The 72,089-nt window shown below is 35.2% G+C and overlaps 1 protein-coding gene and 1 long non-coding RNA gene across 3 annotated transcripts; one reads left to right on the top strand and one right to left on the bottom strand.

The window, feature by feature from the left end:
• Positions 1 to 13,467: 13,467 nt before the first annotated feature.
• Positions 13,468 to 38,855, bottom strand: mRpS16 (mitochondrial ribosomal protein S16). Of its 2 annotated transcripts, none has more exons than XM_081746983.1 (4): positions 38,722 to 38,855; positions 27,697 to 27,831; positions 27,326 to 27,485; positions 13,468 to 14,040 (listed from the first exon to the last, which is right to left on the bottom strand). In XM_081746983.1, the coding sequence occupies exons 2-4, from the start codon at positions 27,805 to 27,807 to the stop codon at positions 13,943 to 13,945; spliced, it is 369 nt and encodes a 122-aa protein (XP_081603109.1). In that variant the 5' UTR covers positions 27,808 to 27,831; positions 38,722 to 38,855; the 3' UTR covers positions 13,468 to 13,942. The 2 variants fall into 2 exon arrangements, with proteins under 2 accessions (XP_081603109.1, XP_081603101.1); XM_081746975.1 differs by having other exon boundaries at positions 38,656 to 38,785.
• Positions 38,856 to 38,903: 48 nt separating this feature from the next.
• On the top strand, positions 38,904 to 41,051 carry LOC145676103 (uncharacterized). The gene is made up of 2 exons (XR_014129289.1): positions 38,904 to 39,030; positions 40,689 to 41,051. It is a non-coding gene; the product is annotated as an uncharacterized LOC145676103 (long non-coding RNA).
• Positions 41,052 to 72,089: the final 31,038 nt, after the last annotated feature.

The following is a 72,089-nucleotide window of genomic DNA, read 5'->3' as shown; positions in this document are numbered from 1 at the left end:
TCTGACGTTTCTGAACTTTCAGTGTCTTAAGTGAAAAAATAGTATTGGTGAATACTGGATTATGGAAAAAAAGAACACGTTTTGTTTCAAAAAAAAAAAAAAAAAAAGAAAAAAAAGAAAGAAAAGAAAGAAAAAAGTACGTTTATGAACTAGGACCCATTCAACTTATACATTTTGTAAAAAAGAATTTTAGGCATATTAGTAACCAAATTATTGATTTTCACTGGCAGTAGGCTGCAATGAATTTTATAATAGGCTTATAGTGACACTAGACAAAATTATGCAATAAGAAAAAACTGTGGCCTACTCCTAACAATCCAGGCCGTACAACATCACAGTTGAGTCATTCTATTTCAAATCAACCAATGATGAAAAATTCATGATCTCAGAAATGAAAATGAAGTTTTTGAGTTTTACGTCCCAAGATTATGCCGGCTAGGCTAAAAGAGACGGTGATGATGAGAAATAAATAAAATGGAATTAAGAAAGTGGGAAGAAACTGGAGAACCCCGAGAAAACCCACGCACACGGTGCTTGTCCACCACGAAGTTCACTTGGCGGGAGCAGGGTTTGAACCCGCGACACCATGCACCAGAAGTGAACGCTCTAACACTGTGCCACCGCGGCCCCTTTATGATCTCAGATTTTGATTATTTTTTTGTATATTGAAAGACATGTTTGAAAACAGTTATTTCCCAAAATAAAACTTTTCCAGTCCTTATAATTAATTAGTAATTAATTACGCAAATAGCTTCAAGGTCCCGACTCAAACACAGCCGTCTTGGCATTTTATTGTTTATCACAATAACCATAAGTGCTATGAAGCTAAAAATTTTCATCCACGTGTAATTTTGCCTGTAGATTTCAAATCTGCAATCAAAACTAATGAATATTGTACAGGTGTAGAGTTATAGCAGCATTTAGGTCCCAAGTTTAGGCCCTGGAATGAGCATGTGGTGAAAGTTGTACCAAATTTCACAAAATTAAATCCCCACGTTAAGCGGGTTTGCATATCCAGGCTCCTAACTATGAAAACATTTACGCTCACTCCAACCTCAATCATTTCACGAATTCAACCTGTTTTACGTATGTTATTAGGACATAATATCGATTGTGATTTATTCTAAAAACACTTTTATACATTGCAAGAGCTGTAACGTCCAAATATTTACTGAGAACTCATAGTCGTATCGGAATAAACAAAAGCGAGTATGGAACAGTAAACTGCTTTCACAAGAGGCAAAATAACATGTGCAAAGGCATACAAAACGGTCGAGTGGTTTGGGTCGATATACTATCAATCACATGTTTGTGTGTTCAAACCCGGTAATAAGTTGTTTCTTTTTTAAGTGTCTTCCTATTTTCATCCGGAGGCTGAAAATATTTCTTTGAGTAACTCATTGAAAACTTCTTTTGTTCAAATCCGATTAGAACTGAACATTATATGAATTGCGAATCTTAAATCCATAGCTAAAAAAAAAAAAAAAAAAAAAAGTATACTCACTACTCCATTATCCTCTGATTTGTAACGAAAAACTATTTATAAACAGTGGTGACTTCAGAAAATTATCCTCGGGGGGAATTTCAATATGCTGGTGGAGGGCAAACATTGGTAGTCCACAATATATGGTCCTGAAGGCGGAAATTTCTTAGCTCGAAAGGGGTCTCAAATTCTCCGTCAAATCACGTCCTGAAAGTATCATTGCTTAAAAGCTTTTCGTAGCAAATATAATATTACACTTGTTTCTCGTTTTACATTTAGAATTGGTAAAATCATAACTTACAGAGGATTATAATAAAAGCATAAAAATTACAATACCAATCCTGTATAAATTATCCTGTAAGTTACCAACTTTGGGTCAGATTAAAACTCAAATATTTGTTTTCGGATTGCACTTAGAAGTAAGTCCTCTCTATATAATCCTGATTGGAAAGCCATGTATAACTCTAATTAATTAATCAATATTTATACAAATATTTTTTTATTTTACTATTTTTACTATTCAATATTATATACACTTCATTTCCAAAATCAAAATCTCTAAAATGTATATTATACGAGTGCAGATTCGGAAATAAATGATTATTTATCATATATATTGGTCTCTATTCGAAATTCTATTTAATCGAATCCGACAAGAACACAGACAGAAACATTGAGAACAGGTGAAAAAAAAAAGAGAGAAAAAGGTGATGAAACCGGCGGAGACTCGAACTTAGTTCGAATGGTGCTTTATAAGTCGAACGCCTTAGACCACTCCGCTATGGTAACAACTAGTGATTGTAGCAAAGGCTTCGAGTAGTAGTTCTTATTACAGAATAACGTTTTCTATTGCCTTAAATTTAAACCTAATTTACTTTGATATAATATATCTATTAATTTGTTTCATGAACACGTTTTCGTTACTTTGATGAATGATGTATGTTGTTGATATAGATTCTATTACACGTTCTTTCGTAAATATTATAGAAAGTATCAGGGTTATTTATGATCTTTCATGGAAATTGACTGGCGCATGCGCAGTACACAGACAGTTCAATTGGAAGGCAAGGAAGGAAACGCTAACACACTGTTAGAATGTTTCCCTCACAAGCAGTAGTTCCCAACCGAGGGACGGCGGGACGCACTTCCTCTTCCTGGGGAGGCGTGAAGGGTTTACGAAGTCCCTTCGTTGTGTTATATTTCTTGAATGATTATGCACAATATACAGTCACATCTTCGACACATTTGGAAGTGATAAATCGTAGTATAAATAAATCGTCCTCCGCACACAGTGATTGTTGTTTTTCCTAGATTATAAACTGGAACACTTTTTATTTCAATAGAATATAAAAGTTTCCATGGGAGGGGTTACAACCCCCTGGGTCTTTGATATGTCACCGCCTAAACTGTAACTTTCAAGTTAGAATCGAAAAATGGAGACATGTGACCTACTAAATATATTTTTAGTTCATTATACATTTTCATAAATAAAATATCCACAATTACAATGACAGTAAATGCTAAGTAATTATTGTAAATGTTTGTACTTTCATTTTCCCTCTTTCTTCTCAACTGAGCTTGAAAAATGTAAAAATGGGAGGTTAAGAATTTCAAATATTACGTATATTTTAGCGTATTACGAAATTATAATTAATAGAATCCGGCAGGATCACAAACAGAAACGTCAAGAAGAGGTAAAACCAAATTGTACTGTGGTGGGATTCGAACTACTCTTGAATGGTGCCTCAGAATCTCTAGCCGAATGCCTTAGTCCACTCGGTTAATGTCACAAGTTGAAAACATAGTAAGCGTGTTTTGTGTTCAATCTTTTGTTGCAGTATGAAATTTATTTTGTATTCTCTGAAGTTTAAGCCTATTTTGGCCTGCTGTAATAGTCTGTTGAAATTGTTTTGTGTTTACGGCATTCTTTACTTTGACGAATGATGTTGTTAATATAGGTTCTATTACGTATTCGTTCATAAATATTCCAACAATTGTCAGGATTATTTATGATCTTTCATGAAAACTGACTGGTGCATGCGCAGTAGAAACAGAAAGATGCACTTTACCGACATTTGTCATACACGCCAGAACGCAAATTTCTAACAGGTTCTGAAAATGCCTCGCTCTAAAGGTTGTGGAGAACTGTCTGTTGCTCTGAGAGGAGAAATCATAGGCCGAGCAAAAATGGGACAAACTGTGCCTCAGATTGCTAGAGATCTGGGATGTGACAAGAAAACGGTCAAGAAATGGGTTCAGCGACATGAAGAAGGTGGTGAATGGTTCAGGTCTCGGTCAAGAAGTGGAAGGCCAAAAGTGACAACTGCAGCTCAAGATCAAGCTTTAGTTACAGAAGTAATGAACAGACCTCTACGCCACACGTCAATCCTCTTGGACAAAGCCAGAGAATATAATTGTTCTCACGAAACAATAAGAAGAAGATTATTGAGGGCTGGTCTACACTGTTCAAGACCCGCTAGGAAGACTCTCCTGACTGAAACTCACAAGGCCAGACGAATGGAATGAGCACAGAATAACATAACCCAACCTCAGTCATATTGGGACTTAGTCATCTGGACCGACGAGAAGGTTTTCAAGTCTAACCAACAAGGCAGAGTTATATTGTATAGACCGCGCGGAACCAGGTATGCTGAACAAAATATTATCAGAACTTCTTGTTCAGGACGAATATCAGCACACTTTTGGGGATACATGACGGCTGCTGGTCCTGGAGATTTGGTTGCGGTGCCTGAGAGAATGAACAGCAGTGTTTACATTAATATCCTCGAAAATACGTTGTTACCGTCCTTAGAAAGAAACTTCCCCGAACAGGAAGAATATATATTTATGCATGACAACAGTTCTGTTCACACTTCCCGGCAAACACGAGAGTGGCTAAGTGAACATCCAGAGTTAATTTGTATTGAGTGGCCCCCTCTATCCCCAGATTTGAACCCAATTGAACATCTCTGGGCCTACATGGTGCAAGAATGGGAAGAGAGACATGAAGACAGATACCAAACGTTTCTTCAAAATCATGTTATGGAATTGTGGCAACATTTTCGTGACACACCGTCGTATTGCTCGAGACTTGTATCTAGTATTCCCTCCAGACTTCAAGAAGTTATTGACTCTGGAGGTGATTACACGAAGTACTAGTGTGTTATTTTTTGTGTAAACATTTATTTAAGTTTCATTTATTTATTATATTTTTTCAAGAGCAATACTTTCGTTCTTCATTCTTTTCCTTTGCTTGTTTACTTATTAGTTCGTTAAAACGTTAAGGAAGAGTAGTATATCTTCAAAAAGTATTTGCGAATTTACTTTGAACGTTTCTAAGAATACATTTACTTTTTTTTTTCTTACTCTATATCATGCCCAATATTACTTTCATTTCAGTTAATTAATAACTTTATTTTACATCTCGGATAAAAATATTATTGCCTTTTTAACGATGTTTTTCCTTTTGATTGTGTAATTTATAGTTTCATTGAATTATCTCAATTCGAATGAATAAATCACATTTTGTTTATTGTCCCTTCCTTAGCTAGGTTCGAATTCGAGAACAATGTGGTGTAATTTGCGTTCTTTATTCTTCATATTGTGCAGTAATGACAATATTAATTATTTTTCATGAGTCCAGTTGATCAGTGAGAACTTGGACAAACATTAACCTGGTGCTTCTTTACGCAATGACAAGAGTAAAATTCATTTTAGCTTTTCTTTATACTTCACAGCGATGAAACATTCTAACAGTGTGTTAGCGTTTCCTTTCTCGCCTTCCAATTGAACTGTCTGTGTACTGCGCATGCGCCAGTCAATTTCCATGAAAGATCATAAATAACCCTGATACTTTCTATAATATTTACGAAAGAACGTGTAATAGAATCTATATCAACAACATACATCATTCATCAAAGTAACGAAAACGTGTTCATGAAACAAATTAATAGATATATTATATCAAAGTAAATTAGGTTTAAATTTTAGGCAATAGAAAACGTTATTCTGTAATAAGAACTACTACTCGAAGCCTTTGCTACGATCAGTAGTTGTTACCATAGCCGAGTGGTCTAAGGCGTTCGACTTATAAAGCACCATTCGAACTAAGTTCGAGTCTCCGCCGGTTTCATCACCTTTTTCTCTCTTTTTTTTTCACCTGTTCTCAATGTTTCTGTCTGTGTTCTTGTCGGATTCGATTAAATAGAATTTCGAATAGAGACCAATATATATGATAAATAATCATTTATTTCCGAATCTGCACTCGTATAATATACATTTTAGAGATTTTGATTTTGGAAATGAAGTGTATATAATATTGAATAGTAAAAATAGTAAAATAAAAAAATATTTGTATAAATATTGATTAATTAATTAGAGTTATACATGGCTTTCCAATCAGGATTATATAGAGAGGACTTACTTCTAAGTGCAATCCGAAAACAAATATTTGAGTTTTAATCTGACCCAAAGTTGGTAACTTACAGGATAATTTATACAGGATTGGTATTGTAATTTTTATGCTTTTATTATAATCCTCTGTAAGTTATGATTTTACCAATTCTAAATGTAAAACGAGAAACAAGTGTAATATTATATTTGCTACGAAAAGCTTTTAAGCAATGATACTTTCAGGACGTGATTTGACGGAGAATTTGAGACCCCTTTCGAGCTAAGAAATTTCCGCCTTCAGGACCATATATTGTGGACTACCAATGTTTGCCCTCCACCAGCATATTGAAATTCCCCCCGAGGATAATTTTCTGAAGTCACCACTGTTTATAAATAGTTTTTCGTTACAAATCAGAGGATAATGGAGTAGTGAGTATACTTTTTTTTTTTTTTTTTAGCTATGGATTTAAGATTCGCAATTCATATAATGTTCAGTTCTAATCGGATTTGAACAAAAGAAGTTTTCAATGAGTTACTCAAAGAAATATTTTCAGCCTCCGGATGAAAATAGGAAGACACTTAAAAAAGAAACAACTTATTACCGGGTTTGAACACACAAACATGTGATTGATAGTATATCGACCCAAACCACTCGACCGTTTTGTATGCCTTTGCACATGTTATTTTGCCTCTTGTGAAAGCAGTTTACTGTTCCATACTCGCTTTTGTTTATTCCGATACGACTATGAGTTCTCAGTAAATATTTGGACGTTACAGCTCTTGCAATGTATAAAAGTGTTTTTAGAATAAATCACAATCGATATTATGTCCTAATAACATACGTAAAACAGGTTGAATTCGTGAAATGATTGAGGTTGGAGTGAGCGTAAATGTTTTCATAGTTAGGAGCCTGGATATGCAAACCCGCTTAACGTGGGGATTTAATTTTGTGAAATTTGGTACATGTGTAAAATTTTAGCACAAGGTGAAGAAATACCTATATTTTGTATGAACCAAATTTGGTTTTAGGTATTTGAACCTAAGGACCAAAATAAAACTTCTAATATGTAGTAAAATTTTCAGTAGGAATTAATCAGGCCCATATTTAAATATTGTGCGCCCCTGTGCTCTAAATAATTTGCTCCCCCTCCCTCGAACAAACTTGTCTGAAACAAGGAAACAAGCCGTGATTTTGCAAACATACCAGCTTTTGTTGAGTAGCAGTTTAGCACTAAAAGTTGCAAAAGTTACAACGTAATTTTAAATGGCCTAATTCTCTCAATGCGTTCTGCTTGAAGGTAGGTGTTTGACCCGAAGGTCCCTGGACAAGGTGAACCCATGATAGTTTGCCATCGCCTTTCATGGGATGATGTACTAAGGGCGGGACCTACAGGTTAACTTGGGATCCGAACCATTTTTCCCCCAACGGGAATCGCACTGGGCCCCTTGATTACAAGGCAACGAGCTTCTCATCCATTGGGAACACATTCTCTCAATACTAGCATACAGTGGTGTATTTAAGGGGGTGCTTCCGGGCTTAAGCCCCGTCGAAATTTTATTTACTATAATAAAGTAAATGAAATATCTTGCAGAATTTTCACATTTCCAGGACTAAATTTAGCAAAGCCCCTCCCCCCTCGAAACAAAATCGTAAATACGCTCTTGCTGGCATGTAATTTATTCATGTAGATTTTAATTTACTGTCTGGAGAAAATGCATTCTATTAATTCTTAATCAACCGTTATGTCATTTTTATATTTCATAATTTCCCTTAAAAAATGAATTATTATTGAATTTCTTAAAAAAATGTTTATCATTGCAATAGTAAAATATGGAATTTAAAAAAACTAAGCAGTGTTTCGGACATTGCTTATTTTGGACTTATCACATGATTAAAGCTTATATTGAGTTTAGTAAAAAAGCATTTTATAGAACTTCATATGTAAAAGATTATATTGGTTTACATAATGAGTGTGGATTCTTTCTTATGTTTTTAAGCTACTCAAACGAATAAGAAACTCTTTCCAAAGTATTTGCAGATACACTTTTTCTCCTGTATGCATTTTCCTTTCTTGTGTTTTAGGTTACTTGAATAATAAAAAACTTTCAAAAATTGTTCTTTCCCGTATGCATTTTATCATGTTGTTAGATTATCCTAATAAAAAAACTCTTCTCAAAGTATTTGCAAAGAAACTGTTTTCTCCTGTGTATGCGTTTTGTTTTCTCATGTGTTTTAGATTACTTGAATAATTTTTAAAAAAACTTCCCAAAGTATTTGCAAACACTTTATGTGTATGTGTTTTGTTTTCTCATGTGTTTTAGATTACTTGAATAATTTAAAAAAAAAAAAAAACTTCCGAAAGTATTTGCAAACAAACTGTTTTCTCCTGTGAATGCGTTTTCTTTTTTCATGTGTTTTAGGTTACTTGAATAATAATAATAAAAAAAAAATGTGAAAGTATTCGCAAAGAATTGTTTTTCTCCTGTATGTATTTTCTCATGTTGTTAGATTACCCAAGAAAAAAAAAAACTCTTCCCAAAATATTTGCAAAGAAACTTTTTTCTCCTGTATGTATTTTCTCATATGTTTTAGTAGGTTACTTGAATGAGAAGGAAACTCTTCTCAAAGTATTTGCAAATAAATTATTTTTCTCCTGTATGCGTTTTCTCTTGTTTTTAGGTTTCTCGAATAATAAAAACTCTTCGTATACAAAAATTTTCCGCCCCCTAAATTCTGCCGCAGTGTGCTCGAGCACAGAACAGTACTTACCTAAATACGGGCCTGGGATTAATACATTCTTCAAATGGCTATTTCAGGTTAATGAACCACGGAAATCACCCAGAAGAGCCTTGGAAGGTGATCGCGTAATCAGTGACCATTTAAAATATGACAATGTGCTGTACATGAATTCTTAGCAGTGTTCTTGGCAAACTTAAAAACGGAACTACCATTCTTTAAACATGTTATATATTTCAGTGATGGCTCTGGCGCTCAATATAAAAATTGTAAAAATTTCAAGAACACTTGTATGCACAAATCAGATTTTGGTCTTATATGTGTGGCATTTCTTTGCCACTTTACATGGTAAAAATGTTTGGGATGGCATAGGTGGAATGACAAAGCGATTAGTTACTCGTGCGAGTTTACAGAGTACAACTGCGAACTAAATATTAAATGCACAGCAATTTCATAAAGGAGCTGTGGACAATATCACATTATATTATATATATATATATTGTATCGAATGAAGATGTTCAGCAGCATCGCACGACTCAAGAAAATAGGTTTATCACTGTGAAAACAATACCTGGAACAAGAAATAATCATGCATTCATTCCTGATAGTGAAATAAGTTTAAAAATTGGACTCATTTCCTCTACATCAATGGAAAAGCTACATAGAGTTTGGGCAGATACAAATGCACAAACAGAAGACATCAGAAGTAAAAGTCTTGGATCCAGGAAAAAGTATAGCGTGTGTCTATCACTGCAAATGGTGGGTTGGGATGGTGCTGGAATATTCTGAGGGATATCAGGACTACAATACAAAGTTCTTACACCCTGCAGGGCCCGATTCTACTTTTCACTGGTCTCGAACCGACAATATCGTATGGATGCCAGCTGGTCATATTCTTACTGATGCAATAGATCACATTTCTATCACGGCTAGTGGAAGATCACATAGTGTGTCACATGAGACTGTTAATAAAATTAACGATTTATTCGAGAATTTCAGTAAATATCGATACATTGCACAACACTGATTTTAGTAGATAAGGCAACTGCTACTTTTTGCTATAATTGCAGGCAGGAGCACCGAAAGAAAATTTTCCAGGGGGGACCATTCCATGGTTGCTATATTGCGTCTGGCATATAATATATGTGGCTTGCTATATTACATATATATTTCGTGAGCCAGGGGGGCCCTGTCCCCTTTCGAGTGCCCATGATTGTAAGCTACTGTGTGGAATAGTTGTAATAAAAGTTATACAGTATCAAATATCCTATATCATTATTTCAGAAGCTCGTTAAGAGGCAAAAGACACATTCAGATTTTTGGAGGCCTTAGGGTCAAATACCCAAAACCAAATTTGGTTCACACAAAATATAGGTATTTCTTCACCTTGTGCTAAAATTTCACACATATACAACTTTCACCACATGCTCATTCCGGGCCCTGAACTTGGGACCTAAATGCTACTATAGCTCTACACCTACACAATTTTCATTAGTTTTGATTGCAATTTGAAATATACAGACAAAATTACATGCGGATCAAAATTTTTAGCTTCATAGCACTTATGGTTATTGAAATAAACAATAAAATGCAAAAACAGCTGTTTGAGTCTTGACCTTGAAGCTAATTGCGTAATTAATTACTAGTTACCTACGAGAGATGGAAAAGTTTTATTTTGGGAAATAACTATTCTCAAATATGTCTTTCAATGTACAAAAAATTATCAAAATCTGAGACCATGAAATTTTAAAATGCTTATACTTTGGTCGATTTGAGATAGAATGGCCCAGTTAAGAAAAAAAAAGTACTTAATACAAGATTGGTACTAGGCCAGGCCTAGTGTGGTGCTGAAAAAACTAAAAATAAGAAGAAAGGGGGCTTAAATATTATTTTTCTAGGTCCACGAACGCAAGAAAAATTACACAAAAGACTAGTGTGGCACTGAACAAAAATAAAAAAAGCTGAGGCCTCCTTGGAACATTTTGTCCAGGCCATACATTTTAAAGAATATAATAAAGAAAACTCACACATAGTTTTTTTTTTTCTTTCTAATAAGCCTACAGTGGCACTAAACATACAAAAGAATAATAAGAAAGAAAGAGCTTAGATCTACTCTGAACAATCATCTCAACAGCAGAAAATAAAACTCTCACAAACTAATTACATGGGAATAGTAAAGTGAACAACAGACATGCTGATTAATCGTCAATATCATCAACAGGATCTGATGATTCTGAATCTATGTCTACGTCGACGCAGTCTCTTGCAACTGTGGAATACGGCAGTACGTAATAGTAGGCCTTCATTGCTCTTGTTGGTATGATACCATCATCGCAAAGTTTTTTCAAGTCTTTGTATTTTCACTCGCTGATTCGAATTTTGCTTTGGTATGCCTGTGGAATAACAATATCCGAAATGTTGGTCATGGATAAAGTTATCATTGTTGACTCTTCTTCTTCAGCAAAAGAATATCTAAGCTTTGCTTGATTATCATATTTAGTGAATTGAAGCATCTTTAACAAGCTCTACCGAATGATGTTGATGGGATTGTCTTTCAACGGCAGACGAATCATCTTTGTTGAACTATGGTCCAGTCCTGAAACATTGTGTGGTCCATTTCTCTGAATACAAATGGTTCTGGATTTGAGCGGCTATCTTCTATCATGGGAATCCAGACCGAAAGGGCCATAACTAATCTTTGTGTGTGTGTGTAAAGGAAGTAATAATTCTATGTACAGTGTCCGCCCCCATACCCTTTTTCCAGAAAATTTAGCGTGATACTTGCAATATGGGGATGTTGCATGGTACAGCATGGCATACATTGTTTTATTTTTATTCTGCCCGGCACAATTATCACAGTACAGAATCACGTTCCATACTTTGCCTGAAAGTAGTACATGCAGTTAGTCTGCAGGAAGGTTCCAACTCCACTGTACTTACCAAAGTGGTTCATGCAATTAGTCTGCAGAAAGGTTCCAAGTACCAGCAAATGGTGGTTGGCACCTTTCTGCAGAGGGAACTGCTGAATATTAGCACTTAGCTCCTACCTCTAACTTTGTACCTGCACTTCTGTCACTTGTCTTCTTTCTGCACATTAAACACGAAATGGGTAGTCAGAATATGCACTTAGTTGGAAATCAAGGAAAATGGCGCTTAGCACCTTTGTGCTTTCTGGGGCGATATATGGTTCAAACCTCAAGCTAAATAGCAAGCTTAAGTCGAAAAGTAACGTTGAACTACAAACAGATAAAATAAAACACTTTTCAGTAGGCTGTTGTATTCTGAATTACTTCACAAGTTTGTACCAACAATGTAGAGCGAATTCGTTAGCTTTTTGGAAATAATAGGAGGCTTAACTTCAAATACCTTGCCTCATACGAGGGTTGCTATATATATTTCTGGCCTAGGCAACACTAAGTGTTGCCAGGTGCAATCTGACATTTCCATTGGAAAGTTTGACATTTTGTAGCATAAATGTACTCAGAACTTTTTGACTTACGACAATTTTTTTTTCTTTTACAGGTACTTGAAGAAATCAACTTGGCAAAAAAATGGAATTAACTCGTGAACATTTTCGTGCGATCATTTTTCACAACTTTCGACGTGGATTATCACGACAAGAGTGCATCGATGAACTTAAATCTTTGTATGGCGACGAAGCACCATCCTATAGCACTGTGAAAAACTGGTACAACGAATTCAATCGTGGCCGACGCTCGCTCAAAGACGAATTCCGTGAAGGTCGTCCAAAAACAGCCGTTGTGCCAGAAAACATCGATGCCGTACGTGAACTGATAATGCAAGACCGTCATGTGACTTACCGTGAGATAGAGGCATGCCTAGGCATTTCTTCCACCAGCATACATTCGATATTGCATGAACACCTGGCCGTAAAAAAGGTTTGTTCTCGTTGGATCCCGCACAATTTGACAATCGCTCAAAAGAAAGCTCGTGTGGATTGGTGTAAAGAAATGCTGAAAAAATACGATCGCGGTGCTTCAAAAGACGTTTATAAGATCGTCACAGGTGACGAATCATGGATCTATGCGTATGAGCCCGAAACAAAACAGCAATCGACCGTGTGGGTCTTCCAAGACGAGCCAAATCCAACGAAAGTTGTTCGTGGAAGAAGCACTTCGAAGCAAATGGTCGCCTGTTTCTTCGGCATAACTGGTCATGTGGCGACTGTTCCGCTTGAGCAACGTAGGACGGTCAATTCTGAGTGGTACACCACCATTTGTTTGCCTGAAGTCTTCGGAGAAATTCGAAAAATGAACAAGAGAAGACGAATCATTGTGCACCATGACAATGCGAGCTCTCACACATCGGCTCAAACCAGCGCATTTTTGACCGGCCAAAACGTCGAAGTGATGGGTCATCCGCCGTACAGCCCTGACTTGGCACCCAATGACTTCTTTTTATTCCCACACATCAAGAAAAAAATGCGTGGTCAACGATTTTCGTCGCCAGAAAATGCTGTTGAAGCATTCAAAAACCATGTTTTGGAGGTGTCTCAATCGGAGTGGAAAAAGTGCTTCGAAAATTGGTTTGAGCGCATGCAAAAGTGTATAAATCTTGATGGAGAATATTTTGAAAAACAATAAAACCATTTTCGTTGATAAATATTCGTATTTTCATTATTAGGCCAGAAATATATATAGCAGCCCTCGTACGAAGAACTGATTTTGAAACTTAATTTCCACAAGTTCATCCTTCAGGAAAATGGGATGGATTTTAATATCCACCTAATTCATGAAGAAGTCGGTACTTAGTTATATGCGAAAACGTTATTCATTAATTGACTCATGATAGAACTACCTGTTTTGGGGATTTTAGTTTTTCTGACTGATGCCACTTTCCTTCTGAACAACACATTTTTATTGTACTAAAACATTTTATTTTATATACAAAAACATACACACTCAGTATATATGGGCATGATTCTTTTGAAAGTTCTTTGCTCTTTTATATATGCACAGTCTGCGAGAGAGAGAAACAATATATCTTATATACAGTCTTCATATAAAATACCCGGTTTTCTTTGCTCTATGACTGTACAATAGTCTTCTTGATCTATTTTATACACTGTATAAAGGAAAAGCATTTCTCACATCGAGTGTAAGACACAGAATCACGTTCCGTTTGAATCTTCCATGCACAAAATGCATACCTGATATTCAGAATCAATCTTCAGGCGTTGATTCTGTTCTTGAGAATTTTATTCCACGCTTGACACTATATTATCCTTTAAAATAGTCATATAATGACAGAAATTAATAATATATATAAAGCTGTGTTGAAGACTACAGTTTCAAAATGTCCACTCATCACTACGTATTTTGCTGTGCAGCTTCAGCTGAAGCACTACGACGATTTCTCCATGCTAATATGTATGCTCGTGGATAAATGGGCAAAAATCCAGACAGTCCTGGAAGAGAAATAAATATATTTATATAATGAACTACGAGAAAATACAGAAAATAATCACACACACACCAAAACAAAGTACACTCTACGAGCTTTCCACAAACGTTTCATCAGTTCGGGAGGAAGAAGAAGTAGCAAAAGAAAGAAAAATGAAATAGTCCAGATGGAATGTTGCAACGCAATGGTGGAACACAGGGCCACGTGATTATATGTTTACATACCTGTGCTGCAGAACACATTTTAATAAACATATGACATGTTCTGTAAAAATTATATTAAATTGGAAATTAGCATTCCGTCCAGTAGTGAGAAAATTTGAGACGTGGACATACAGTTTAACACGGGACCCAAACCACATAAGCTCTGACGGGAATTGAACCCGGGTTACCCAAGCCAAAGTCGCATATGCTAACACACAGCCACGAGAGAGTTCCTCTGTAAAACTTGAGAACAAAAGCACGATATAAGTGTACAACGTATAAATGGGAGATCTCAGCATTCGATTATATACATAATATTACACAGCTGAGATAACCGTTCTTCGCACGGGAAGAACACGTTTATGGAAAATATTTGAGCCCTCTTTCCCCTTAGGATATGCATTTCAATGAAAGTGTAATAATAAAAACCCATAAAATACTCAATTTTTGGTATAAATTTTGAACTCCCCTACCCATTTGGGATCCCCTTTAAAATTCATGCCAATGCGTTCAGTGATTCTCCTGTGATGTAATCACAAACAACAGGCAACGTCGCTTTCAATACGGAAGGAAAAGAATGCAAACTGCCTGTTTCTTCTTAAAACGGGAATTTTTAGAAATGCTAGGACACGCGTTCACTTATTTTTGATGAAAATATGCCGTTCCGTCTCCCTAACTTCACGGATTTATTTAATACTCTATTCTGGACAAAACATTTGAATTCTTTATTTTTAAAAAATCCTTACTTATTTATTTATTTGTTTTTAACAAAAAAGTGTTTTGTGTCCAAATCTCACGGTTTCAGATATACTACATGGACTGAATTTTCAGTGAATCACTTTCACTTTTTCATATAGAAAATACAGAAAACAATGACACACACTAAAACGAAGTACAATATACGAGTTTTCGGCAAATGTTTCATTAATTAGGGAGAGGGATAAAGTATCAAACGAAAGAAAAATTAAATAGTCCAGATGAAATGGTGGATTAAATATCCTTCCCTCCTTTTTAGGAGAGGAATTTTTGAAAGCGCTGAAATACATGTTTTCTTCATTGTTAATTCAGCGTATTCAGCGATATACCGAAGTTTACACCTCCAAATTAAGCGAATTCTTGCACTAAACTTTTTCTGAGTGAATGATGGAAATGTTAATATTATACAAATTGTCTCCCTCACTCCTTTTATAAACAGAATTTTCGCAGACGTGGTAATACGATTTAATTATGTCTATTTAAGCTTTTATATACCGATTTAAGCGAATTCAATAAACAAAGGGAAATTTGACATTCTAAATTCTAAAATAGCCACCTTTTTCCCCTACAGAGCGGAATTTTCCATAATCCTGAAACGCATGTCCCATTATTGTATTTAAGAGTCTATACATCGAACTTCACGTCTCTAATTTAAGCGAATCCCCACAATCGATATTTTGTGATAAATAAAGGGAAATTTCAAACACGTATTCACTTATTTTTATTATGAGTTTATAAACCGAATATCATATCTCCAATTTAAGGGAATCCCCACATTCGGCACTTTGTGAATGAATAAAAGGAAACTTCAATATTATTCAAAGTGCCTTCTTTTTCCCCCTTTTATAGCGAAATTATCAGAAACGCTGAAATACATTTTTCCTTATTTTTAATTAAATGTCTACATACAGAATTTAAGATCTACATACGAAGAGATCCATCATATTCATTGTAATTCTGCAGCATCTATAATTTAAAAAAAATACCTAAAAAATAAAAAAATAATAAAAATAAATGTTGTGTATGTATTAGTGTATTTGTATTAGTGCAACGATGTTCATTTTCCTTAAGACTATGGACGCCTCAAATGTGTTATTGACTGGTGGCCGCGCCCTCTACTGGGCCCTCGCAGGTGTGCTACCATCAATCAATAACCCATTCGTTTGGCCATATGTCCCCGGTAAAATAGAACTCAAATTTAGCCCAGAGAAGATCTTTCAGAACATCTTCCATCGCAACTCGAAGCTCGACATCCAGGCCTGCAGTTTATGTGTAACCCGACGTGAGAAAGGTTGCAAACACCAAACCTCCGACACAGGATAACGATCTCCCAGTTCAGTTGGCATTCATGACTACTGAAACTGAATGAATGTGTAAAGGCCATTAAAAAAAAAGAAAAGAAAAGAAAGAAAGAAAAAAAAACTATTCGGTCGTATTTGGTCCCGATTGCATAAAAAAAAAAACTTTCGTACTTGAAACTGATGTAATCTTACTCTACACCCCGATGGGAAACGTTTTTTTGTCTTTCTGTGATGAGCTTTTGTAATGTTTTACACGACGTAAAAAACAGTTCAAACTATACTTATGCGAGTCGTCCGTGCATTTAAGACATCTGCACATAGCAGGCATGTTTTTACACTTTTCTGTTGGCTATATATATATATATATATATATATATTCATTCTTTTCCTCTGGCAATTTTTCTCACAGGCGCGGCAAATTTTCTGCGATCACATCGCAGATTGCAGCATGTTCTGCTAAGGGGCTCCACATTGCAAGTTAAAATAACTTTGATACTGCTTTCAACCTTCTGTTCTTTGACTACATATCTAGGTTGTATTGTATATACTTTCATAAGTTAATACACACTTTAGATTCCCAATTCCACTTAAAAGGAAAAATATATGAGATTACGATCTCTACAGTTTATTTAAAATACTTCACAAATTCATAATGAATGACACTAAATTAAAGCAAATAAGAGGAAGGAAAAAATCTTTTATGTTTTGAGTCTACAAATTATAATATTTGATTCCAATTTACCATAATATCTGGCAACATCTACTTTGTGTTTATATTCTCCTAACGCAACAAGATCTTCAACTGAATCATAACATTTCCGTAAAACAACAGTTTGACATCTGAAATTACAATCACTGATAACAAAACGGACATTAAACAACCATCAGTATTTTATAAACCACTCTTCTTTAAACATAACAGCTTAATAGGCGAGTGGTGAGCTAGGACCTTCCACGTTTAATGTTCCCTACTTATTTCTTATTTTATGCCTTAACACAGTGACTCCGGCGGCAGGATTTACGCACATTATAGCAACCTGCACCCGATGCACGGAGCGTCTTTCATTTTACTATGTCATTTATTTTATTGTACACTAAATAAGACAGCTCGACACACACAACAGGAAAAGTAATGAACATGAACAAAATTGCAAACCTTAACCTACAACAACATCATTAATCTTATCAACATTCACTGCCCCCTCATTTCTCCTGAGCTACAAAGACGTACATGACGTCGCCACTACTGTTTAAACAAACGGAACTAGCATAAAAAAAATATTAACTTCCAGACGAAATTAATAATTACGGTACCAAATATTCTCATCATATTCTCCCTCTTAACAGAATCTAACAGTGTCAACGAGCTATTAAAGAGAAAATCTGTTGCCAGAAAAGTTTATGGTACAGCCATAAAATCTACCTGTGTCAAGTTCTCAAAGTAAATAGTGATACCTAATTGGGAATCTTAAATTTTATTCAGATTTACTACAGATACGCCGAAACAGGTTTTAAACTTTATGTAAGTTAGAAGCAGTATCTCTGTTAAATCAGAGTAAACAATCGTTTCTGGTAAAATAATTTTCTTTTCTACTGAACTATCAAATAAACTATATACTGGTCCGACAAGCGTTTAGAAATCAAGTGAAGAACAGTACAAGTTACCCAGGAGCAGATGTTGAGTCAAACCATAATTTAGTTTTGATGAAGAGCGAACTCCGACTCAAGAAGAAAAGAGTTGTAGCACCAAACAAAAGATGGAACACAATCAAGCTAACAAGAGATGAAAACATGAAAAGGGAATTTGTAAATGCGACAGATAAAAAGACGTCTAAGGTAGCTTTAGCAGGTGATGACATCGACTCGAAATGGGAAGCCATGAAAGCAGAGATTACAAAAGCTGCCGACGAGCACATAGGAAAGGAAACGAGAACCCAATATAAACCCTGGATAACAGCAGAAATATTGGAAATGATGGAGAAAAGAAGACATTTCAAAATAACAAACAGAAAGGAGGAACATAAAAGGATAAAAGGTGCAGAAATCACATCAACAGAGAAAGTAAAGAAGGCTAGAGAAAACTGGATAAACAACTTGTGCAAAGAAATTGAGGAAAATAGTCAAAGGCAATACAGAAACGGCATATAGAAAGGTTAGAAAACAGTTCGGTGAGAAACAGAAACACACAGACATTATCATAGACAAGGGCGGGGCAACGCTAATAGGAGAGGAGCAGATAACAAGAAGATGGAAGAAGTATATTGAAGAACTCTGGAAAGGAGATAGAGTGAACGAAGAAGAGATAGAGAAGGAAGAAGACGTCAATGAAAATGAATTAGGACTATCAATTTTACAGTGCAAATTTGACAATGCTTTGGAGAGAATGCAACATGGTAAAGCCCCAGGAATAGATCAAATACCAACGGAAGTGATTAAGAATCTCGGAAGAACTATTTAATCTTACTAATGAAATGTACATCTCGGGAAAAATACCAAGAGACTTCGAGAAAAGCATATTGGTCCCTATCCCGAAGCGAGGAGGCGCACGGAAATGCGAAGAACACAGAACGTTAAGTTTGCTTTCCCATGCATCAAAAATACTGTGCAAAATTATTGCACAACACACAGAAGGAAAAATCGAAGAACGGCTATCCGAGGACCAGCTTGAATTCAGGAGGAAAAGGGGAAGCAATACTGAGTCTACAGTTGATTATGGAACAGTACATCAGAATAAACAAACCAATTATGATAGCATTTGTAGATATAGAGGAAGCTTTTGACAACGTAGATTGGAGTATCATGTTCAGAGCGTTAAAGAATCTGAAAGTGGATTACAGAGAAAAAAAGAGAATATACCAACTTCATAGGAACCAGACAGCTATTATCAAAAAGAAGCAAGAATGAGTAAAGGAGTAAGGCAAGAATGTGAACTTTCACCTCTCCTGTTCAACGTCTATATAGAAGAAGCTATGAAAGAATTATTTGATAAGAACGAGAAAGGCGTAAAAGTAAATGGTCAGGTTTTCAGCACAATAAGGTTTGCTGATGACATAGCACTGATAGCGGAGAACGAAAAGGACTTGCAGGAAGCACTTTCATACCTGAACGACCAACAGGAAAAAAACATGCAAAATAAAGATAAATCAGAAGAAAACCAAAATGATAAAGTGCACAAGACAGGGCAGGAAGAGGCAAACGTATGGCTAGATGGAGAGAAAATTGAAGACGTTAAGACGTTCCCCTATTTAGTAAGTCTAATATCCTCGGACGGAAGAAGTGAAATAGACGTAAGTTCTAGAATGGCGCAGGCTAAACAAGCATTCAATAGGAAAAGAGGACTACTAACATCGAGAAATGTGTCATTGGACGTTCGTAAACGATTTATTAAGACACTGGTATGGAGCGTGGCGCTTTACGGATCATAGACGTGGACACTGAGAAAATGAAATATCCAAGCTGGAAGCATTTGAAATGTGGTGTTGGCAAAGAATGCTGTGCATATCATGGACCGAAAGGAAAAGGAATGAAGACGTACTAAAGGAAACTAATGAAGAACAACAGATTATGAAGATAATAGGAAAAAGAAGAAATAGCATGCTTGGTCATCTTATTAGGCACTCCGATTGGATCACCGTGCTAATAGAGGGAAAGGCAGAAAGAAATACAGGAAGAGGAAGACCAAGGATAGAATATCTAGATGCAGTTACGAAGAAGAGGCCTTATCGAAGTATAAAACAGCTCTCCAAGCGAGAGAAAAGTTTTAAAATTTCCATGATGCCCACCAACCTATGGTTGAGGTGAACAAGATGACTGAATTACATGATCGAAAATGTTATTAAGAAGATGGGAAAAGGCTTACGCACAAAAGGTGCGCAGGCCATTTCTACTGACAACCGAAATCATTAAAAAAAAAAAAAAAAAAAAAAATCCCAACTCATTTGCGTAGGCCCCTTTCGTTCACATAATGGATTGATCGTCGCGGTTTCTAGGGAAACTAAGATTGTTTAAAATTTCATAATGAATTCACTAATCAATACGAACACCATAACATAAATCATTGTAGTTCGAAATACGAATTTCTAAGTTTAGACCACCAAACCACAGTTTAGTTTCTGCTTTCAGGGAATACAATACACCAAAATTTTCTTTCACTTACTTGATATTTTCATCGATTCAGTATTACTTACGTTGAATTTCCATGTGTAAACTATGAGATTCGGTACCTGATTTACCAAAATTTGTAAATCATAAGCTGGCACTTTCAAAAAAAGAACTGACCTCACTGCTTCGACCTCCATCACTAAACTGTCATGGCGGATAAGAAATCCCTCCTTACAAAGATGGGGAGTTAATCATACACATTCCTCCACTGTCCATTGAGCGTTTCGTCGCTAAACTAATTACTTACTTCGATTTAGACTATAGACGACCACTAAAACACAGTTCACAATAAATTCAGTAACTCTGACGCAATTTTTCTCACTTTCTGCACATTGATAAAGAGGAACTGAACTTGATGTCCGATCTCCAACACGGTTTTTGGTAAAAGATAAAGAATACCCAAGGGAAGAGAGGTAATTGGTTTCTTTAGTGACGTAACAATACGGATACAGCTAAATCTCAACAGATCGAAGGGTACCAGGCCAATGATAAGATCCTGGCTGAATCTTGACCTAAACTGAGATTTTATTTTCCAATAAAGAATAATTTCTGCCTAAACAAAGGGATATGCCAAGAAGATATCGTGGCCGAATTTCGACACTAAAATTTTGAAGAAGTTACGAAATTAAATTTTGGAGTTTCTTTATGAAGATTCCCTACATCAAAATTCCCTTGAAAATAGCACAAAACCTACAAGAAACAACAAAGTACATTCTTACTGACTAAAATAACTCAATATTATTGATTACATAAGTAAAATTCTAAAAATAATATTACTACACGCATTTTTATGGAATTCCTTCTTAAATACTATAATTTTGACAGAAATAATTAAAGTTATGCAATTGATACTAAAGTATAACAACAAATTTTACATGCCTTCCCCAATTTTCTACTAATCACAACGCAATATGAATACTTATACAGATTGTCCAAAAGGTCACGCACCATGATACATTATACTAATCTATAATGTCACACATATGAACCATATATATTCATATATATTACGCGAATCTTCACATCTGGCACTTTCCGATTAAACCAAGGGAAATTTGTATATTTCATAAATGTTCCCCCTTTCCCACTTTGGAGCGAAATTTTCAAAAATGCTGAGCATGTTTTCCCTTATTTTTAGGAAGAGTTCCCTTATTTTTAGTGAAGAGTTGATATGCTGGGTTTTATCCTTCTAACTCCAGGGATTCATGAGATACACAATTATTGGTGAAATTTTTGAAACCATCTTAGAACGGACATTTCCACAAATCCTTCCTTATCTGTTGCTTTCGTGACAAAAGGAGTACTGATTCCAAATTTCACATTAATAGCTATAGTAGTATAGTCTGTCACTTCTACTCTTTTATATAATAGTACCCAGGTATAGATAACGCTCAAACGTTTCCCGATGATTATACACTGCAATCTATATGTAAATCAAAGAAATGTCTGCCAAACACAAGCAGACAATAATATTGTTTTCCGTCTTCCAAAACTACTTTCGCTCACTCGCATATAAGACAATATAAAAGAAACAAAACCTTGCTCCTTCCCTCAAAGCTATATTAGGTATAAAATGTTGGACTAATTTAAATATAAGTAAAAGATGCTCATCATTCATTTTTTCCTTTCTTTAAAATGTTGCAGTAATTAGTACATTTTTTCCGAAACTTTCTAGAAATTACAACCTAACAAACTAACTGAAGTTTTTAAGATGGTCTTCATGCGTACGTTTAAGCATGCGTACGGCGTCAATCGATCTGAAGAGGTATAATTACATCACTTTATCATTTTCTTTTTTCTTTAAGGCCACGCATCTCACTTCGAAAACCTGTTAATTCACTTTTATAACATTTGCAAACGAAGAACTATTTTCTTAATGTTTTTCATGCCTTTGATGGAAACGTCATTAATAAAATACTGTGACTTCGATAGCGATTAGAAACCGTTTAAAGGTGAGATGGGTGGCTTTTGTGTGTGTGTGTGTGTTAAAAAAAAATGTACTTTGAGAAAGGATAGAAAGTTTTACTCAACTTATGCTTTAATTATTACTATAAAGTTTAGAGTAATATAATATTGTTTTCTACTCAACCATACAAATATACAGATACAAATTAAAATATGCACACTACTGAAGAAATTGAAAGTAAACAAGTACAAGTGAAATTTTCCAATAAAATTCTTTTCAAAACGATACCAAAAAAATAAATAAAATAAAATAAAATAAATACGAAAAAGGCAGATTTTAGAAGCCTTATATAATTACATTCATACTCAACTTCGAAAACAATTTATGATTTTATACACATTTTTACCAATTGAGCTATAACAGGAATTTATTTTTATTACACTATTTAGAAAAAAAATCCAAATTCCTTTTTAAATCATATTAGGAAATGGCGAAAATATCAAAAATATTACAGAGCGTAAACTCTAAGTGATATTGCTACACGCAGGACGAGAAAGAGCAGGGGAGTAGTTGTATAACATTCAGCTGTGCATCATATTGGAATGAAGAGTTACATGGGTTAGAAGATTACCAACCAACTGTTTCTCCACTCACTGGGAAAGCGAGTAATAAACTACGACTTACAGAAGATTCAATTGGAGATCACTTACAGATGGTTAAGACCAAGAGGCGGCTCGCGGATAGAATAGCCATATGTGATTTTATGTGAAGAGAAGTTCAATAAGCCCTCTCTTTACGTGAACTGGTGGGCTCTTGAAACTTCACGTACTTCTATCAAAGAAATACCAGACATTCAAATGGAAAGCTAGTCCTACATTCAACACCAGTTTGTTTTCTCTACATCTGTTAAAATTAAAATATCAAGTAATACTTTATACTTTCGACAAAGTGAACACTTCCAAATATCTAGGATTAATATTGATAAACCAAAACCATATACTCTAAAAAAACCACCCGGCTGAAAGCAAGGAATTCGTGTTGTTATTCAGTCGAAACTCTTTTATCTTAGCGAGTTCTGCCAAAGAACCTGAAGCTTAAAATATGCCTGTTCTGCCCATAACTGTGAAGCATTGGTCATTTATTTTGAGGGAAGACTGCAAAGTATTTGAAAGTAAAATCCTCAGGCGAATATTGGGACTCAAGACGGATGGAAATGGGGAAAGGCTGAAGGTGACAAGGATTTACATTATCGTATTATGTAATTTTTGTCTGTAGCCTATAGGTTCACCTCTCAGCCTCTGTGGTGAACAGGGATGTTAAACTCTAGAACAATCATAAAATTAAATTATTTTATCTTGAGGTTGCGTGTTTGTGCGTAAAATTAAGAATGAAACTTAACATTTCCTAAAACAACCAAATACTTTTCATTTCTCTAGTTGTTAATGTGTATTCCTTCTCATAAGAAAATTCATCTTTACTCACAAATATGGCACAATATGCTTTATAAAAAATAAAAATGCCTCAAGTTGTTGAGTTTGGCACGGAAATCAATGTTTTACCAATGTAGAATGTGGTGATGGAAATGGAGACCACTCTTAAGTTTCAAAGAGGCCAAATTGTGCGTCCGCAGTTAGCTGGAGCAAGTACAGAGAAACAGTGACCAAGGTTATGATTGCCTAGAGAACTCATGGTAACACAACATCGGCGAAGAGTAATAGTGGATGGAAGAGAAGACTCAGTGACATGTATCGCCATGCACTTAAAAGGTTTGTCAGCAAGAATCGTAGACAGAATACGGTTAAAGTGACAACCGAACTCAGCTTATTGCGACAATCACAGTCCGACGTGAGTTGCATAACTTTAACAAACGCAGTTGGGTCACGATTTCCAAACCACTTACACCGCCAGCAACGCTTTAAAACGAAGAAAATGATGCTGAGAACACGCAGAGTGGACAGCTAATGACTGGAAACGTGTAATGATGCGATGAGTTCTCTTTCACCTTATCTTTAACAAGGGTCCTCTTTCACCTTATCCTTAACAATAGACCATGTTTGTGTGTGACGGAGGCCTTGGAGCTTGGAGCTTGTGTTCCAAACTTTCTCTCCCCTATTGTGAAACATTGGAACTCAGAATCCGACCTAGGATTACACCTCCATTCTCCCTGAACGACTGAGAGCTAACTCCATGAAGAATGATATACAAACAAATATTCCTCTGAAAATCGCTCATTACTTGCATGCCTCTACATGGGGCTCGGATGTGTTAGAACATCGCACACATCTGTTAGGGGCGAGTTCTAGGTAACAATGCTCTAGCCTGTAGGGTGGTCCTCACTGTGAGGAGCCCAGTCTACAGGAAAGGTCTAGGACTTCCTGCAGCAACAATGGACAATGACCAAAACTAGTCGAGATTAAAAAACTTCCCTAACAGGTGAAAACAACGGGAAACGATAGCTCTAACTTTCCCAAGAACAAGCATAAATGAAAATTTTTAAAACTGAATAACTCCAAACGGGTACAGCAACAAACTCTAAATCCTATACTAAAAAAAGCAGTCAGTTCCACGAATTTGCAGGGAAAAAGAAATTGGCTTAGTTATTAACAGATAACACAAATTGGAGCGAGAGATTGAACGATTGGAAGTACACGTAATAGAGATCAGCGAAGTAAATTAGAAGGAACAAGATGATTTTTAGTCAGGTGAATATAAAATTGCCATGGGTGCAGAAAACAGGTCATTTGAGCTGGACTCATAATAAATAAGAAGATAGAACGACAAGTAAAAAGTTACAACATAGTGGATGACATAGTCAAAGAAGTAAAACTAGCTACCAGTCCAAGACATATGACTATCATCCAGGTATGTGTGCCAACCACAGCGCACGATGATTAAATAGCGCAAGCTTATGAAGATACGGAAAACATCGAGAAAGATGTAAAATAATAATAATAATAATAATAATAATAATAATAATAATAATAATAATAATAATAATAATAATAATAATAATAATAATAATAATAATAATAATAATAATAAACTTATTCTGGTAGGAGAATGGAGTGAGATTATAGAAGATGCAGAAGGGAAAACAGCAGAAAGTACGGAATAAGAAAGGGCAGCGAAAGACGAGAAAGACTAACTGAATTTTGTACAAAGAACAAACTAGTAGTTGCAAATACTTTGTTTACGGAAATGAGAAGGATTTATAAGTAGAAAACTCCAGGACATAAAAAGAGATACCAGACAGATTACATACTCATTAAGGAAAAGTTTCAGAAACCAAATTAAGACCAAACCACAATTTAGTCAAGATGAAGAGTGGGAAAATAGAAGAAAATGGAAGAATTGATATAAGAAAGCTGAACACCAAAGAAATTCAAGAAAGTTTTGCAGAGAGATAGTAGAGAAGATAACGCAAGACCCGACGAAGAAAGAAATTAACCAGGAATCGTAATTCATAAAAACTCGTCTAATTACTACCACAAAGGAAGTATTAAATCACGAAGAGAAAATGACAAAAAACCATCAAGAAATTTCTGGGATTAATGGATGAGAAAAAGAAATTGAAGAATATTTAGAGGCTAAAGAGCAGTATAAAAAATAAGAAATGAGATTATTCGAAAATGAACACTTGTGCATGAGTGGGGAAAACAACAATGTGAAGTAGAAGATCATTTGACACAGGAAGAGTAGAAGTCACTTCGAACCACGGAAATGAAAAGACCAATACTGAAAGATAAAGAAGGAAGACGTATGACTTAAGCCAGAGATAACATATGGAAGGAACATTTAAAAAGGTTCTATGGAAGAGACAGGTAATTAGAGAAAACATGGAGGAAGTAGAAGAAGCAAGAGGAGACTTCATACATCTGAGTACGACAAAGCATTACATGGTCTAAAACATGAAAACGCTCTACGTGTAGATGAAAAACCAAAAGAAATCACACGAAGTGCGAGACAGCAAGTTCAAAACAGATTGTATAAATTAGTTAATAACGTTTGCGAAACGCTGATGGTGCCTCAAACTTTCCGAAGAGCATGACAGCGACAAAAACAGTAGGTGCTGACAAGTGTGAAAATCACAGAATGATAAGCTTGCTTACACACGTTTCAAAGATCCTGACAAAAGTAATCTATGGAAGATTGGAATCTAAGATAGAAGAAGTACTAGAAGATGACCAGTTTGGTTTCAGAAAGAAAACCAGAACAAGGGAGGAGCATTGCTAGAGAAAAGAATTCCAGTGGGAAAAGCAACTGATGTAACATTTTTGAACTTGCAGAAAACGTTCGATAATGTAGAATGGAACAAAATATTCAAGATTCTGAAAGCAGCAGCAATAAACAGTAAGAAGAAAAGAATAATATTTAACCTCTACAAAGAACAGAAGACAACAATTAAGCCAGAATGAGTAAGAGAGAGAAAGAAAAAGCAGGAATTCAGAAAAGATGAGGCAAGTATGACTCATTGCCAGCAATTTTACTAAAGAAGCAATAAAAGAAATCAAGAATACCCACATTTTAGGAATAAATATTCATGGACATAAAATACTTACGCTTAGATTTGCAGACAATATCATGATGTTGGCAGATAGTGAAAAGAAATTAGATGAGGTAGGTCTAAATGAAATACAGAACCAAGTAATACAAGATATAGAGAAGAAAAAGTACATGGAAAATGACAAGTCAAACAAGATAGGAAAGAGGAAAAAGCTGTGTCAAACCAATCGAAAGACTGCTGATCTGAGAAGATGATGTTTCAATTCTAAGAAGGAAATGAGCTGTTGCGCAGCAGGCTAATGGTGGTCCCATACCGTATTTATCATGTAAGTTGCATTTTCTTGACATGTTTCCATTATTGTGATAACCATCTGCATGTCTTGGGTGCAATGCAGAGATCATAAGTTTTAAGCTTGGTAATCTTTCTCACAACTATAGGAATGCATATCTACTACTTACCTAATAAATGTGCAACGGATTCGTTTATTTCCACGCCTCGTGCTATCCAATGTTTTGTTCTTTCATAGTTGAATGCTACTAATAATTCATTCCTTTCATTTGGAAGTGGGTCGTATGTTCCAACCTGCTCGATCACTTGACGATGCAACCCTTTTCGCTTCTGCAAACAAAAAGAGACAACGCAACATGTAGTGTGTGTTAGAGGAAATACCCACATTCGTCTAAGGTAAAATATTAAAAGCCTGAGTGTGCTATTAGAAACTTTAAAAATCAAAATTTAGCTCTACAATTGAACATTAAATATTTATTCAGCTTTAATAATCATCACTACTCTGAAACAAAAAAAAGCTGTGAATGCAATATTTACTTACCTCCATTACAACTATGTGGTAAAACGGTCTATTCGTACAGCCATGTCTAATAAGCCTTATAACTTTCTCAGAGAATTTTGAATATCGAGCTCCACCGCTGGCAGGAAACATACTCGTTTCTTTGCGTGTGTTAGTCTGTGAACGAAAATGAGATATAAACGTATTAGAGATCTGATTAATTTCGTATAGAAACTACCAACATTCAGACACAGTATCAGATTATTCTCTGTCAGTTCAATCAAGCATCTATGTCATATCCTTGGACTTAACTAAAACTGACATCTAAAAGACTTTTATACAAATCATTACTCATCAAAAAACATTTCTTGAATTATGATCTGTGGAATATGGCAGTGCGGATGTGACCCATATCTAGCCAATGCACCTCAGAACTAATTCAATACTACAGTCCGAGATAACTTACTCGGCAATTTTGAATTTACAATCACACCCTAGTAAGCTTACACATCCAAGATGGTACAGTGGCTAGCGCGCTCTCCTTTGGTGCACGGGGTCTCGGCTTCGATTCCTGGTAGGAGAGCATTATAATTTGAACGAACTATAACTGTTTGAAAAAATGAAATCTTTGAGTTTTACGTCCCACGATTATACCGGTTAGGCTAAAGGAGACGGTGTTGATGAGTAATGAATGAAATGGTGGAATGAAGAAAGTGGGAGGAAACGGGAGAACCCCGAGAAAACCCAAGCACACGGTGTTTGTCCACCACAAAGTTCACTTGGCGGGGGCTGGGATCGAACCCGGGACCCCAAGCATCAGAGGTGAACGCTCTACCACTGAGCCACCGCGTTTGGAGCTCTTAACCCAGAGTTTGGAGCTCTTAAAGTAACTCTAAGTAGCAGTATCACACCTTCCCCTCCCAGAAGTCCGTCCTGGATCCGCCCCTGCGTAGCACCACCCTGTACCCTGTTGAAGGTCCATGTGGAAGCATAAACAGCACTTCAACTTTATGTAATTCATGATTTATTCCAGAGTTGGCTGGTTTAAACCAGCTGTTTTTTATTTTTAAAAAAACTGGTTTAAACTAATCGTAAAAGTTTGTGTTCGTAAAATCTTGATGAACACACATTTGTGGATTATCACGTGTCACTCCCGCCATATTATTCGTATTATATTCAGACCTAAATTCCCCATTCATTTCTCAAAGAGATTATACTACAAAAGCAACTTTTTTAAAAATAAATTTATGAATGTTTCTTTTGTGATTTTTTATGGTTTATTATTGTTATGCAATTGCAATCAAAGAAAAATTCTAAATATTGTTTCATTTTAATAATAATTACTATTGATAAAATATATTGAAATACCGTACTTTTTTTGGGAGGGGGTCAAACAAACCCCACGAAAGGCATTTATTGAAATTAGAAGTATCTTTGATATCTATTTATGTGTAAATGGGTCAGAGCCAAAGTGGATCAAAATAATTCTTATCTTTATTCACTTTTCTTACTGGTATGCAAATTAAGTCGTCGTATTTCTTTAACTTGGACTAATAAAAGTCGTAGTGAACTAACTTCGACTTCGCGGTGGCTCAGTGGTAGAGTGTTCATCTCCGGTGCTTGGCGTTCCTGGTTCGATTACAGCTCGCGCCCTGTGGACTTTTTGGTGAACAAACACCGTGCTCGTGGGTTTTCTCACGGTTCTCCCGTTTTCTCCCACTTTCTTCATTCCACAATTTCACTCATCTCTCATCATCACCGTCTCCTTTAGCCTAACCGGTATAATCGTGGGACGTAAAACTTAAAGATTTCATTTTATTTACTAACTTGGACTTAATTAGTTCTTCTGTACTCTGCAGTATTTTGAAATTATCCATATGTAATTCTATATAATGGTTTCACTTGTGCAACTGTTCATCTTTTTGTCCTTCTCAAATGACTCTTGACAATTAGACAATTATATTAAAAGTATGTAAAGATCAGTACAGCGTATCAGAAGTCCTTCGTGAGTGAGTTGGCAGACGTATTGCATTTGTGGCCAATTAGTCCCGGTTTCAAGTTCAAATGGAGGACAATTTGTTTCGGATGTAAGTCGAGAAACGGTTTGGATTCCGTGTTAAGCTTATGTGACCCCTTCCAGCATAACCCGGTTGTTGCATAATAACACCAAGATGAAACAAACTTATTTCTATCTATATGTTATACAGTGTTGGGCAAAATCAATTGAAATCAATTGCAATTGATTTCAATTGCAATTGATTTCAATTTGTAATTGACAATTAATTTCAATTGCAATTGAATTCAATCATAAAATTTGCAATTAAATTTTCGTCAATTGTTAATTGTTAATTGGTCACCAGGTAATTGAAACTTTCAATTGTTAATTGTCAATTGCAAAGGGTGCAATTGAAACATTCAATTGTTAATTGCAATTGACAATTGAAACTTGTAATTGTTAATTGTAATTGTTAATTGCAATTGAAATCAGCAATTAAAACTGAAGATAAGAAGATGTGTGTATATTGTATTGTCCACTTGTTACTGTTTTACATATTTCAAATAAGGTACTTATAAGAAATGCTGGATACCTACCATCCCTTTCCCCCCCTGGGGAGAAAACCGTGAAACTAAGTATTTTTTAAATATATTATGTTTATGGTTCTATCCCCCTCGAAAGAACTCTATATGCCCGTCATGCATACAATAGGAATGAGCACGAGCGAGTTCGAGCGAGCTTTCTTTAAAACTCGACTCGACTCGAAGCAGACATCTTTGAGTTCGACTCGAGACCTCGGCTCGAAAAATTTCCCCCAACTAGACTCGAATTCGGATCGAGTTTCCAGTCGAGTACTTTGTGTAGTTTCAAGTACTACTATCTTCAAGTATCCTATATAGACAATATAATTATCAATGATACTACTACTACTACTATAACTAATTATTATTATAACACCGTGTACCTGTATAAACATGGAATATAGGCGGTTTGTATCGGAATACTAAAAATTAGTTGACTGTCGATCTCGGTAGTCAAGAAATCTTCAGGAGGCAAGGACATCGGTCATGAGGTTCTTGGTTTGAGTTCAGGAGGAGCAAGTATTCGGGCTCGAGCCAAAAATTGTTAGAAGTTATGGGACTAGAGCCAAACATGTTTAAAACTGCTCGACCCGGGTTTAGGGTTGTCAACGACTCAATCGGCTCGCTCACAGCTCATTCACTTATCGAGCCGAACCGAGAAGTGAGCCGAGCCAACAGCTCATCCAACCGAGCCAGCTCGAGTCGATGGCTTACACGAGCCGAACCGAACCGAGCTGATTGCTTACCCCAACAGAGCCGGTTCGAGGCATTGGTTTAGTTAAGCTGACTCGAACCCAGCCTATGGACTCGTTTCAACGGAGCTGGTTCGAGCCATTGGCTCCAATCGAGCCGAGTCGATAACTCGTCTTTACCGAGCCGGTTCAAGCAATTGGCTCAATTGAGCCCAGTCGATGGGTAATCCCAACCAAGCCAGCTCAAGCTGTATGCTCAGTTGAACCGAGCCGGGCCGGTTGACATCACTATCCGGTTGGGCTTCTACTTTGGTTAAAAAATTGGACCGTGCAGTTCTCAGCCTTGATGGTAAGAACTACAAAAAATGATATGAAATCTTTAGTTTTACGTCCCACGCTTATGCCGGTTAGGCTAAAGGAGACGGTGATGATGAGAAATGAATGAAATGAAGAAAGTGGGAGAAAACGGAAGAACCCCGAGAAAATCCACGAGCACGGTGTTTGTTCCCCACAAAGTCCAAACTGCGCGAGCTGGGATCGAACCAGGGACCTCAAACACCGGAGGTGAACGCTCTACCACTGACCCACCGCGCCCCCTGGTAAGAAATACAGTATATACTTATATTGGTGCTCACGGCGTCATTAACTTGTTCCACCACCAACGAATTTCGAGGTACTTTGTTTTGCATCTTTTGTGCGTGTTTTGTGTCGGTTTGTGCGCCTATTCCCACATTTTGTGCATCACCGGAAGTGGGTCAAAATGGGCCTACAAATATGGCGGAACAAATTATTGCTGTTCCGCCACCATTGAATTTCGAGGTCGTTTCCTTCACATCGTTTTGTCCCGTTTTGTGCGTCTACTTCCGTTTTGTGCGTCATGGGAAGTGGGTTAAAATGAGTCCCGAAGGTGGGACGAAAATGACCAAGAGTTCCGCCACTATTGAATCTCGAGGTCGTTATGTTCACATCGCGTACCCTTTTGTGCGTCTATTTCGACGTTTTGTGCGTCACTGGAAGACGGTCAAAATGGGCCTCAAAAGTGGGACGAAATTGACCCACTGCTCCTCCACTACCGAATTTTGAGGTTCTTCCTTTCGCATCGACTAGTGAATGTTTCGTGCCGTTTCGTGCCCTTATTTCCACGTTTTGTGCGTCACCGGAAGTGGGTCAAAATGGGCTTCCAAGACGGGCCGAAAATGACCGAGTTCCGCTACTATCGAATTTCGAGGTCGTTAATTTCACAATTCGTTACCCTTTTGTGCGCCTATTTCGACGTTTTGTGCGTCACTGGAAGACGGTCAAAATGGGCCTCGAAGGTGGGACGAAAATGACCCACTGCTCCGCCACTACCGAATTTCGAGGTCCTTCCTTTTGCATCGACAATTTTCGTGCTGTTTCGTGACCCCATTTCCACGTTTTGTGCGTCACTGGAAGACGGTCAAAATGGGCTTCCAAGATGGGACGAAAATGACCCACTGTTCCGCCACTATCGAATTTCGAGGTCGTTAGTTTCACATCGCGTACCCTTTTGTGCGCGTATTTCAACGTTTTGTGCGTCACTGGAAGACGGTCAAAATGGGCCTCGAATGTGAGACGAAAATGACCCGCTGCTCCGCCACTACCAAATTTCGTGGTCCTTCCTTTCGCATCGACTAGTGAATGTTTCGTGCCATTTCGTGCCCTTATTTCCACGTTTTGCGCGTCACCAGAAGTGTGTCAAAATGGGCCTCCAAAGTGTGACCAAAATGACCCATTGTTCCGACACTATCGAATTTCTAGGTCGTTTCTTTCGCATCGTTTAGTGTCTATTTTTTAAAAAAAGTTTTCTGTACCTACTTCCTCGTCTTGTGCGTCACCGGAAGTGAGTTAAACAGGCCTTTAAAGTGGGAGTTAAATGGCTCACTGTTCCGCCACTATCGAATTTTGGGGTTGGTTCTTTCGCATCGTTTAGTGCCTGTTTTGTACGTTTTGTGCGTCACCAGAAGTGTGTCAAAATGGGCTTCCAAACTGTGACGAAAATGACCCACTTCTCCGTCACTACCGAATTTCGTGGTCCTTCCTTTCGCATCGACTAGTGAAAGTTTCGTGCCGTTTCGTGCCCTTATTTCCACGTTTTGCGCGTCACCAGAAGTGTGTCAAAATGGGCCTCCAAAGTGACGAATATGACTCACACCTCCGCCACTACCGAATTTCGAGGTCCTTCCTTTCGCATTGACTAGTGCCTGTTGTGTTACGTTTTGTGCCCCTATTTCCACGTTTTGTTCGTCACCAGAAGTGTGTCAAGATGAGCCTCCAAGGTGTGATGAAAATGACCCACTGTTCCGACACTATCGAATTTCTAGATCGTTACTTTCCTATCGTTTAGTGCCTTTTTTAAAAAGTTTTCTGCACCTATTTCTCGTCTTGTGCATCACCCGAGGTGAGTTAAACGGGGTTTTAAAGTGGAAGTTAAATGGCTTACTGTTCCGCCACTATCGAATTTCGGGGTTGGTTCTTTCGCATCGTTTAGTGTGTATTTTGTACCGTTCTGTTCGCCTACTTCCACGTTTTGAGCATCACCAGAAATGCGTCAAAATGGTCCATCAATGTGTGAGGAAATAGAGCCATTGTTCCGCCACTATCGAATTTGGAGGTCGTTTCTTTCGCATAGTATAGTGCCTGCTTTGTATTGTTTTGTGCTCCTATTTCCACTTTAGTGCGACAACGAAAATGGGTCAAAAGGGCCTACAAGTATAGCGGAATAACACTGTCCGTCACCATCGAATGTCGAGGTCGTTTTCTTTACATTTTTTATGCATTTGTGTCGCTTTGTGCATCAGTGGGAGAGGGTCAAAATGGACCTTGAAAGTGGAATGGATATGTCTTTTTCTGCCACATTGGTAGGTCGTCTTTGACCCACTTTCGTTGGCCTACAAAACGTGAAAATATGCGCAGAAACGGTAAAAACATGCACTAAACAATGCGAAAAAGCGACCTTGAAATTCGATACTGGTGGGAGAGTGGATCATTTTTCTTCCCACTTTGAATGCCCATTTTGACCCACTACCATTGATTCACAAAACGTGGAAATAGGCTTACAAAACGGTAGAAAACACGCACAAGATGATGTGAAGGAAACGACCTCGAAATCGTTCCTGTTCCAGCATTAACTTGTTCCGCCATATTTGTAGGATAACATTGACCCATTTCCGGTGACGCAGAAAACGAGGAAATAGGCGCACAAAAGACACAAAAAATTTCCATGTAATTAAGCTAAATTTCCATTTAAGTTTGTAAGCTTAATTATATGGAAAATTTTACACATTTTTCCTTTACGTTGGTCTACTTTACGTTGATTTGGGACTTTTAAATTTTATTCAGTTTTCCACTGAAAAGTATTTATAATTCAACAAGGAAATAATTATTAATTATAATTATAATTATTATCTATATAATTGAATTCATTGTAATTTGTTCCATAACAAACACTTTACCATTTCGTACTAGCTGTTATGCCCGTTCTTCGCACGGATCAGATAAAATATCAATGTAAACAAACTGAACAACGGGAGAACAATTAAGAAACATTTCTAAAATTGGATATATTTTGTGTGAATATATATCCAACAACGTACATGTGTTTTCATTGGGAAGGACGATGGGGGCTGAATTTCAATGTAAACACTATCGGGGGTGTCACTATACGTCTGAGCAACCCCAATAAATATGGATTCGACACAAATTCTACTACTTTTACATGTCCCGGTGAACCCCCCCTCAGACCCCCTTGGTTCGTATTGTGAAAAAATCTCCTCTGGCCCCCACCAACACCCAACCAATACCGCGAAAACTATGAATGTGACACTAACATCTGCCATTTTCTACTACTTTTTACATATCCCGGTAAAAGTCCCTATAATCCTCTGGTTCCAATTTTGAAAAAAACAATGCCTCTGGCCCACAGCCGATGGGGGCTGTATTTGGAAGTCAACGCCTGTGGAAGTATCACCATTCATCTCAGCGACAGCGAAAACTATGGATTTGACACTAATATCGGTCACTTTCCATTATTTTTACATGTCTCGCAATTCCCCACCCCCGGTGACTTCCGGCCCGCATACAATGGTGGCTAAATTTGAAAATCATCGCTAATGAAAGTAACACCATTGATATCAGCAACCGCGAAAACTATGAATTTGACACTAATATCGGTCATTTTGGATTACTTTTACGTTTCGGTATCCCCCCCCTTGTTGACCCACGGCCCGCAGCCGAATACGGTGAATTTGGAAGTTAATGCGATCGGAGTTTCACCATTGATCTCAGTGACAGCGAAAACTATAAAATCGACACTGATATCGTGCATTTTCTACTACTTTTACATGTCCCGGTAAACGCCCCCCTGAGACCCCCTGGTTCGAATTTTGTCGAAAACGCTTTGTCTTGGTGTGGGACCTGGACCAAGGTATCTTTGACCAAAATTTGGTAACTCTCGGTCGACTTTTCTGGTCCCCAGGCCGGTCCCGGTAAACGTCCCCTGGGGACCCCCTAGTAAGAAATTTAAAAAAAACTCTTCGTCTTGGTCTGGGGCCTACCGTGACCAAATTTTGAAGTTTCGGTCCACTCGTCTCGTCCACAGCCCCCACAAAGATAGACAGACAGACACACGAACAAACTCTTTTTTATTTATATTAGAAAGGTCAGATCCGCCGTTATTGTATTAGTGCGGTGCTTAAGCGATTGATCGTAGAAATTCAAACTCCGATGAGTGATAATTTTATAGGCTTGTTTTATTACAAGTTTAAACTCTTCAGTCAGTAGAGAAGAGGGCGTGAATCATGGGTCAGAGTTGATGACAATGGGTTTTGGTGGGTCTGTGGGTCACAGTGGGTAAGAGTGGTTTATGGTGGGTGGTGGGTCACAGTGGGTCACGGTGGGTTACGACGGGTGGTGAGTCAATTTGTCGTGGCTAAAGTTTTCATTGCCCCACGCCCTCTCTGAACTACAGTGTTGAAAATTAATCAGTGAAAATCAATTGCAATTGATCAATCAATTGAAAGTAATTGCTGTGGAAATCAATTGCAATTGAATCAATTGCCAATTAATTTCAATTGCAATTGAATTACAGAATTCAATTGCAATTACTTTCCACTGCAATTACTTTCAATCAATTGATCAATTGCAATTGATTCTCCTTTTTCAATGGCCAATTGCAATTAACAATTAACCATTACTTATTTCAATTGTTAATTACAATTAACAATTAAATTTACAGATTAATTGTTAATTGTTAATTCAATTGAAATTTGCCCAACACTGATGTTATATAAATACATAGAGCAAAGTATTTAAACCCCCCCAAAAAAACTGGTTTAAACCAAAAAACCGTTTTTTTTTTTCAATAAAAACCATTGTTTTTGCCAACCCTGATTTATTGATAATTCTGCTATGCACCACTCGTTATCATACGTATATGCAAGGGCACCGATCCTGGGGAGGAACCGGGCCTCCCAAAGCTGATGTGAGCCCCCTATTGTATTTATGAATATACAATATTTGGCATAATTTGAATGCAATTTGTCTAAAAACTCTTATATATATATATATATATATATATATATATATATATATATATATATATATATATATATATATATATATATATCTTCTGCATCTGAATGCCCCCCCTCCTTCCCTAAATTTACAGAGAAATTGGCGCCTTTGGGCATATGTATGTAACAAAAGTTTCTTTCTGCAGACTTCTTAAATCTACACTTTGGATTGCAGAAGCTCGATTTTGGGGGAAGCATGAAATTAGTTTATGGTGACCCGTTACTGCCATAAAAACTTCGCCATTTTCCGAAAGCCAAAGGTGACTTCGTTGAATATGAGTTACCGGTCGCATACTTTCCCATTCTTGCTTTTTTTTTTATTTCTTCCGGAAGTTGTCGAATTCAGCTCCAGGCAACAAAACGAGAGTAATACCCCGAGTTTGTACTTGCACTATATTCTCGAATTCTTCTGCGGTTTTAATACTGTGAATCTGTTTCTGTTTAAGGTTATGCCGCGTTACTACATTCTTTACACCCCTTCAGTAGCGTTGCAGAGACGCTAGCATGGCCGGTTTCACTACAAAAACACTGATTTATCGGACCTGTCTGCATCTCGAACATCTGAAAGCGATTTTTAAAGTGGAAATCACCATCACAAATCACTGACACGGTTTGGGAAATTGTAGAAACTTATTTTCACGTATTCGAACCTTTCTCTATAACCTATATTTTAGCTTTTCTTCGAGTATTTTTAGTATCTTGTCTATGGCTATGAGTACAGGAGCTGAATCGTGTTTTTTGTCGTCGCTTATTACAATACTGTCAGTTGTTCCATATTCCGGTGATAACTCTGAATTTCACTTTGCAGAATAACAGTTCAGTTTTCAACGAAGTCCACATGAAGTAAAATAGAATTTGTATCTTGAAATTGTACACGGTGCTTTTCGGTAGCAATTAATTCTCTTTGGATTTTCTTGATGTAGTCGTGAATTACAATTCTTACAGTTAAACCAGCAATGTACGATACGAAAACAGAAAGTGGTACTTTTTTTTTAACGAGATTATTGTTTTCCCATATAGCGTACGTAAAACTTTCATTTTCAACAGAATCAATAATTAAAGACTCCACACTTATTCCTTCCACTCCAGGACATTCACCACATTCTTGAAGACAGCTATCATTTTCTACGGATCATACTACTAAAGGAAATAAGAGCTTCAATACAGGTTGCACCTTTGATTTGTTGCAACGCAGTAGGAGCTAACTTAAAATTTGCACAATACAGAATTCGGATTTGAAGCCCCGCAGGACTCGTTGTTTTCTACCTTTATCACAATTGGGCCAAATCTACTCGGTTTTGGAACCATGAAACGAGTTGGGCCTGTAGCGGTAAAATTCTAAATGCCATTCTTCGCTTGTTTTTGTCATTCTTATTCTGACATTTCGTCGGATTCTGTTTATATTTTCGAAAATTTTGCATTTCTGGGCCGCCATCTACAGAAGTTAATCCCACACCTCTTCCGTACCTTTTACAAATGTCCCCCTAAAATAGAATAGCACCTACCATAGTTACTTGTACCTGTTACTAAATACGGCTAGAACAAGTTCCTTACACGTTCTTTGATACTTTTTTTTTGGGGGGGGAGGTTCTAGATTACTGGTCCCTCATGTAGATTAGCAGCTGGGTAAGTAACGTTCTATTATGTAATCAAACGAAAATCAATAGAAGAAGTGGTGTCAAAGATACTGGACCCCCTTAACGGAACATTGACCCTAAAATTTATACATTTAACTTATACAGTATTGCGGAGCGAGCGTTAGCGAGTGAAGGCGGTTAGAGCCCCGCAGGGCAAGTTTTTTTGTCTTTATTACTGCTCAATGGGAAGGGGGGCTAGTAATCTAGAACCTTGTCCTTTTTTTGTTAAACTCTGTTTCTTAGGATGTGCTACGTGCAGGTTGATTACATGGATCCATACAGAAATGCATTCAAGACATCTTTCTCTCTGTATTTACTTTCAGTACCTTCAGAAATCACTTTTGAGATGTACACTTGCATTCTCCGCTGCAGATTCACTTTAAAAGAACGCCAACCAACCTGTATCCGTATAGTAAAACTGTACTATGTGCTTTTATGAATTTAAATCTGAAACTACCCTATTCTTTCATCTTTATAACTTTTATTTGATCAAATATACATTACCTTATATTAGAGTTAATCTTTCTGTTTTCCCAGTTCATGTCCACAACTTTTTTGTTCTATACTCACCTTCACCTTCACCTATCGAGATGTGTTGCATTATCAGAGTGCAGACATAGCCCCTGTTTCACCCATATCCTTGGAATTGTAAGCGGAGTAACATTGTGTTTGTTGCTTAGTAGGTGTGCTTTGACCTTTTCCGGTGGAAATTGAAAAATGAGAACTGGAATAGTCATTCCCTCTTGTTGTAATATATTAGTGATGTTAATTCCGTTGCCTATGTGGGAAATACAGAGCTAAAATTTTCTAGTGAATTTTTTTTTTTTTTATAACCACCGGAAAATGAAATGTTTAAGAAGACATGATATTATTAATCAGGTAATGATTAAAGTAAATTAAAGGACAAGTCCATTGTCTTGAAAAAAAAAATGATTAAATGTTTCAGGATATCCAAATCATTGTGCGTCAAAATTTGTTTGATGGTGAAGGGTCCATAACCTTAGCGTTTATTTAGCTCTTCCATAACTTTAGTTCTATTTTTAGATAACAAAGGACATTGAAATATGAGATGATTAAGAGTTCCAACCTTTTCGTTGCACCAACAGAGAGGTGAATCTCTCCGATGAATTTTGTACAGAAGATATGGAGTAATTGCAGTGTTGAAACGAAGTCTATAATATAATATGATTTTTGACCGTGACCAAGTGCGAAGTGCATTCCAGCTGGATGATTGCAAATGGTTAGTTTGCCAATAGTATGTTCCTGGTCCACTTCTGATTTTATGTTTCCAAAGGACTGTTTGCTCCGAGATTATCTGGTCAATGTAAACTAAAAAATTGAGAGGTGATAATTTTATATTGGCTGAAATACCAGAATTGCGAGATTTTTTGGATAAATCGTCGACAAATTCATTCGGTTTTATGTCAACATGACTTAGGACGTGGATAAAATCTATGATATGACCCATTTCAATTAATTTTCGATAAATGGATTTTATGTTTAGTACTGTCCAAGTAGATTTAATTGTCCAATGAACAGAAGAAAGTGCTTGTAATACACTGTAGGAATCCGTGCAGATACATGCACGCCGAATATTGTTACGTTGAATGAGTAGTAAGGCTTGTCGTATTCAAACGCTTCACCCTCAAATACTGTAGTGGCAACTGGAAGTTTCAGTTGTTGGATAATATCAAGTTGGGGGACAAAGATAGCTACTCCAACTGGGCTATGTGCAACCTTAGAGGCATCAGTGTAAAGGAATATTGTGTCAGGATGGAATTGATCGAGAAAACTTTGCCAAATATTTTTATTTATGCGATGAGATTGATCTTTAATCTTGGTATCTACATATGAAGGCAGAATAGGTTTTATAATTGTTGTATTTGTTTCATATGCGAAATTATAGCATGGCAGGTTGGGAAGTTTTATTATTTGAGTTTGGAGGTTTTTCAAAAGTAAAAATGCCTTGTATATCCATGGTAACTTAGTAACATATGGTAATTTGGTATTACGGTTCTGTACTTCTAAGGCTCCAAGTTTTTGGATTAGTGGCGAATTCATGATAGCGAGTCGAGATATGATATATTTACAGGCAAGTTTGAGTATTTTAATAGAAAACGGTAGCGTGCCTGTTTCATCCAAAATGGCATTTTTAGGACAAAAGTGGGGTTGGGAAAGTATAATTTTTAAAGTAGTGTACTGAATCGCTGTTAGTGATTTATAGAATTTTGGCATGGTAACAGAATAGATTATACTTCCATAGAGTATCTTGGCTTCAATGCATTGTTGATAAATGGTATATAATGTGTGCGGATGAATGCCCCATTTTTTAGAACTTAAGCTGCGAAGAATGTTCTGTACTTGTTTACATTCTTTTATTACGTGCATTATGTGATTTCCAAGTTAGTTTGTGATTAAGGTATAATCCAAGATATTTGATATTTGTTGTGCTGTGAAGCTGTGTATGAGAGAGTTGAAGAGGAGGGAAGTTAGTGATTTTCTTTTTAGTAAATACTATGTAATTTGTTTTATTCCAGTTAATTTCTAGACCATTGTTCCGGCACCAGGCTGCAATTATTTCCAATGATGACTGCAATTTCTTTCGACCAATATCCAGATCACTTGTAATATAAATGAGTAAGTCATCTGCGAAGAGAGAGGCTGATACAGTACCATTGAGTATTTCCAGTAAGTCTACCATGAAGATATTAAACAGTGTGGGACTAAGCTTGCTACCTTGCATGAGACCAAGAGAAGTTTGCCGAGGAGTGCTATATTTATTATTTATTTTGAGATAAATTTGTCTATTAATGAGTACATTATGAACAAATCTTATGAAAGCGGTAGGGATGTTCATTTTTGCCATTTTAGTTATCAATAAATCCAATTGAACTAGATCATATGCCTGTTTAAGATCAATGCTTATAGCCATGAGATATTTACCATGTTGAAAAGTTGTCCAGATGTCTAAAAGGAATGGACTAAGTGCATCTAAAGTTGATTTGTGTTTTCTAAAGCCTGTCATACTCTATGTCCAATTCTAAGACGACGACTTCTTCTTCATAAATCCTATCGGTTATAACTGGTGCCTTGGACATAAATTGGACATATTACACACGGGTAAAATAGACACAGATGTAGTAACCCAATTTAAAGAGCAGTTGCCAGGCATATGTATTTTACAACCAGATGAATTATCGTTATTAGGGTCTCCGCTCCACGAAGAAGGATATGATCTCCATTTCGAGAAACATATGAATAGTTTCAAAGTAATAACTGAGAGTCTAAAAAATTTACCAAATCACATAGCTTATTTTCTTCTCAAAAATTGCTTCGGCATTCCAAAGCTAACGTACTTTTTAAGAACTGTTCCAACATGGAAAAGACCATCTAAAGTTTTACAGATAGATAATTATTTGAAAAAGGCATTACGGCTAATAATCAACTATTCCCTAAACGAAACTCAATGGACGCAAGCAAGCCTTCCAGCCCGCCTAGAAGGTCTAAACGTACGGAAAGCATCGGACTTGAGTCTACCAGCCTTCCTTTCCTCTTACCATGGGGTGAGTCCATTGGGTTTCGTTTAGGGAATAGTTGATTATTAGCTGTAATGCCTTTTTCAAATAATTATCTATCTGTAAAACTTTAGATGGTCTTTTCCACTAAATCTCCACTACCACTAGTCTCCAATATTTTAATTAGTTCAGTTGACAACATGGATACATCACATGGATGAGGCTTTGGAAATTTGGAAGGGGATCTACGACAGTAAAATTCCTGAGACAAAAGAATTACAAAAAAGTTGGGATGCAATATTATTACAGGAAGTAATAGATAATGAAGTAATTCCTGAAAGTATAATTGACTGTGTGTATGAAAGCTTTACAGAGAAAAGAGACCAGTGCTTGGTTACAAGCCACGCCATCTAAAACAATTGGAACCTTTTTAGATAACAAAGTTTTTTCAAATATGTGTAAGTTTGCGTCTGGGGGTAAATATCTGCCATACATTTACTTGTACATGCCAAAGCAGAATGGATGAAAAAGGGTTACACGCACTAAGTTGTACTAAAAGTGGAGGAAGATTAGTACGCCATGGTGAAATGAACAACATAACAAAACGAATACTGGCGAGCATTGATTTCAAAGCATTTTAGAACCACCAGGAATGTTTCGAGAAGATGGAAAGCGGCCAGATGGAATTACCCTAACTCCATGGAAAATGGGTCAGCGGTTGATATGGGATGTCACATGCGTAGATACCTTTGCACCATCTTACTTGCCATCAACACAAAACGAAGCAGGTAGTGCAGCTGAAGTGGCCTGCAAGAAAAAACACTCCAAATATTCTAAACTGAAAGAAGAGCATCTTTTCGTTACTTTTGCAACTGCAACTATGGGCGTTTTCAGCAAAGAAGCTCACAAATTTTTGAAAGAACTGGGTTCCAATTTGATTACTAAATCAGGCGACGCCAGAAGCCAACAATTTTTAGTACAACGCATTAGCCTAGCTATACAAAGAGGCAATGCAATTAGTAAATTAAGCTCCTTACCTTCACACAAGTTAGAAGAAATCTTTTATCTTAATTGAACATAAATTTCCCCTTATAAATTTTCAAAAATAATTCATTTTGGCGGCTCATTCTTGAAAAATATTTGATGTATACAATATCCATTATTTAACGAATTCATAAGATCATAATGCATAAATAGCTTATATTTTTCATATCTGTAATTTCTTGCTCTGTATCTTCATAATATCATTGTGGCATTGGGGTTTTATATTTCCCATCTAAATGTACTAAAACTCTTTCACCTGTACTCTAAAACTCTTTCTGTGATAGAATTAATTTTCATGTTGTTTCGTAAGCTTTGCCATTTTGTAAAACATATAATTTAACAGGTATTAAAACACAATACAAGCTTACAAGAAAAAAATCATATATTCTACTGTGGTATAAGCCATTTTTCTGGAAAATATATAAACGTTTTATAGGCTACAAGTGTAAAATTCACGTCCAATACTCACGTCAAATGCTAAAGATTCCTAAAGTTAAACCTTTGCACAAAAAGGTAAACTCAATGAAATAGAAAACTATAGACCGATATCATTGCTACCCATTATAGGTAAAATTCTGGAAAAAATAATGTTCAATCGGGTTATGGATTTCATTAGTAAATATTCTATCATATCCAACAAACAACATTGTCTCTTGAAAGGTAAATCTACTGAGACAGCAATTTTTCATTTTCTAGAAAACTGCAGAAAGTTACTGGATGAGAAAAAATTATCTATAGGAATATTTTTAGCTCTAACAAAAGCCATCGATTTAGTAAATCATTATATATTGCTAGAAAAACTTAGTTGCTATGGTATTAGAGGCTTAGCAAATAAATGGTTTGAATCATACCTTAAAGATCGGAAACAAGTAACTGAAATCACAGGAATAGTTAAAAATAAAATTCAAAAATATGTGTCAAGTAAAGAAATTATTAATCGTGGAGTACCACAAGGATCAATTCTAGGACCACTTCTCTTTCTTCTTTATATAAATGATCTTTCTGAAAGTATTAATAGTTCATGTGTGACTTTATATGCATATGATACAAACATAATAGTTAGTGGGAAAGATGAATGCGAATTAGCTTCAAACAGCCAAACGGCAATGAACCAACTTTCAAGTTGGATGAATAAAAATGGCCTAATCATTAATGTAAATAAAACATGTGCCTTAAATTTTAACAATGGTAAAAGTAATCAAGCCAATGCAAAAATAAACATAAATAATAAAACAGTTAAATATGTAGAAATTGCTACCTTTCTCGGAGTTAAAATATCTAATAATTTAAACTGGAGAGGAAGATACGATCCTATTTCCCTCCAATCTTTTAATACACATAGGGCCTTACTACAAAATAGTCTTATAATCAACAAGGAGCTACACATTTATTCTGATTATTTTAAGCAAGCACGGTACGAAAACCGTGAATTTTAATAGTTTACGCTGTACTTCTTAATCTTTTAATACACATTGAAGCGGGTGATTATATATAGAACATGTAAGAAGTAAACTAAGCAAACTATGCTATGCAATTAGATGTGTAAGAGATAAGATTAATGTAACAACAGCTAAGTGTACATATTACTCAAATTTTCATTCTACAATAAAATATGGCTTGATGTTCTGCGGAAATGGACCTAAAAGTATTGCTATCTTTACGCTACAGAAGAAAGTGGTAAAAATACTTGCAGGAGTAAAATGGAACTCTTCTTGCAGAAATATTTTAAGGAACTTGGAATAATGACTCTTCCCTCAATGTATTTGTTTGAAATATTAATGTATTTGAAAAACATAGTAGTGAGTTTATTGTTAACAAATACATTCACAGTTATAACACAAGAAGTATAAACGACAATCACTTGCATGCACATAGAACAAATATATACAATAAATCAGTTACGCACAAAGGTACTCTATTATACAATCTACTTCCATCATGTATAAAAAATCAGGTCCCTGTCAATAGCTTTAGATCTAAACTCAAAAGGTACTTGATAGAACATTGCTTTTATTCGGGTGAAGAATATGTAGAAAATAATTCGTATACGTAAATTTAAATGTATAGTAAGTAAATTAGTGAAACCATAAGAATCTATATGTAATAATAGTATGTATGTTTATGTATACTGGTATATATATAAATGACATGTTCAATTTTGTTGTATGACGATGAACGGATGCAACAAATTATGATTATGATTTGTTCTGGGATCTCTGTAAAATTCGAAGAGCACTTCTTTTCTTCTTTTTTTCGTAAACCTAGCGGTAACATCCTTGGGTTATAACTCCTGCCTTGGACATACATTTTTATAGGCTACAATTTTAAAAAAAGAAAAGAAATAGCCATCCTACTCAAGCATCTTATAAAATATTATAAAATATTTTATAAGATCCTTGATCCTACTCGAGAGTTTGGCCAACACCCTCTTATAATGAGAGCCTACGAACTGATTTGTGAAGTCACTAATCGAAGTCATAATGTCTTCAATGTTAAAAAACAGAAGGATACAAAGGAGCTGAAGGTAAGGCACATTTTTATTCGTAAGATAGTTCATTTAATGTCCAGAGAGGTAAGAGTAATGTATAATTGTAATTCATACGCTATTTCAGAGTTTGCAGTTGAAAACAATCGAAAAAAAATACATTCACTATAAATTTTAGCTCAAAATGAGACTTATCAATGTTAGTTAGGTGTGGATTAAAAAGTACAATATGTCCAAAAGTGAAATATGTCAAGAGATTTCGAATTGATTCCTCGGTACAAACGGATATTGCTGGAAATGAGCTTAATGTAAAGCCGCCAGGTCCCACGTTGGTTTCGGATTATAGTCGTCAAGGAAATGACAATTGGAGATATGGTAATAGAAGAGGACAATACCGAGGAAGCTATGGGTTAGGCCATGGAAAAGGACATACGGAAAGAGTAGCGCTACACAGACATGTAGTAAAAATGAACCAAAGACTTCCTTAGGAACTGGAAATTTGGAACAGCATCCTACCATTTCGTCTGGGTTAAGCAATGCTGCTACTTCGATAAACACCTAGCACAACTAATTGTAAGAAAAGGAAACCAATTCACAAGTAAACAAGCACTTAGGAAACAAACAACAAAATATATGCCTTGTTATGTGGGACCATATATAATCGATAAAATCTTGAGAAATTGTGCCACACTAAAAACTTTAGATCAACAAGCTGCAGGAACTCAGAATTTTCGTACCTTAAAGCAGTATAATTTATCTGATGATATGAAAACTGTTTTATTAGAAAAATATCGAACAAAAGAAAATACATCTTAAATAATGAAAAAAATTACATAAATATAAAATTTTTCAATTTCCAGCAGGGGGTAAACTGTACTGCTCCACTAAAGTGAATTTGTACACTTGTTATATCAATATCATTTAGTATTGTATGGTGATATTCTGTCAGTATCATTTAGTATTTTATGTTGGTGTTCTAGTTTATTTAATTTACATTCATGTTTTAATTGTTTAATTTTATTATAATTTATACCAAGGAGTTAGCTTTTTCTTAATAATCTTGTTTGAAAATTTGGGTGATTCGAGTATAACCGTTGCACCTGAATAAGAAGAGGAAGAAATGTATAATATAATATAATTTATATAATCGAAATATTTTCAATCAAATGGAAAAGTGTAATAATTTCATGAAGTTTAAATTTACGGAATAATCCGTATTTTAGTGTTTTTCGTTTTACAAAGGAAAAGGGACCAGAACTAAATACTAATCTTTAAATAATCTTCAAAGAGCTTCGTAAGTAAAAATAATATAAATATAAGCAGGTTAACAACGATATTTTTACTTTCAGTTCATGTACTCAATTTGGTATTTCGGAAAGAGAAGAAACCAAACAATCATGTGTAGCTAATTATTGTAATCGTTTTCAGGAGGTGAAACCTCCTGAATACAAATTTCCATTAAAATTAAATAGAAACATTCTAAATTTTATGTCCTATTATTATCGATATTTTCCAGGTTTAGGCCTATTTATTTTTAAATCACCAGTTTGGAAATTGTAGTATACGTACTTTTATATCCTACTTAAAAATTCTCCACGGCTATGATAAGTAAAGAAATGCCATATATATATTTATATATATGTATATTTAACATCTTTTAACATCTACAAACGATATAGAGATAATAAAATTATAAATAAATTTTCGAAATATATCAACATGGAGGTTACGTCATTAAGTATGTGACATGATTTGATATAAAGAAGATTTAATTATTACATAACTAATTATAATGAGTCGTCGAAGCTATTTACGCATTAATGAATGGTCCTAATGTTTGCGCTAATGAAAGAGTAAAGATGATTATATGAAATAAATAAAACAGTTATGGTTAAATAAGATGAAGATTAAGGAAGTAGTTAAACAGAACTATAAATGTTATACCTGCCTCCCATGCTGAAAATGTCATTTATATCTCCATATTTTTGTTTAGCACACCGAATGTATATTGGTTGTACCTTATCAAGCTGTTTGAAATTACATCTTATAATGCACCCGTCTATCGGAACATCTTTAGTTGATACGTATACGAATCATGTTTTCTTGTGAAAATAGGAATCTAAATAAAATTTGTTTTAACATTAGCATGACGCAGTATAACCTATTTATGTGTATTTCTGTATTTATTCGTTATTGTCTCCAAAGCAATATCTATGTTTCAAATTTATTTATGAACCATGTTTTCTGTTCACTAATACTTGTGTCAACTACCGTGTCATGTAGATATTGTACGTTGTTTCTATGTCCATAGCACATGTTGAAATAATAACTTACAAAATCATATACGGTATCTGAAGTGTTAAATACTTATAATTCATGACATGTACTAATAAAACTTGTATGTGAATTCTGTTCAATTTGATACGTTATATTCTATTCAATTCTGAGGAGTCGTACATGTTTTCTTTATAAACTTATACTTTAAACGTTCACTATCCGACGGACTAGAGATAAACTTCTTTCCGGAGAACAATCCGGTGGCGATCTATGGGCCGTGTTTGATGTTTCTAGTTCTAACAATTGCAAACAGAGGGCGTCGAACAGAAAATCACCGTTGCGCAACAACTGCCACCTCCAGTCTGATGTAATGTCACACGTCTGTCAACGGTAAGGATGTTTTGGGGCTGCAGACCTGGACATCGGAACCAGCGTTGCGTGACCGGCATTATGGGCAGTGGGGTAGGACAGAGAGTGGCTACCACAGCCAGGATGTTTGGCATCCTTAATTTGTAGCTAAGAACTTGGAAGAAGTCCGTCGAGAAGTTACGACAACATTAGTACGCTCTGAAGAAAAGTTTGGTAAGCAAATGCCGTTTAAACTAAAATAAATTTATTTGTAATGAAAATAAATTTACATAATTAAAGGGGAAGATTGTGTTCACAGGAATAGCCAACTGGAGAAGATATTTTTAAGAAAAAGTGTATAATGGCGTTATGTTCGAAAAGTAAGGACAATGTGGACATGTCAGCCGAAGAGATAAATATGTCGCAAGATGGAAAGGCCATTCAATGTGATGAATGCCAAGGCTGGTTTCATCTTTCGCGTGTTGGAATTCCTGATGATCAATATGATCATCCTAGTGAAGAAAGTGTTAGATTGTTTTGTCCGAAATGTAGAGTAACTGATGTTGCAGAAGGAGATAGTTTGAAATTAGGAACAGAGAAAGAAACACATGTAATGAGTACGGAAGTTGAAAATTCTATGGAGAACCAGAATGTTGTCGTTGCACACAAAACTGGAAATGAAAATGAAGAAGTGGATGACAATCTAATTATAGGAGATGAGACAGAAAGTGGTAATACAAATGATAATAATGGAAAATCAAAGGAAGCTTTGAACTCAAATCCAGACGACATCCTTAAGTTGATATTACAACAGTTTACTGAATTGAAGTGTGATGTTAACTCAAAGTTTAACAAAGTAGTGGATATAAACAATGACTTGAAAAGAGAGTTGAAAGAGGATATTAGGAAACTGAGGGAAGAGATTCGAGGACATATGGACCAGACAGTACAACGATTGGATGGTGAAATCCGAGATATTAAACAAAGAGAAGAAGAACGCACTCATCGTATTGAGAACACTGAAAGGAAGCTGGAAGATATCGTAGAGTATCAGGGCGTTTCCGAGTCAAGATTGGAGAATCTAATATAGGAAAACGAAGACATAAAGAAAGTAGTTTCCCGGAATTCAGATGATATGAGAAAATTAGAGAATGAAATGAAGACGAGGTTTCAAAAGATTGAGAAAGAAGTGAAATTACTCACAAATGATCATGCTTCAATTGTAGTTCAACCGAGTGTCACAACCACTAACAGAATAGTTCAACCGAGTGTCACAACCACTAACACATTAGTTACTAGTACAATTAGTAATACTTTGAGTACCTTTAAGCCTATTGTCAGCCCAACCTTGTGTCCAAATGTAAACCACGATCCTAGCTATCAAACGATAAATTATAGTAATGCTACTTCACCACCAATTAATAACAAAGATACGCCAGTCGCTAATACGTCGAATTCAGAGCACGTGTCGGAAAACATGAGGTTGATATCAAGTAATAATCAAAATAATCCCGGAATTAATACCTCATCTGCTTGCTTAAATAACATCAAATATAAAGATTTACGTGATTTTCCGCGATTTAATGGCCAGAATTCCGGAGCTGCAAAATCATTTCTAGAGGAGTTAACGGAAACAATTGAATTGTTTGAGCTACATGAGAAAGAGAAGCTAGTCATAACACAACGATGCTTAACAAAAAGTGCAGGCGCTTGGTTCAGAAGCTTACGCCAGGAATTTAATACTTACGAGGATTTTGTCAAAGCATTTAGGCGACAGTATTTATCACCTCGTCTAGAGCGCGCCCATAAAAGACAACTCCAACACATGCATTATGACAAGTCAAGATATGCCCCAGTTTCTGATTTCGCGTGGGATCTTGTTGAGCGATATCAGAGTATTTCGAGTACTCCTGATGATGCCGAGCTTATGGACCTAGTTTTAAACAGCATACCACCAGCTGATGCGAAAATTTTACGAGCGACACCAAGTAAGAATTTGGATGACTTAATGCTGAGATTAACAGATATAGAAGAAGTAGATGATAATACTTTCGACTCGTTTAGTAGGTACAGTCACAACCGAGAGAACAAAAGACCTTTCCTTCGATCTCCAAAAGTGAAATATGTCAAGAGATTTCGAATTGATTCCTCGGTACAAACGGATATTGCTGGAAATGGGCTTAATGTAAAGCCGCTAGGTCCCACGTTGGTTTCGGATTATAGTTGTCAAGGAAATGACAATTGGAGATATGGTAATAGAAGAGGACAATACCGAGGAAGCTATGGGTTAGGCCATGGAAAAGGACATACGGAAAGAATAGCGCTACACAGACATGTAGTACAAATGAACCAAAGACCCTTAGGAACTGGAAATTTGGAACAGCATCCTACCATTTCGTCTGGGTTAAGCAATGCTGCTACTTCGATAAACACCTAGCACAACTAATTGTAAAAAAAGGAAACCAATTCACAAGTAAACAAGCACTTAGGAAACAAACAACAAAATATATGCCTTGTTATGTGGGACCATATATAATCGATAAAATCTTGAGAAATTGTGCCACACTAAAAACTTTAGATCAACAAGCTGCAGGAACTCAGAATTTTCGTACCTTAAAGCAGTATAATTTATCTGATGATATGAAAACTGTTTTATTAGAAAAATATCGAACAAAAGAAAATACATCTTAAATAATGAAAAAAATTACATAAATATAAAATTTTTCAATTTCCAGCAGGGGGTAAACTGTACTGCTCCACTAAAGTGAATTTGTACACTTGTTATATCAATATCATTTAGTATTGTATGGTGATATTCTGTCAGTATCATTTAGTATTTTATGTTGGTGTTCTAGTTTATTTAATTTACTTTCATGTTTTAATTGTTTAATTTTATTATAATTTATACCAAGGAGTTAGCTTTTTCTTAATAATCTTGTTTGAAAATTTGGGTGATTCGAGTATAACCGTTGCACCTGAATAAGAAGAGGAAGAAATATATAATATAATATAATTTATATAATCGAAATATTTTCAATCAAATGGAAAAGTGTAATAATTTCATGAAGTTTAAATTTACGGAATAATCCGTATTTTAGTGTTTTTCGTTTTACAAAGGAAAAGGGACCAGAACTAAATACTAATCTTTAAATAATCTTCAAAGAGCTTCGTAAGTAAAAATAATATAAATATAAGCAGGTTAACAATGATATTTTTACTTTCAGTTCATGTACTCAATTTGGTATTTCGGAAAGAGAAGAAACCAAACAATCATGTGTAGCTAATTATTGTAATCGTTTTCAGGAGGTGAAACCTCCTGAATACAAATTTCCCCTAAAATTAAATAGAAACATTCTAAATTTTATGTCCTATTATTATCGATATTTTCCAGGTTTAGGCCTATTTATTTTTAAATCACCAGTTTGGAAATTGTAGTATACGTACTTTTATATCCTACTTAAAAATTCTCCACGGCTATGATAAGTAAAGAAATGCCATATATATATTTATATATATGTATATTTAACATCTTTTAACATCTACAAACGATATGGAGATAATAAAATTATAAATAAATTATCGAAATATATCAACATGGAGGTTACGTCATTAAGTATGTGACATGATTTGATATAAAGAAGATTTAATTATTACATAACTAATTATAATGAGTCGTCGAAGCTATTTACGCATTAATGAATGGTCCTAATGTTTGCGCTAATGAAAGAGTAAAGATGATTATATGAAATAATTTAAATAAAACAGTTATGGTTAAATAAGATGAAGATTAAGGAAGTAGTTAAACAGAACTATAAATGTTATACCTGCCTCCCATGCTGAAAATGTCATTTATATCTCCATATTTTTGTTTAGCACACCGAATGTATATTGGTTGTACCTTATCAAGCTGTTTGAAATTACATCTTATAATGCACCCGTCTATCGGAACATCTTTAGTTGATACGTATACGAATCATGTTTTCTTGTGAAAATAGGAATCTAAATAAAATTTGTTTTAACATTAGCATGACGCAGTATAACTTATTTATGTGTATTTCTGTATTTATTCGTTATTGTCTCCAAAGCAATATCTATGTTTCAAATTTATTTATGAACCATGTTTTCTGTTCACTAATACTTGTGTCAACTACCGTGTCATGTAGATATTGTACGTTGTTTCTATGTCCATAGCACATGTTGAAATAACTTACAAAATCATATACGGTATCTGAAGTGTTAAATACTTATAATTCATGACATGTACTAATAAAAACTTATATGTGAATTCTGTTCAATTTGATACGTTATATTCTATTCAATTCTGATGAGTCGTACATGTTTTCTTTATAAACTTATACTTTAAACGTTCACTATCCGACGGACTAGAGATAAACTTCTTTCCGGAGAACAATCCGGTGGCGATCTATGGGCCGTATTTGATGTTTCTAGTTCTAACAATTGCAAACAGAGGGCGTCGAACAGAAAATCACCGTTGCGCAACAACTGCCACCTCCAGTCTGATGTAATGTCACACGTCTGTCAACGGTAAGGATGTTTTGGGGCTGCAGACCTGGACATCGGAACCAGCGTTGCGTGACCGGCATTATGGGCAGTGGGGTAGGACAGAGAGTGGCTACCACAGCCAGGATGTTTGGCATCCTTAATTTGTAGCTAAGAACTTGGAAGAAGTCCGTCGAGAAGTTACGACAACATTAGTACGCTCTGAAGAAAAGTTTGGTAAGCAAATGCCGTTTAAACTAAAATAAATTTATTTGTAATGAAAATAAATTTACATAATTAAAGGGGAAAATTGTGTTCAGAGGAATAGCTAACTGTAAAAGATTTTTAAGAAAAAGTGTATAATGGCGTTATGTTCGAAAAGTAAGGACAATGTGGACATGTCAGCCGAACAGATAAATATGTCGCAAGATGGAAAGGCCATTCAATGTGATGAATGCCAAGGCTGGTTTCATTTTTCGCGTGTTGGAATTCCTGATGATCAATATGATCATCTTAGTGAAGAAAGTGTTAGATTGTTTTGTCCGAAATGTAGAGTAACTGATGTTGCAAAAGGAGATAGTTTGAAATTAGGAACAGAGAAAGAAACACATGTAATGAGTACGGAAGTTGAAAATTCTATGGAGAACCAGAATGTTGTCGTTGCACACAAAACTGGAAATGAAAATGAAGAATTGGATGACAATCTAATTATAGGAGATGAGACAGAAAGTGGTAATACAAATGATAATAATGGAAAATCAAAGGAAGCTTTGAACTCAAATCCAGACGACATCCTTAAGTTGATATTACAACAGTTTACTGAATTGAAGTGTGATGTTAACTCAAAGTTTAACAAAGTAGTGGATATAAACAATGACTTGAAAAGAGAGTTGAAAGAGGATATTAGGAAACTGAGGGAAGAGATTCGAGGACATATGGACCAGACAGTACAACGATTGGATGGTGAAATCCGATATATTAAACAAAGAGAAGAAGAACGCACTCATCGTATTGAGAACACTGAAAGGAAGCTGGAAGATATCGTAGAGTATCAGGGCGTTTCCGAGTCAAGATTGGAGAATCTAATATAGGAAAACGAAGACATAAAGAAAGTAGTTTCCCAGAATTCAGATGATATGAGAAAATTAGAGGATGAAATGAAGACGAGGTTTCAAAAGATTGAGAAAGAAGTGAAATTACTCACAAATGATCATGCTTCAATTGTAGTTCAACCGAGTGTCACAACCACTAACAGAATAGTTCAACCGAGTGTCACAACCACTAACACATTAGTTACTAGTACAATTAGTAATACTTTGAGTACCTTTAAGCCTATTGTCAGCCCAACCTTGTGTCCAAATGTAAACCACGATCCTAGCTATCAAACGATAAATTATAGTAATGCTACTTCACCACCAATTAATAACAAAGATACGCCAGTCGCTAATACGTCGAATTCAGAGCACGTGTCGGAAAACATGAGGTTGATATCAAGTAATAATCAAAATAATCCCGGAATTAATACCTCATCTGCTTGCTTAAATAACATCAAATATAAAGATTTACGTGATTTTCCGCGATTTAATGGCCAGAATTCCGGAGCTGCAAAATCATTTCTAGAGGAGTTAACGGAAACAATTGAATTGTTTGAGCTACATGAGAAAGAGAAGCTAGTCATAACACAACGATGCTTAACAAAAAGTGCAGGCGCTTGGTTCAGAAGCTTACGCCAGGAATTTAATACTTACGAGGATTTTGTCAAAGCATTTAGGCGACAGTATTTATCACCTCGTCTAGAGCGCGCCGATAAAAGACAACTCCAACACATGCATTATGACAAGTCAAGATATGCCCCAGTTTCTGATTTCGCGTGGGATCTTGTTGAGCGATATCAGAGTATTTCGAGTACTCCTGATGATGCCGAGCTTATGGACCTAGTTTTAAACAGCATACCACCAGCTGATGCGAAAATTTTACGAGCGACACCAAGTAAGAATTTGGATGACTTAATGCTGAGATTAACAGATATAGAAGAAGTAGATGATAATACTTTCGACTCGTTTAGTAGGTACAGTCACAACCGAGAGAACAAAAGACCTTTCCTTCGATCTCCAAAAGTGAAATATGTCAAGAGATTTCGAATTGATTCCTCGGTACAAACGGATATTGCTGGAAATGGGCTTAATGTAAAGGCGCCAGGTCCCACGTTGGTTTCGGATTATAGTTGTCAAGGAAATGACAATTGGAGATATGGTAATAGAAGAGGACAATACCGAGGAAGCTATGGGTTAGGCCATGGAAAAGGACATACGGAAAGAGTAGCGCTACACAGACATGTAGTACAAATGAACCAAAGACTTCCTTAGGAACTGGAAATTTGGAACAGCATCCTACCATTTCGTCTGGGTTAAGCAATGCTGCTACTTCGATAAACACCTAGCACAACTAATTGTAAAAAAAGGAAACCAATTCACAAGTAAACAAGCACTTAGGAAACAAACAACAAAATATATGCCTTGTTATGTGGGACCATATATAATCGATAAAATCTTGAGAAATTGTGCCACACTAAAAACTTTAGATCAACAAGCTGCAGGAACTCAGAATTTTCGTACCTTAAAGCAGTATAATTTATCTGATGATATGAAAACTGTTTTATTAGAAAAATATCGAACAAAAGAAAATACATCTTAAATAATGAAAAAATTTACATAAATATAAAATTTTTCAATTTCCAGCAGGGGGTAAACTGTACTGCTCCACTAAAGTGAATTTGTACACTTTTTATATCAATATCATTTAGTATTGTATGGTGATATTCTGTCAGTATCATTTAGTATTTTATGTTGGTGTTCTAGTTTATTTAATTTACTTTCATGTTTTAATTGTTTAATTTTATTATAATTTATACCAAGGAGTTAGCTTTTTTTTAATAATCTTGTTTGAAAATTTGGGTGATTCGAGTATAACCGTTGCACCTGAATAAGAAGAGGAAGAAATATATAATATAATATAATTTATATAATCGAAATATTTTCAATCAAATGGAAAAGTGTAATAATTTCATGAAGTTTAAATTTACGGAATAATCCGTATTTTAGTGTTTTTCGTTTTACAAAGGAAAAGGGACCAGAACTAAATACTAATCTTTAAATAATCTTCAAAGAGCTTCGTAAGTAAAAATAATGTAAGTATAAGTAGGTTAACAACGATATTTTTACTTTCAGTTCATGTACTCAATTTGGTATTTCGGAAAGAGAAGAAACCAAACAATCATGTGTAGCTAATTATTGTAATCGTTTTCAGGAGGTGAAACCTCCTGAATACAAATTTCCCCTAAAATTAAATAGAAACATTCTAAATTTTATGTCCTATTATTATCGATATTTTCCAGGTTTAGGCCTATTTATTTTTAAATCACCAGTTTGGAAATTGTAGTATACGTACTTTTATATCCTACTTAAAAATTCTCCACGGCTATGATAAGTAAAGAAATGCCATATATATATTTATATATATGTATATTTAACATCTTTTAACATCTACAAACGATATGGAGATAATAAAATTATAAATAAATTATCGAAATATATCAACATGGAGGTTACGTCATTAAGTATGTGACATGATTTGATATAAAGAAGATTTAATTATTACATAACTAATTATAATGAGTCGTCGAAGCTGTTTACGCATTAATGAATGGTCCTAATGTTTGCGCTAATGAAAGAGTAAAGATGATTATATGAAATAATTTAAATAAAACAGTTATGGTTAAATAAGATGAAGATTAAGGAAGTAGTTAAACAGAACTATAAATGTTATACCTGCCTCCCATGCTGAAAATGTCATTTATATCTCCATATTTTTGTTTAGCACACCGAATGTATATTGGTTGTACCTTATCAAGCTGTTTGAAATTACATCTTATAATGCACCCGTCTATGGGAACATCTTTAGTTGATACGTATACGAATCATGTTTTCTTGTGAAAATAGGAATCTAAATAAAATTTGTTTTAACATTAGCATGACGCAGTATAACCTATTTATGTGTATTTCTGTATTTATTCGTTATTGTCTCCAAAGCAATATCTATGTTTCAAATTTATTTATGAACCATGTTTTCTGTTCACTAATACTTGTGTCAACTACCGTGTCATGTAGATATTGTACGTTGTTTCTATGTCCATAGCACATGTTGAAATAATAACTTACAAAATCATATACAGTATCTGAAGTGTTAAATACTTATAATTCATGACATGTACTAATAAAAACTTATATGTGAATTCTGTTCAATTTGATACGTTATAATCTATTCAATTCTGATGAGTCGTACATGTTTTCTTTATAAACTTATACTTTAAACGTTCACTATCCGACGGACTAGAGATAAACTTCTTTCCGGAGAACAATCCGGTGGCGATCTATGGGCCGTGTTTGATGTTTCTAGTTCTAACAATTGCAAACAGAGGGCGTCGAACAGAAAATCACCGTTGCGCAACAACTGCCACCTCCAGTCTGATGTAATGTCACACGTCTTCCAACGGTAAGGATGTTTTGGGGCTGCAGACCTGGACATCGGAACCAGCGTTGCGTGACCGGCATTATGGGCAGTGGGGTAGGACAGAGAGTGGCTACCACAGCCAGGATGTTTGGCATCCTTAATTTGTAGCTAAGAACTTGGAAGAAGTCCGTCGAGAAGTTACGACAACATTAGTACGCTCTGAAGAAAAGTTTGGTAAGCAAATGCCGTTTAAACTAAAATAAATTTATTTGTAATGAAAATAAATTTACATAATTAAAGGGGAAGATTGTGTTCAGAGGAATAGCCAACTGGAGAAGATTTTTAAGAAAAAGTGTATAATGGCGTTATGTTCGAAAAGTAAGGACAATGTGGACATGTCAGACGAACAGATAAATATGTCGCAAGATGGAAAGGCCATTCAATGTGATGAATGCCAAGGCTGGTTTCATTTTTCGCGTGTTGGAATTCCTGATGATCAATATGATCATCTTAGTGAAGAAAGTGTTAGATTGTTTTGTCCGAAATGTAGAGTAACTGATGTTGCAGAAGGAGATAGTTTGAAATTAGGAACAGAGAAAGAAACACATGTAATGAGTACGGAAGTTGAAAATTCTATGGAGAACCAGAATGTTGTCGTTGCACACAAAACTGGAAATGAAAATGAAGAAGTGGATGACAATCTAATTATAGGAGATGAGACAGAAAGTGGTAATACAAATGATAATAATGGAAAATCAAAGGAAGCTTTGAACTCAAATCCAGACGACATCCTTAAGTTGATATTACAACAGTTTACTGAATTGAAGTGTGATGTTAACTCAAAGTTTAACAAAGTAGTGGATATAAACAATGACTTGAAAAGAGAGTTGAAAGAGGATATTAGGAAACTGAGGGAAGAGATTCGAGGACATATGGACCAGACAGTACAACGATTGGATGGTGAAATCCGAGATATTAAACAAAGAGAAGAAGAACGCACTCATCGTATTGAGAACATTGAAAGGAAGCTGGAAGATATCGTAGAGTATCAGGGCGTTTCCGAGTCAAGATTGGAGAATCTAATAAAGGAAAACGAAGACATAAAGAAAGTAGTTTCCCAGAATTCAGATGATATGAGAAAATTAGAGGATGAAATGAAGACGAGGTTTCAAAAGATTGAGAAAGAAGTGAAATTACTCACAAATGATCATGCTTCAATTGTAGTTCAACCGAGTGCCACAACCACTAACAGAATAGTTCAACCGAGTGTCACAACCACTAACACATTAGTTACTAGTACAATTACTAATACTTTGAGTACCTTTAAGCCTATTGTCAGCCCAACCTTGTGTCCAAATGTAAACCACGATCCTAGCTATCAAACGATAAATTATAGTAATGCTACTTCACCACCAATTAATAACAAAGATACGCCAGTCGCTAATACGTCGAATTCAGAGCACGTGTCGGAAAACATGAGGTTGATATCAAGTAATAATCAAAATAATCCCGGAATTAATACCTCATCTGCTTGCTTAAATAACATCAAATATAAAGATTTACGTGATTTTTCGCGATTTAATGGCCAGAATTCCGGAGCTGCAAAATCATTTCTAGAGGAGTTAACGGAAACAATTGAATTGTTTGAGCTACATGAGAAAGAGAAGCTAGTCATAACACAACGATGCTTAACAAAAAGTGCAGGCGCTTGGTTCAGAAGCTTACGCCAGGAATTTAATACTTACGAGGATTTTGTCAAAGCATTTAGGCGACAGTATTTATCACCTCGTCTAGAGCGCGCCGATAAAAGACAACTCCAACACATGCATTATGACAAGTCAAGATATGCCCCAGTTTCTGATTTCGCGTGGGATCTTGTTGAGCGATATCAGAGTATTTCGAGTACTCCTGATGATGCCGAGCTTATGGACCTAGTTTTAAACAGCATACCACCAGCTGATGCGAAAATTTTACGAGCGACACCAAGTAAGAATTTGGATGACTTAATGCTGAGATTAACAGATATAGAAGAAGTAGATGATAATACTTTCGACTCGTTTAGTAGGTACAGTCACAACCGAGAGAACAAAAGACCTTTCCTTCGATCTCCAAAAGTGAAATATGTCAAGAGATTTCGAATTGATTCCTCGGTACAAACGGATATTGCTGGAAATGGGCTTAATGTAAAGGCGCCAGGTCCCACGTTGGTTTCGGATTATAGTTGTCAAGGAAATGACAATTGGAGATATGGTAATAGAAGAGGACAATACCGAGGAAGCTATGGGTTAGGCCATGGAAAAGGACATACGGAAAGAGTAGCGCTACACAGACATGTAGTACAAATGAACCAAAGACTTCCTTAGGAACTGGAAATTTGGAACAGCATCCTACTATTTCGTCTGGGTTAAGCAATGCTGCTACTTCGATAAACACCTAGCACAACTAATTGTAAAAAAAAGGAAACCAATTCACAAGTAAACAAGCACTTAGGAAACAAACAACAAAATATATGCCTTGTTATGTGGGACCATATATAATCGATAAAATCTTGAGAAATTGTGCCACACTAAAAACTTTAGATCAACAAGCTGCAGGAACTCAGAATTTTCGTACCTTAAAGCAGTATAATTTATCTGATGATATGAAAACTGTTTTATTAGAAAAATATCGAACAAAAGAAAATACATCTTAAATAATGAAAAAATTTACATAAATATAAAATTTTTCAATTTCCAGCAGGGGGTAAACTGTATTGCTCCACTAAAGTGAATTTGTACACTTTTTATATCAATATCATTTAGTATTGTATGGTGATATTCTGTCAGTATCATTTAGTATTTTATGTTGGTGTTCTAGTTTATTTAATTTACTTTCATGTTTTAATTGTTTAATTTTATTATAATTTATACCAAGGAGTTAGCTTTTTTTTAATAATCTTGTTTGAAAATTTGGGTGATTCGAGTATAACCGTTGCACCTGAATAAGAAGAGGAAGAAATATATAATATAATATAATTTATATAATCGAAATATTTTCAACCAAATGGAAAAGTGTAATAATTTCATGAAGTTTAAATTTACGGAATAATCCGTATTTTAGTGTTTTTCGTTTTACAAAGGAAAAGGAACCAGAACTAAATACTAATCTTTAAATAATCTTCAAAGAGCTTCGTAAGTAAAAATAATATAAATATAAGCAGGTTAACAACGATATTTTTACTTTCAGTTCATGTACTCAATTTGGTATTTCGGAAAGAGAAGAAACCAAACAATCATGTGTAGCTAATTATTGTAATCTTTTTCAGGAGGTGAAACCTCCTGAATACAAATTTCCCCTAAAATTAAATAGAAACATTCTAAATTTTATGTCCTATTATTATCGATATTTTCCAGATTTAGGCCTATTTATTTTTAAATCACCAGTTTGGAAATTGTAGTATACGTACTTTTATATCCTACTTAAAAATTCTCCACGGCTATGATAAGTAAAGAAATGCCAGATATATATTTATATATATGTATATTTAACATCTTTTAACATCTACAAACGATATGGAGATAATAAAATTATAAATAAATTATCGAAATATATCAACATGGAGGTTACGTCATTAAGTATGTGACATGATTTGATATAAAGAAGATTTAATTATTACATAACTAATTATAATGAGTCGTCGAAGCTGTTTACGCATTAATGAATGGTCCTAATGTTTGCGCTAATGAAAGAGTAAAGATGATTATATGAAATAATTTAAATAAAACAGTTATGGTTAAATAAGATGAAGATTAAGGAAGTAGTTAAACAGAACTATAAATGTTATACCTGCCTCCCATGCTGAAAATGTCATTTATATCTCCATATTTTTGTTTAGCACACCGAATGTATATTGGTTGTACCTTATCAAGCTGTTTGAAATTACATCTTATAATGCACCCGTCTATCGGAACATCTTTAGTTGATACGTATACGAATCATGTTTTCTTGTGAAAATAGGAATCTAAATAAAATTTGTTTTAACATTAGCATGACGCAGTATAACCTATTTATGTGTATTTCTGTATTTATTCGTTATTGTCTCCAAAGCAATATCTATGTTTCAAATTTATTTATGTACCATGTTTTCTGTTCACTAATACTTGTGTCAACTACCGTGTCATGTAGATATTGTACGATGTTTCTATGTCCATAGCACATATTGAAATAATAACTTACAAAATCATATACAGTATCTGAATTGTTAAATACTTATAATTCATGACATGTACTAATAAAAACTTATATGTGAATTCTGTTCAATTTGATACGTTATATTCTATTCAATTCTGATGAGTCGTACATGTTTTCTTTATAAACTTATACTTTAAACATTCACTATCCGACGGACTAGAGATAAACTTCTTTCCGGAGAACAATCCGGTGGCGATCTATGGGCCGTGTTTGATGTTTCTAGTTCTAACAATTGCAAACAGAGGGCGTCGAACAGAAAATCACCGTTGCGCAACAACTGCCACCTCCAGTCTGATGTAATGTCACACATCTGTCAACGGTAAGGATGTTTTGGGGCTGCAGACCTGGACATCGGAACCAGCGTTGCGTGACCGGCATTATGGGCAGTGGGGTAGGACAGAGAGTGGCTACCACAGCCAGGATGTTTGGCATCCTTAATTTGTAGCTAAGAACTTGCAAGAAGTCCGTCGAGAAGTTACGACAACATTAGTACGCTCTGAAGAAAAGTTTGGTAAGCAAATGCCGTTTAAACTAAAATAAATTTATTTGTAATGAAAATAAATTTACATAATTAAAGGGGAAGATTGTGTTCAGAGGAATAGCCAACTGGAGAAGATTTTTAAGAAAAAGTGTATAATGGCGTTATGTTCGAAAAATAAGGACAATGTGGACATGTCAGCCGAACAGATAAATATGTCGCAAGATGGAAAGGCCATTCAATGTGATGAATGCCAAGGCTGGTTTCATTTTTCGCGTGTTGGAATTCCTGATGATCAATATGATCATCTTAGTGAAGAAAGTGTTAGATTGTTTTGTCCGAAATGTAGAGTAACTGATGTTGCAGAAGGAGATAGTTTGAAATTAGGAACAGAGAAAGAAACACATGTAATGAGTACGGAAGTTGAAAATTCTATGGAGAACCAGAATGTTGTCGTTGCACACAAAACTGGAAATGAAAATGAAGAATTGGATGACAATCTAATTATAGGAGATGAGACAGAAAGTGGTAATACAAATGATAATAATGGAAAATCAAAGGAAGCTTTGAACTCAAATCCAGACGACATCCTTAAGTTGATATTACAACAGTTTACTGAATTGAAGTATGATGTTAACTCAAAGTTTAACAAAGTAGTGGATATAAACAATGACTTGAAAAGAGAGTTGAAAGAGGATATTAGGAAACTGAGGGAAGAGATTCGAGGACATATGGACCAGACAGTACAACGATTGGATGGTGAAATCCGAGATATTAAACAAAGAGAAGAAGAACGCACTCATCGTATTGAGAACATTGAAAGGAAGCTGGAAGATATCGTAGAGTATCAGGGCGTTTCCGAGTCAAGATTGGAGAATGTAATAAAGGAAAACGAAGACATAAAGAAAGTAGTTTCCCAGAATTCAGATGATATGAGAAAATTAGAGGATGAAATGAAGACGAGGTTTCAAAAGATTGAGAAAGAAGTGAAATTACTCACAAATGATCATGCTTGAATTGTAGTTCAACCGAGTGTCACAACCACTAACAGAATAGTTCAACCGAGTGTCACAACCACTAACACATTAGTTACTAGTACAATTACTAATACTTTGAGTACCTTTAAGCCTATTGTCAGCCCAACCTTGTGTTCAAATGTAAACCACGATCCTAGCTATCAAACGAAAAATTATAGTAGATTTCGAATTGATTCCTCGGTACAAACGGATATTGCTGGAAATGAGCTTAATGTAAAGCCGCCAGGTCCCACGTTGGTTTCGGATTATAGTCGTCAGGGAAATGACAATTGGAGATATTGTAATAGAAGAGGACAATACCGAGGAAGCTATGGGTTAGGCCATGGAAAAGGACATACGGAAAGAGTAGCGCTACACAGACATGTAGTACAAATGAACCAAAGACTTCCTTAGGAACTGGAAATTTGGAACAGCATCCTACCATTTCGTCTGGGTTAAGCAATGCTGCTACTTCGATAAACACCTAGCACAACTAATTGTAAAAAAAGGAAACCAATTCACAAGTAAACAAGCACTTAGGAAACAAACAACAAAATATATGCCTTGTTATGTGGGACCATATATAATCGATAAAATCTTGAGAAATTGTGCCACACTAAAAACTTTAGATCAACAAGCTGCAGGAACTCAGAATTTTCGTACCTTAAAGCAGTATAATTTATCTGATGATATGAAAACTGTTTTATTAGAAAAATATCGAACAAAAGAAAATACATCTTAAATAATGAAAAAATTTACATAAATATAAAATTTTTCAATTTCCAGCAGGGGGTAAACTGTACTGCTCCACTAAAGTGAATTTGTACACTTTTTATATCAATATCATTTAGTATTGTATGGTGATATTCTGTCAGTATCATTTAGTATTTTATGTTGGTGTTCTAGTTTATTTAATTTACTTTCATGTTTTAATTGTTTAATTTTATTATAATTTATACCAAGGAGTTAGCTTTTTTTAATAATCTTGTTTGAAAATTTGGGTGATTCGAGTATAACCGTTGCACCTGAATAAGAAGAGGAAGAAATATATAATATAATATAATTTATATAATCGAAATATTTTCAATCAAATGGAAAAGTGTAATAATTTCATGAAGTTTAAATTTACGGAATAATCCGTATTTTAGTGTTTTTCGTTTTACAAAGGAAAAGGGACCAGAACTAAATACTAATCTTTAAATAATCTTCAAAGAGCTTCGTAAGTAAAAATAATGTAAGTATAAGTAGGTTAACAACGATATTTTTACTTTCAGTTCATGTACTCAATTTGGTATTTCGGAAAGAGAAGAAACCAAACAATCATGTGTAGCTAATTATTGTAATCGTTTTCAGGAGGTGAAACCTCCTGAATACAAATTTCCCCTAAAATTAAATAGAAACATTCTAAATTTTATGTCCTATTATTATCGATATTTTCCAGGTTTAGGCCTATTTATTTTTAAATCACCAGTTTGGAAATTGTAGTATACGTACTTTTATATCCTACTTAAAAATTCTCCACGGCTATGATAAGTAAAGAAATGCCATATATATATTTATATATATGTATATTTAACATCTTTTAACATCTACAAACGATATGGAGATAATAAAATTATAAATAAATTATCGAAATATATCAACATGGAGGTTACGTCATTAAGTATGTGACATGATTTGATATAAAGAAGATTTAATTATTACATAACTAATTATAATGAGTCGTCGAAGCTGTTTACGCATTAATGAATGGTCCTAATGTTTGCGCTAATGAAAGAGTAAAGATGATTATATGAAATAATTTAAATAAAACAGTTATGGTTAAATAAGATGAAGATTAAGGAAGTAGTTAAACAGAACTATAAATGTTATACCTGCCTCCCATGCTGAAAATGTCATTTATATCTCCATATTTTTGTTTAGCACACCGAATGTATATTGGTTGTACCTTATCAAGCTGTTTGAAATTACATCTTATAATGCACCCGTCTATGGGAACATCTTTAGTTGATACGTATACGAATCATGTTTTCTTGTGAAAATAGGAATCTAAATAAAATTTGTTTTAACATTAGCATGACGCAGTATAACCTATTTATGTGTATTTCTGTATTTATTCGTTATTGTCTCCAAAGCAATATCTATGTTTCAAATTTATTTATGAACCATGTTTTCTGTTCACTAATACTTGTGTCAACTACCGTGTCATGTAGATATTGTACGTTGTTTCTATGTCCATAGCACATGTTGAAATAATAACTTACAAAATCATATACAGTATCTGAAGTGTTAAATACTTATAATTCATGACATGTACTAATAAAAACTTATATGTGAATTCTGTTCAATTTGATACGTTATAATCTATTCAATTCTGATGAGTCGTACATGTTTTCTTTATAAACTTATACTTTAAACGTTCACTATCCGACGGACTAGAGATAAACTTCTTTCCGGAGAACAATCCGGTGGCGATCTATGGGCCGTGTTTGATGTTTCTAGTTCTAACAATTGCAAACAGAGGGCGTCGAACAGAAAATCACCGTTGCGCAACAACTGCCACATCCAGTCTGATGTAATGTCACACGTCTTCCAACGGTAAGGATGTTTTGGGGCTGCAGACCTGGACATCGGAACCAGCGTTGCGTGACCGGCATTATGGGCAGTGGGGTAGGACAGAGAGTGGCTACCACAGCCAGGATGTTTGGCATCCTTAATTTGTAGCTAAGAACTTGGAAGAAGTCCGTCGAGAAGTTACGACAACATTAGTACGCTCTGAAGAAAAGTTTGGTAAGCAAATGCCGTTTAAACTAAAATAAATTTATTTGTAATGAAAATAAATTTACATAATTAAAGGGGAAGATTGTGTTCAGAGGAATAGCCAACTGGAGAAGATTTTTAAGAAAAAGTGTATAATGGCGTTATGTTCGAAAAGTAAGGACAATGTGGACATGTCAGACGAACAGATAAATATGTCGCAAGATGGAAAGGCCATTCAATGTGATGAATGCCAAGGCTGGTTTCATTTTTCGCGTGTTGGAATTCCTGATGATCAATATGATCATCTTAGTGAAGAAAGTGTTAGATTGTTTTGTCCGAAATGTAGAGTAACTGATGTTGCAGAAGGAGATAGTTTGAAATTAGGAACAGAGAAAGAAACACATGTAATGAGTACGGAAGTTGAAAATTCTATGGAGAACCAGAATGTTGTCGTTGCACACAAAACTGGAAATGAAAATGAAGAAGTGGATGACAATCTAATTATAGGAGATGAGACAGAAAGTGGTAATACAAATGATAATAATGGAAAATCAAAGGAAGCTTTGAACTCAAATCCAGACGACATCCTTAAGTTGATATTACAACAGTTTACTGAATTGAAGTGTGATGTTAACTCAAAGTTTAACAAAGTAGTGGATATAAACAATGACTTGAAAAGAGAGTTGAAAGAGGATATTAGGAAACTGAGGGAAGAGATTCGAGGACATATGGACCAGACAGTACAACGATTGGATGGTGAAATCCGAGATATTAAACAAAGAGAAGAAGAACGCACTCATCGTATTGAGAACATTGAAAGGAAGCTGGAAGATATCGTAGAGTATCAGGGCGTTTCCGAGTCAAGATTGGAGAATCTAATAAAGGAAAACGAAGACATAAAGAAAGTAGTTTCCCAGAATTCAGATGATATGAGAAAATTAGAGGATGAAATGAAGACGAGGTTTCAAAAGATTGAGAAAGAAGTGAAATTACTCACAAATGATCATGCTTCAATTGTAGTTCAACCGAGTGCCACAACCACTAACAGAATAGTTCAACCGAGTGTCACAACCACTAACACATTAGTTACTAGTACAATTACTAATACTTTGAGTACCTTTAAGCCTATTGTCAGCCCAACCTTGTGTCCAAATGTAAACCACGATCCTAGCTATCAAACGATAAATTATAGTAATGCTACTTCACCACCAATTAATAACAAAGATACGCCAGTCGCTAATACGTCGAATTCAGAGCACGTGTCGGAAAACATGAGGTTGATATCAAGTAATAATCAAAATAATCCCGGAATTAATACCTCATCTGCTTGCTTAAATAACATCAAATATAAAGATTTACGTGATTTTTCGCGATTTAATGGCCAGAATTCCGGAGCTGCAAAATCATTTCTAGAGGAGTTAACGGAAACAATTGAATTGTTTGAGCTACATGAGAAAGAGAAGCTAGTCATAACACAACGATGCTTAACAAAAAGTGCAGGCGCTTGGTTCAGAAGCTTACGCCAGGAATTTAATACTTACGAGGATTTTGTCAAAGCATTTAGGCGACAGTATTTATCACCTCGTCTAGAGCGCGCCCATAAAAGACAACTCCAACACATGCATTATGACAAGTCAAGATATGCCCCAGTTTCTGATTTCGCGTGGGATCTTGTTGAGCGATATCAGAGTATTTCGAGTACTCCTGATGATGCCGAGCTTATGGACCTAGTTTTAAACAGCATACCACCAGCTGATGCGAAAATTTTACGAGCGACACCAAGTAAGAATTTGGATGACTTAATGCTGAGATTAACAGATATAGAAGAAGTAGATGATAATACTTTCGACTCGTTTAGTAGGTACAGTCACAACCGAGAGAACAAAAGACCTTTCCTTCGATCTCCAAAAGTGAAATATGTCAAGAGATTTCGAATTGATTCCTCGGTACAAACGGATATTGCTGGAAATGGGCTTAATGTAAAGCCGCCAGGTCCCACGTTGGTTTCGGATTATAGTTGTCAAGGAAATGACAATTGGAGATATGGTAATAGAAGAGGACAATACCGAGGAAGCTATGGGTTAGGCCATGGAAAAGGACATACGGAAAGAGTAGCGCTACACAGACATGTAGTACAAATGAACCAAAGACTTCCTTAGGAACTGGAAATTTGGAACAGCATCCTACCATTTCGTCTGGGTTAAGCAATGCTGCTACTTCGATAAACACCTAGCACAACTAATTGTAAAAAAAGGAAACCAATTCACAAGTAAACAAGCACTTAGGAAACAAACAACAAAATATATGCCTTGTTATGTGGGACCATATATAATCGATAAAATCTTGAGAAATTGTGCCACACTAAAAACTTTAGATCAACAAGCTGCAGGAACTCAGAATTTTCGTACCTTAAAGCAGTATAATTTATCTGATGATATGAAAACTGTTTTATTAGAAAAATATCGAACAAAAGAAAATACATCTTAAATAATGAAAAAATTTACATAAATATAAAATTTTTCAATTTCCAGCAGGGGGTAAACTGTACTGCTCCACTAAAGTGAATTTGTACACTTTTTATATCAATATCATTTAGTATTGTATGGTGATATTCTGTCAGTATCATTTAGTATTTTATGTTGGTGTTCTAGTTTATTTAATTTACTTTCATGTTTTAATTGTTTAATTTTATTATAATTTATACCAAGGAGTTAGCTTTTTTTTAATAATCTTGTTTGAAAATTTGGGTGATTCGAGTATAACCGTTGCACCTGAATAAGAAGAGGAAGAAATATATAATATAATATAATTTATATAATCGAAATATTTTCAACCAAATGGAAAAGTGTAATAATTTCATGAAGTTTAAATTTACGGAATAATCCGTATTTTAGTGTTTTTCGTTTTACAAAGGAAAAGGAACCAGAACTAAATACTAATCTTTAAATAATCTTCAAAGAGCTTCGTAAGTAAAAATAATATAAATATAAGCAGGTTAACAACGATATTTTTACTTTCAGTTCATGTACTCAATTTGGTATTTCGGAAAGAGAAGAAACCAAACAATCATGTGTAGCTAATTATTGTAATCTTTTTCAGGAGGTGAAACCTCCTGAATACAAATTTCCCCTAAAATTAAATAGAAACATTCTAAATTTTATGTCCTATTATTATCGATATTTTCCAGATTTAGGCCTATTTATTTTTAAATCACCAGTTTGGAAATTGTAGTATACGTACTTTTATATCCTACTTAAAAATTCTCCACGGCTATGATAAGTAAAGAAATGCCAGATATATATTTATATATATGTATATTTAACATCTTTTAACATCTACAAACGATATGGAGATAATAAAATTATAAATAAATTATCGAAATATATCAACATGGAGGTTACGTCATTAAGTATGTGACATGATTTGATATAAAGAAGATTTAATTATTACATAACTAATTATAATGAGTCGTCGAAGCTGTTTACGCATTAATGAATGGTCCTAATGTTTGCGCTAATGAAAGAGTAAAGATGATTATATGAAATAATTTAAATAAAACAGTTATGGTTAAATAAGATGAAGATTAAGGAAGTAGTTAAACAGAACTATAAATGTTATACCTGCCTCCCATGCTGAAAATGTCATTTATATCTCCATATTTTTGTTTAGCACACCGAATGTATATTGGTTGTACCTTATCAAGCTGTTTGAAATTACATCTTATAATGCACCCGTCTATCGGAACATCTTTAGTTGATACGTATACGAATCATGTTTTCTTGTGAAAATAGGAATCTAAATAAAATTTGTTTTAACATTAGCATGACGCAGTATAACCTATTTATGTGTATTTCTGTATTTATTCGTTATTGTCTCCAAAGCAATATCTATGTTTCAAATTTATTTATGTACCATGTTTTCTGTTCACTAATACTTGTGTCAACTACCGTGTCATGTAGATATTGTACGATGTTTCTATGTCCATAGCACATGTTGAAATAATAACTTACAAAATCATATACAGTATCTGAATTGTTAAATACTTATAATTCATGACATGTACTAATAAAAACTTATATGTGAATTCTGTTCAATTTGATACGTTATATTCTATTCAATTCTGATGAGTCGTACATGTTTTCTTTATAAACTTATACTTTAAACGTTCACTATCCGACGGACTAGAGATAAACTTCTTTCCGGAGAACAATCCGGTGGCGATCTATGGGCCGTGTTTGATGTTTCTAGTTCTAACAATTGCAAACAGAGGGCGTCGAACAGAAAATCACCGTTGCGCAACAACTGCCACCTCCAGTCTGATGTAATGTCACACATCTGTCAACGGTAAGGATGTTTTGGGGCTGCAGACCTGGACATCGGAACCAGCGTTGCGTGACCGGCATTATGGGCAGTGGGGTAGGACAGAGAGTGGCTACCACAGCCAGGATGTTTGGCATCCTTAATTTGTAGCTAAGAACTTGCAAGAAGTCCGTCGAGAAGTTACGACAACATTAGTACGCTCTGAAGAAAAGTTTGGTAAGCAAATGCCGTTTAAACTAAAATAAATTTATTTGTAATGAAAATAAATTTACATAATTAAAGGGGAAGATTGTGTTCAGAGGAATAGCCAACTGGAGAAGATTTTTAAGAAAAAGTGTATAATGGCGTTATGTTCGAAAAATAAGGACAATGTGGACATGTCAGACGAACAGATAAATATGTCGCAAGATGGAAAGGCCATTCAATGTGATGAATGCCAAGGCTGGTTTCATTTTTCGCGTGTTGGAATTCCTGATGATCAATATGATCATCTTAGTGAAGAAAGTGTTAGATTGTTTTGTCCGAAATGTAGAGTAACTGATGTTGCAGAAGGAGATAGTTTGAAATTAGGAACAGAGAAAGAAACACATGTAATGAGTACGGAAGTTGAAAATTCTATGGAGAACCAGAATGTTGTCGTTGCACACAAAACTGGAAATGAAAATGAAGAATTGGATGACAATCTAATTATAGGAGATGAGACAGAAAGTGGTAATACAAATGATAATAATGGAAAATCAAAGGAAGCTTTGAACTCAAATCCAGACGACATCCTTAAGTTGATATTACAACAGTTTACTGAATTGAAGTATGATGTTAACTCAAAGTTTAACAAAGTAGTGGATATAAACAATGACTTGAAAAGAGAGTTGAAAGAGGATATTAGGAAACTGAGGGAAGAGATTCGAGGACATATGGACCAGACAGTACAACGATTGGATGGTGAAATCCGAGATATTAAACAAAGAGAAGAAGAACGCACTCATCGTATTGAGAACATTGAAAGGAAGCTGGAAGATATCGTAGAGTATCAGGGCGTTTCCGAGTCAAGATTGGAGAATGTAATAAAGGAAAACGAAGACATAAAGAAAGTAGTTTCCCAGAATTCAGATGATATGAGAAAATTAGAGGATGAAATGAAGACGAGGTTTCAAAAGATTGAGAAAGAAGTGAAATTACTCACAAATGATCATGCTTGAATTGTAGTTCAACCGAGTGTCACAACCACTAACAGAATAGTTCAACCGAGTGTCACAACCACTAACACATTAGTTACTAGTACAATTACTAATACTTTGAGTACCTTTAAGCCTATTGTCAGCCCAACCTTGTGTTCAAATGTAAACCACGATCCTAGCTATCAAACGATAAATTATAGTAGATTTCGAATTGATTCCTCGGTACAAACGGATATTGCTGGAAATGAGCTTAATGTAAAGCCGCCAGGTCCCACGTTGGTTTCGGATTATAGTCGTCAGGGAAATGACAATTGGAGATATTGTAATAGAAGAGGACAATACCGAGGAAGCTATGGGTTAGGCCATGGAAAAGGACATACGGAAAGAGTAGCGCTACACAGACATGTAGTACAAATGAACCAAAGACTTCCTTAGGAACTGGAAATTTGGAACAGCATCCTACCATTTCGTCTGGGTTAAGCAATGCTGCTACTTCGATAAATATCTAGCACAACTAATTGTAAAAAAAGGAAACCAATTCACAAGTAAACAAGCACTTAGGAAACAAACAACAAAATATATGCCTTGTTATGTGGGACCATATATAATCGATAAAATCTTGAGAAATTGTGCCACACTAAAAATTTTAGATCAACAAGCTGCAGGAACTCAGAATTTTCGTACCTTAAAGCAGTATAATTTATCTGATGATATGAAAACTGTTTTATTAGAAAAATATCGAACAAAAGAAAATACATCTTAAATAATGAAAAAATTTACATAAATATAAATTTTTTCAATTTCCAGCAGGGGGTAAACTGTACTGCTCCACTAAAGTGAATTTGTACACTTGTTATATCAATATCATTTAGTATTGTATGATGATATTCTGTCAGTATCATTTAGTATTTTATGTTGGTGTTCTAGTTTATTTAATTTACTTTCATGTTTTAATTGTTTAATTTTATTATAATTTATACCAAGGAGTTAGCTTTTTCTTAATAATCTTGTTTGAAAATTTGGGTGATTCGAGTATAACCGTTGCACCTGAATAAGAAGAGGAAGAAATATATAATATAATATAATTTATATAATCGAAATATTTTCAACCAAATGGAAAAGTGTAATAATTTCATGAAGTTTAAATTTACGGAATAATCCGTATTTTAGTGTTTTTCGTTTTACAAAGGAAAAGGAACCAGAACTAAATACTAATCTTTAAATAATCTTCAAAGAGCTTCGTAAGTAAAAATAATATAAATATAAGCAGGTTAACAA

Source organism: Thermobia domestica, chromosome 2 (assembly GCF_964235325.1).
Source record: "Thermobia domestica chromosome 2, izTheDome1.hap1.1, whole genome shotgun sequence".
Lineage (NCBI taxonomy): Eukaryota > Metazoa > Arthropoda > Insecta > Zygentoma > Lepismatidae > Thermobia > Thermobia domestica.
This window is presented reverse-complemented; position numbering and strand designations above follow the sequence as displayed.

Coding starts and splice junctions, on each gene's coding strand:
- mRpS16 (XM_081746983.1), bottom strand. CDS start 27,807: ATGTTTCCTGCCAGCGGTGGAGCTCGATATTCAAAATTCTCTGAGAAA. Junction 27,486..27,696: donor ACCACATAGTTGTAATGGAG/GTAAGTAAATAT, acceptor TTTTGTTTGCAG/AAGCGAAAAGGGTTGCATCG. Junction 14,041..27,325: donor ATCCGTTGCACATTTATTAG/GTAAGTAGTAGA, acceptor TTTCTCTTCCAG/GACTGTCTGGATTTTTGCCC.